Source organism: Benincasa hispida, chromosome 3, assembly GCF_027475165.1.
Source record: "Benincasa hispida cultivar pf3 chromosome 3, pf3_genome.v1.1, whole genome shotgun sequence".
Lineage (NCBI taxonomy): Eukaryota > Viridiplantae > Streptophyta > Magnoliopsida > Cucurbitales > Cucurbitaceae > Benincasa > Benincasa hispida.
In genome coordinates this window covers 44,969,826-45,041,914 of record NC_143480.1, presented here as the reverse complement: position 1 = coordinate 45,041,914, position 72,089 = coordinate 44,969,826, and the positions used below count along the sequence as shown (strand labels likewise).

Genomic DNA, 72,089 nt, shown 5'->3' with positions numbered 1-72,089 from the left:
TAATCCGAGGTCGAACACAGGGACTTGTAGCTCTATGTTTGCGGTGATGTGCATGCGACAGTATAAATAAAAGAATGGAGGGGATGTTGCTAAGTTAATCTTACTCTTATGCCTATCTAATAGACAACGCAATGAGAATATGCATAAAAGGTAGAGATACGACAAACCTACTTGAAATAAATGTATGGAAAAATAGATAAAATTCGGAGATGTTTTCATTGCAACCCTTAAGAGTAACTGCGAGGGCAACCCTAGTCAACACAAGCCAATGCGATCATGCAACACACATACAATAGTAAACCACCTCTCGGTACGAATTCTACGGCTTCTATTGCTAGAACGCGTGCGATATATGCGCTAAGTCTACAGGGCCTACACATAAGCCTCTATTCCTATTTATCCGATGACAAAATGACATCCACACAAATATGCGACCACATAATATCATACCTATTCCTAGGGTGTATGCGATGCAGTGTTGACAAACAGAGCTTATCTCTAAGTCCCTATCTCTTGCTTATGTCGATCTAATCTTGCTCTCTTGAGTCTAGATTCTAACCTAGCTCTCTGAGTCATTAGGTTATTTCTTTAGACTCTCTCTCGAGTAGCTCTAAAAGGGTGTTGGGCACAACATAAAACAAGACAAACACATGAACTTGGTTGACGCAAGATTACTCCTATCTCTAGTGAACAATGCATGCATTGCTTAATGCGACAAACCACTTACCTTCTCGTGCAGTTGGTTGTTGCTGACTTTACTCATAGACAAGCAATGTGTTAGCCTATAGACAAACGTTGCCACAGCTTCACACTAAGCAAATAAGATTACTCACACACTCACATAACGCATACCTCTTGGTAGGTTGCTACATGTTTCATATCCCTAATCCACATGACTAAGTATGCAATACCCAAGCACTCTCACTAACTGTTGCAATGAAAGTAAAGATGTTAAGCAAAGAAGATGGAGATAAAGTCGAAGGAACAGAGAAATGCATTGAAAAAAATTGTATTAATTTCTTAATTCAAAATGTCATACAATACAATATAGGAGAAGAAAGGAAAAGAAATGACCGGCTGGAAGCAAAACTTTGCTTCTAGCAGATGTGCGTCAAGGCTGCCGATGGTGCCATGGATGGGCGGAGGAGCTGACTCTTTCGAGATCTAGCTCCGGTCGTCACTCGGAATGGATGAAGGAGGTGAAGAACTCTCAGCCATCTTCTCACGCGTTTGTCTAGATCGCAAGGATCCGCCCTAGGCGAAAACCTTGGATGCTTGAATTTCTGCTCATCGGCTTCTATTTATAGAGCTTGAATCGCCGACAGCATTAATTGGACTGCTCTGAGTCTGACGTTCGGCGTGTTAGTCCTTTCTGAACCTCTGCCACCAACGGCGTGGTAGGTGAAATGTCAACATCATCTTTTGGATTTTCTCGAGGTAGATGCGTTCATTCCACCTACCTTGCGTTGATCCCATTAGTTTGCATTGTCGCATAGCCACAATCATTCAATGGTCGCTTTCGCTTAATACCGCAACTCTACATGATGACCACAATCGCCTGACGAGCGCAACTCCTATGTGATGGATGCATACGTATGATTACCGCAACATCCATGCGTTGATCGATGCGTTTGCCTTTGCGATGGAGTGTTTCTCTACATGCAGTCGTCTATGCGGTGGTCTGGTTTCCGCGTTTGTGTTCATTTCCTACATTAGCTACAAAAATAGAACATTGAACGCATAATTAACGCAAAGTAACAGGTTGGCTAAGATTCAACATGCTGATCGACGCAAACTCTTTTTACGTGAATTTCTAACATGATCGACACATATTCTGCCTAAAATTTTTCATAATTATATGTAAGAGGCCTAAGATGACATGCATTTCTGCATGTCATCATAAGGCTAACGTTCTGTTCTTGAAATTTCGAACAATTTGAATTCAAGAACATATTGTGCATCTTCCAAATCTTTCATTTAAAATTGCAATGCTAGCCATTCCTTAACATCAGCTAGAAATTCTACTTCATTCCCAATGAGTAAGATAACAACAACATATAATACTAGAAAAGCTACAGTTCTTATTGATAACTTTCTTGTAAACATAAGGTTCATCAACGTTCTGTTCAAAGCCATATGATTTGATCGTAGTGTCAAATCTTATATTTCATGATCGAGATGCATGTTTTAACCCATAAATAGATCTTTTAAGCTTACAAACTTTTTGCTCTTGACCCTATTCAATAAACCCCTCTGGTTGAGACATATAGATACTTTCTTCAAGATAGCCATAAAAAAATGTTGCCTTGACATCCATTTGCTATATCTCATAATTATAAAAGGAAATTATGGAAAAAGTATTCTAATTGACTTAATCATGACAACCGGAGAAAATGTTTCTTCATAGTCAATCCCTTCTCTTTGGGTAAACCCTTTTGCCACGAGTCTAGCTTTGTAGGTCTGTACCTTATCAGCTTGATCTCGTTTTCTTTTGTAGATCCATTTGCAACCAATAGGTTTCACCACATCTGGTTAATCTACAAGTTCCCAAACTAAATTGAAGTACATAGACTCCATTTCGAGGTCTATGGCTTTTATCCACTAGTTTCCATCTATATCTTCCATTGCATGTTTAAAAGTCAATGGATCCTCCAAGCCATCCTCAAATATGATGACTTGAGTTTCTATTAAACCCATGTAATGGTCAAGCTATTGAACATATCTCCCACTACGTCGAGGTACTCTCAACTCTTGAGATGGTTGTGTCAGATCAGATGTGCTAGTTTCATCAACAACTCTTGTTGATGGACCAGCCTGATCAACAATTTTTGTTGATCTATCTGTAGTTTCTTTGGACATTTCATTCAATACTAGTTTACTGTGAGGTTGATGATTTCTTATATGGTCTTCCTCTAAGAATGTAGCATTCGTCGATACAAACATTTTATTTTCTTGAGGATCATAAAACAGACCACATTTTGTTTCTTTGGGGTATCTTAAAAAAAGTCATACTTTAGAACTCCGTTCCAATTTCTTCGGGATTTTTACCAACACATGTCTCGGGCATCCTCAAATCCTGAAGTGACATAAACTACCTTTATGCCCTCTCCATAACTCATACGGTGTTTTTGAAACACTTTTATAGGGAACCGTATTGAAAATATATACTCAGTATGTACTGCATATCCCCAAAATAAATTACGCAACTGAGCGTAACTCATCATCGAAAGAACCATGTCTAACAAAGTTTTATTTCTTGTCTCTGTTACATTTTGTTGCGGCGTACTGGTGCTGTGAGTTGAGACTAAATTTCGTGTTCTATTAAATAGTCCTGGAATTTTAGGTCCATATATTCACCACCTCGATCTGATCGAAGTGTTTTAATCTTTTTACCTAATAGGTTCTCAACCTTTGCTTTATATTCCTTAAACTTTTCAAAAGCTTCAGACTTATGATGCATTAGATAAATATAGCCATATCTAGAATAATCATCAATGAAACTAATGAAATACTCAGATCCTGCTCGCGCTTTAACGTTTATCAGACCACATCTGAATGTATAAGCTCTAAAGGTTCTTCCACTATTAGACCTTTTCCTATAAAAGTTCTTTTTGTCATTTTACCCTCAAGACATGATTCACACGGAGGTAAAGAGTTGTCTTCTAACTGATTTAGGAGTCCAATCTTTACCAATCTCCCAATCCTATTGAGATTTATGTGTTCAAGTCTTAAGTGTCAAAGATAGGCATTGGGAGAAATTTTTCATTTTTTATTTTGAATTTCAGCTATTTTAAACATTCTTATATTTAAAATAGCTTCGTTTCAATTGTTTTAACATATACAAGTTATTTTCAAGTTTAGTAGAACATAATTGAACACCTCTTGAACTAATGAACACTTCATTGATATTAAAAGTAACTTTATACATATGTTCTAGTAAACTAGAGATCGATAATATTTTATACATAATATACATTTTCTAACAAACTGTAGGCATCTCCAAAAAATAACTTCAAATATCTCACTGCACGAGCTGAAGCGACTTTACCTGTTTCCACCTTGAAAGTCAACTCATTCTCTGTCAGTTATTTCCAGGAACTAGTTTCCTGAATGAAAGTGCAAATATGGTTATTGGTGTCTGAATCTAATATCCAGGTCAAATGAGAATTTTGAACTAAACATGTTTCAATAACAAGTAAATCATATTTACCTTGTTTCTCTTTCCCAGCTTTCTTTAGTGCAAGGTACTCTGGGAAATTTCTTCTATAGTGTCTATCCTTGTTGCAATGGTAAATTTACCTTTAGCAACTTTGGTCTTGCTCTTATTTGTAGGAGCTTTCTTTTTCTCTTTACCCTTTTTCTTCATTTGGATACTCTTATCTTTAGAAGTAGAAGGTTCAGACTTCTTATTAGAGGGTTTAGTCCTAGATGATGATCTCCTCAAGAATTTTCTAGGGGTTACAACATTTGCTTCCCCTTCCTAAACTTTATTTTTCATCAGGGATTGATAAGTCTGAAGCTCATTAAGAAGAGTAGTCAGATTATATTCTATCTTGTCCATCACTGCATTTGTGCAAAATTGCAGAAAATTCTTCGGAAAAGATTCCATGATGAAGCTGACTTGGCTCTTCTCATCTATGACAACCTCGTTTGCCTCTGCGATATTGAAGTAGAGCATCATGTCCAAGACATGTTCTCTAACAGAGGTCTCCTCCTTTATACGAGAATTGTAAACATATTTGAGAGCATCATGTCGAATAGATGATGATGATTATTCGTGTTGGGGTTGATGCTCTAAATCTCGTAAGATCCTGTAGTTTGTAAACACATGTATGAACAAACACTTAATGATTTATAATATGAGATATTTTATTCACTTCAGTCTATGAAATATGAGATATTTTAGTTGTATTAACCATAACTAATAAACTAAGATCCCTCGTTATCGTTATAGCTTAAGCATGTATGTGGAGACATATAAGTGGATCATGCTTTAAGTGATAACCTAAATGGTCTGTAGTATATGGATAAAGGAGGGATACCTTATCCTTGTGACACTACGAGTGTAACCCACTTTGTAGGTGTTACAAATGTTGTAAAGTGCTACAAATGGTCTGATCGTGATCATTCGTGTATTAGACATGCAAGCGGGGATGCTCTTTACAAAGGAGTTTGTATAAGACTGGACTATAAAATGTTTAGTCTCGTTATATAACGCCGTTTATAATTGAGGTTTTTATTTCACTAGGATGACTATAGGTAACATGACCTTAATCCTAAATGAGTTGTGAACTCCTACCTACAAGGGCGGTCCTTTGATTTGCATGGGTACGAGTGGCCAGGTCGCCGACTTAAACCTACCACTTTGAGGATTCGTCTGATTGAGGAGCTGGGAACTCAGCTACACAAGATGGAATTCACTCCTTCCTCGAAGCAAGGGTAAGTAGATAAATTGCTCCCTTAAGAGCTGATTCTGGGGCTTGAACCATGTGGTGCCACATCTTCTCTTGGCCCGAGAAGCGTTTAGTCATAGTGAGACTATGATCTATTGTTCATTAAAGGAATCAGTGGTACTTAAGGAGTTAGATGTAACTACAGGGGAAAAACAGTAAATTGGCCCAGTTGTAATTACGAGCGATTTGTGAAGGATCATCATACTGTTGATTGGTTATATCCAATGGATACAGAAATATATCTGTAGTGCAAATAGTGCAGCTGTCGGTCTTTAGTGGAGTTTCCGGCAATTAACGGATGATGGATATCGTGATTAGAGAGTCTAGTCAGTTATTCACGTACCGTTGGAGCTTCAAGCTACAAGTCCATAAGGTCCCTTTGGTAGCTTAATGGATTCATGTTGAGAATCAGTTTTTGGATTAGTTTGAAATGTTCAAATTAACAAGAGGGGATTTAATTATATATGATATAATTCAATTAATTCAATTCTATATGATATAATTGATTTGATGTATTTGATACATTATTTGATTGAAGGAATTAATATAAATATGATTTATATTAAATTCCATAAAAGAGAAAAAGAATTATAGTTTATATGTTGCATATGATGCAATATTAAAACTATAGGTTATAAATATAATACGATAAGTTAGTAATTGTATTTATTTATAAATTATTAATTATGAGATAATTAATTTTCTTTTTCTCCAATAGCTACCTTAGTGAGTGGTTTCTAGATGGTTTATGGCAATTGAGGGATAAAGATGAAAAATAGTTTTCATTATTCATAACCACATGTTTCATGCATCAAGTAATTTGATTACTTTAGAGAGACTAAATGATTGCGTCGAGTTTTATATACGATAGAACTCGTTTCTACATGATCGAGTATCAAATCTATACGATAGACTTCTTCTTCTTCTATCGCATACTCGATCGTCTACTTTCTTCTTCCTTCTACCCAAATCCATACAAAGCCCACAACTCCTAGATTCTCACATCGAGAATACCAAGGTAACCTTGTGGTGGTGTCGAGTTTTGTTCGAGGATCAAGGATCGAGTTGTACTCGTTGGTGATCGAGGTTTTTCCAGAGGCTCGTTGCGTTCGTGCTTGTTTTTTGACTCATCGAACGATCGAGGAACACGTGAATAAAGGGTTCTTCAAAGGTATTATTTACTCGATCTCTTGTTTTTACTTTGAAGCATGCTTTAATTTATATTTATGCATATAGACTGTAAATGTTTATGTTCTTTCACAATGGAGTTTGAAACGATCTGCTTCCGCTCACTGGTTCTTTAGATTTAGAGTTCCTTCAATTGGTATCAAAGCCAGGTTGTTCTGATATTCTAAATTCCATTGAATTTCATTTACAGTCTTGGTTGGTTTTATGAATTCTGCAATTCATTTAAGTGTTAAATGTGGTTGTGGATAGTGGTTGATGGATAATTTCGGGATAATTGCCTTTGTTTAAGCTTTATTACATTTACTAAGTTGATTTGTAAGGGCCCTGTTTTTTTGGGCATAATTAACTTGCTACCGAGTCTGTATTCAAGTTGTTGTTTTTTGTTTGAGTCATCCGTGATTAAGCTTTAAATGCATGGAGATGTTGTTCGCTTCGAGGAAGAAAACCAATCATTGGTCGTATTGTGTAGCCCAGGCTAAACGATCGTTTAGATTTGGCTATGCGATCGTGTAGAAAAGTTCTACTCGATCGTGTAGTATTTACTAAACGATCGCATAGCTAATGCTACGCGATCGAGTAAAAAGTTTACTTGATTGTGTTGCGTTGTCTACTCGATCGTGTAGACGCTGGGGTAATGAGTATATGATACTCAACGCATGGCGTGCGCGCTAAACCATCGTGTAGGCTAGCATGCTCATCGCATCGTCACTCGGTATAAGATACTCAACACTTGCTTCTCAATCGTTTAGACAATCATGCTTCATTGCATAGTCGTTGTCTACTCGATCGCATAGCATGTGTTACTCGATGTGTGTTGCACGATCGCGTGGCCTTCATGCTCATCGCCTAGTCCAAAGGCACGCGATCCACGATACATGATCGTTTATACTCGATAGCCATTACTCGATGATCTGAAGGAGATGTTACACGATCAGGCTTCTTCCGGGTGGTTCAAGACCCAGTTCGCCTATTTGAACCGGTTGACTCGATGCTTTTTTTAATAGATAGCTTTTATTTCCAATTTTGAGGCTAATTATCTTGGTCCATCAATTTTTGATGAATGTACATATGATGTATTTTTACTTATATGCCATATAGGTAAAACCCACCATAGGTTATGCATTCATTCATGCATCATCTTTATATTATAAGTGTTATAGTATAAGGGTGTTTGTTAGCATGTATGTTGAGTTCATTACTTGTAAATATAAAAATTATATTTAGTAATGAATGTACATTGAATGAAGCATGACACTTAGGTTTATTTATAAAAGTTATAAATTCCTTGTGGATGTCTAGCTTAGCAATGTGGTTGATTTTAGTTGTTTCATTTTTTATAAGAGGTATAATTAATGAAATTAGAACTAAAATCAATAAGAAAGACATGCATACAAACTTAGGCTTTAATCATGTTTTAAAAGAGTTTTAAAATTTGATTGAGATAGTCCTAAGATCACGATTTCAATGAGATTAGATACCTAAGTTTAATCTTTTAATTTGGTTTAATAGAATTAAATTGACTAATAAAATATTAAATATGTACCAAATCTATCTATAAGGAACATTTTTTCTAAGGTGGGTTCTGGCTAGGCTGGGGTATTTAAGCTAACGGAAACGGAACACCCATACCTGGGAACCTACCTGGAAAGGTGAATTAGATAGATTTACTGCATGCATGCAAATTTGATGATAGTCTGTTAAAGTGTTTAATAAGACTTGAATCAAACTTGTTTAATTATCAAAGCAAGTGTTGTTTTTTAGCAAATTAAACATCCACTTAGTTAAAATCAATAACCAGATTTACTAAGTTAATGGATCTTTATGTAGAATATTCAGTGGGAGGTAATTGGGGTATATGTTACTTCACTTAAATCTCTACATGTTTCTCCCTAAAAGTTCAAACCGTGAGATCTATCCTCGGTCTCGAGGCACCCTGGGAGTATCCTCTTATAGGATGGTGTTTAGGTAGGTCAATACCAATATGAATAGAGAGAATGTTTATAGTAAGTGGGAGCGGGACATGTAACAACATATCCAACGGTCTCTCTCATTAAGTTGGATATCGTCTTCGTGCATCACCTCGAGGCACCCTGGGAGTGTCCACCTAAAGGATGGTTGTATTTGCACAATTCTTTATCTGATCTCCAGAAATGGATAAGGTTGCTTTACTCTCTTGTCTTAATCTATTTTTTCCCTATGGTGGGCATATTAGGGTAGGACTTTAGGGCCTAAAATAAGGGGTTACACTTACACGGAATTGTTAAGGATGTTAACAAATTCTGGACCAAACAATGATGATTGTTAGATTCAGTTACAAGGAGTTGTTTCTATCTAATAGTTGAGATTGTCTCATTCCAGTGAATGAGCACTTAATCACCTGCGACTTTTCTCCTACCTCACTGGGGCATCATTGCAAAATAGATGTCACTTAGGGTACAATATAACTATTTTGCTAAAACTTAATTGGTGTTAAAAGTGGTAATGCAAGTAGACTCATTAAGTTTGTTCTTGTTTTCAGCAACTTTTAAAAATGGCTACCACCACACTTGCACTTTTAGCCACCGATAAACTGACTGGTGAAAACTATGCTAGTTGGAGAAACACCATAAACATGATACTTATCATCGATGACCTAAGGTTCATCCTTATGGAGGATTGTCCTCCTATTCCACCTCCTAACACCACATTTCGAGAGACGTACGAGAAATGGACATGGGCGAACGAGAAGGCCCAAGCGTATATCTTGGCCAGCCTTAACCACGTTTTGGCAAAAAAGCATGAGCCCATGATCACTGCACGCGAGATCATGGAGTCCCTGAGGGGAATGTTTGGACAACCGTCCGTGTAGCTCAGGCATAATGCTCTTAAGTTCATCTTCAACTCCAAGATGAAGAAGGGTACATCTGTTCGTGAACATGTTCTGAACATGATGGTCCACTTCAATGTGGTGGAGATGAACAGGTCTAGCATCAATGAGGCCAACCAGGTTAGCATAATTTTGGAATCGTTACTAGAAAGCTTCCTTCACTTTGTTAGCAACGCTATTCTGAAAAAGGTTGACTACAACCTTACAACTCTACTGAACGAGTTGTAGACATTCCAATCCTTGTTGAAAAGTAAGGAGAAGAAGGTTGGTGAGGCAAATGTCGCTTCATCATCCAAGAAGTTCCACCGAGGTCCGATCTCTGAAACTAAGTCTGCACTTTCTTCTTTTGACACCAGCAAGTGGAAGAAGAAGAAGGGTAGTAAGGGGAAGGGAAAGGCACCTGCTAACCCACAATCTATCGCTCCGCGGGGTAGGCGACCAGTGTCAATTGACAAGGAAAAATGTTTCCACTACAACCAGGATGGGCACTGGAAGCGAAATTGCCCATATTATTTGAAGGAGAAAAAAAAAGCCAAACAAGATAAATATGATTGACTGGTTTTGGAGACTTGTTTAGTGGAGAATGATGATTCTGCTAGGATTATAGACTCTGGGGCCACTAACCATATTTGTTCTTTATTTTAGAGAATTAGTTCATGGCGGTAGCTTGAGGTTGGTGAGATGACGATGCGAGTTTGAACCGGACACGTATCTCAGTCGTGGCAGTGAGAGGCCTCTGGTTGACTTTACATAATAGGTTTATCATTTGAATGATGTGTATGTAGTTCCTAAGTTAAAGAGGAACTTAATTTCTGTAAAGTTGTGGCTTGAATGTAAACACACCTTAAAATTTTCTATAAATAAAGTGTTTATTTCGAAAGATGGTGTTGATATATGTTCAGCTCAAATTGAAAACAATTTGTATGTGCTAAGACCGTTAGCAACAAATTTCCTCCATAACATAGAGATGTTTAAAACTGTCGTAACTCAAAACAAATGACTTAAAGTTTCTCCTAAAGAAAATGCCCAACTTTGGCACCTTCGTTTAGGGCACATCAATCTCGATAGGATTGAGAGGTTGGTGAAGAATGGACTTCTAAACGAGTTAAAAGAAAATTTTTACCTGTGTGCGAGTTATGACATGAAGGAAAAATGACTAAAAGATCTTTTACTGAAAAATGTTATAGGGCCAAAGAGCCTCTAGATTTAGTGCATTCAGGCCTTTATGATCCAATGAATGTGCGAGCTAGAGGAGGCTACGAGTACTTCATCACTTTTACTGATGATTATTTGAGGTATGGGTATGTTTATTTAATACAACATAAGTCTGAATCCTTTGAAAAGTTCAAAGAGTTTAAGGTTGAATTTGAAAATGCATTAAGTAAAACGATTAAAACACTTCGATCTGATCGAGGTGGAGAGTTTTTGGATTATGAGTTCCAGAACTATATGATAGAACATGGAATCGTTTCCCAACTCTCAGTACCTGGTACTCCTCAATAGAATGGTGTATCAGAGAGGAGAAACAGAACCCTGTTGAACATGGTTCGGTCGATGATGAGTTACGCTTCCTTACCAGACTCGTTTTAAGGTTTTGCAGTAGAGACTGCAACATACATTCTCAACTGTGTTCCCTCCAAGAGTGTTGCCAAAACACCTTTGGAGTTCTGGAACGAGCGTAAAGCTAGTTTACATCACTTCCGCATCTAGGGTTGCCCAACACATGTGCTTGAGGCTAATCCTAAGAAATTGGAACCACGTTCGAGGTTATGCCTATTTTTAAGCTACCCCAAAGGAACACGAGGGGGTTAATTTTATGATCCTAAGGAAAACAAAGTGTTTGTATCGACAAACGCTACTTTTCTTGAGGAGGATAATATAAGGGAGCACAGTCCTAGAAGTAAAATCGTGTTGAATGAGCTTTCCAAAGAAACTACTGAAATTTCAACAAGAGTTGTTGAAAAGCCTACTACATCAACAAGAGTTGTTGATGGAAGTTCATCTAGTAGGTCAAATCCACCTCAAGTGTTGAGGGAACCTTGACGTAGTAGGTCGAACCCACTTATTCGCTATATGGGTTTAACTGAAATCCTAGCTATGGTAGCTGATGGCGAGGTTGAGGGTCTGTTGTCTTAGAAGAAGGCAATGGAGGATGTTGACAGAGATGAATGGGTCAAAGCCATTGATCTCAAGATAGAGTCTATGTACTTCAACTCAGTTTGGGATCTTGTAAATCAACCTGATGGGTTTACACCTATAGGTTGTAAATGAATCGACAAGAGAAAACAAGGTACTAATGGGAAGGTACAAACCTTTAAGGTTAGACTGGTGGCAAAAGATTATACTCAGGTAGAGGGAGTCGGCTATGAGGAGAATTTCTTCCGCATCCTCCCATTGCCTCATATTATGACTATGAGATATGGCAAATGGATGTTAAAACTGCTTTTCTGAATGATAATCTTGAGGAGACCATTTATATGGTACAGCCCGAGGGATTTATAGCCCAAGGTCAAGAGCAAAAGGTTTGCAAGCTGAATCGGTCCATTTATGGACTGAAATAGGCATCTCGATCTTGGAACATAAGGTTTGATACTGTGATCAAATCTTATGGCTTTGACCAAAACGTTGATGGGCCTTGTGTCTACAAGAAAATCATCAACAGTTTAGTAGTTTTTCTAGTGTTGTATGTAGACAATATCCTACTCATTGGGAGTGATGTAGGTTTACTAACTTCAGTTAAGAACTGGCTAGCGACCTAATTCCAAATGAAAGATTTGGGAGAGGCTCAGTTTGTTCTTGGGATTCAGATCTTTCGGGATCGAAAGAACAAAATGCTAACACTGTCTCAGGCATCATACATTGACAAGATGTTGATCAAGTACTCGATGCAAAACTCCAAGAGGGGCCTATTTCCTTTTCAGCATGGAGTTATATTGTCTAAGGAACAGTGTCCTAAGACACCTCAAGAGGCTAAGAAAATTAGACGAGTCCCCTATGCATCTGTTGTAGGCAATTTAATGTACGTGATGTTATGTACTAAACCTGACATCTGCTACACTGTGGGGATAGTCGGTAGATATCAGTCTAATCTAGGAAATGGTCATTGGACAGCCGTCAAGAACATCCTCAAGTATCTTCGAAGAACGAGGGACTATGTGCTTCTGTATGGATCTAAGGATTTAATCCTTACAGAATACATGGATTCTGATTTTCAGACCAATAAGAATTCTAGGAAATCCACTTCAAGATCAGTGTTCACTCTTAAAGGAGGGGTTGTAGTTTGGTGAAGCACCAAGCAGGGGTGTATTGTTGACTCCGCCATGGAGGTCGAGTATGTAGCAGTTTGTGAAGCTGCTAAGAAGGCCATTTGGCTCAAAAAGTTCTTAACTGATCTGGAAGTTGTCTCATTGTCTAGGCTCATCACCCTTTATTGTGATAATAGAGGTTCTGTGGAAAATTCCCGTGAGCCTCAGAGTCATAAACGCGGCAAGCACATTGAGCGAAAATACCATCTCATCCAAGAAATTGTGCATCAAAGGGACGTGATTATCATGAAGACAGCTTCAAAGCACAAAGTTGCTGATTCGTTTACGAATACTTTCACGGCTACAATATTTAAGGGACATCTACAAAGTATGGGTCTATAGGACAGACCACGGCTGGACTAGGGCAAGTGGGAAATCTCGTATGGGGCATTTGTGCCCTAGTTTATTGTTTTGTGTACTTGTAATATAATTATCCTATACACCCCACTAGCTTTAGGACAAATGGGAAATTGTTAGGGTTGATGCCCTAAATCTCATATAGTTCTGTTATTTGTAAACACATGTATGAACAAACACTTTATGATTTATAATATGAGATATTTTATTTACTTCAGTCTATGAAATATGAGATATGTTAGTTGTATTAACCATAAACCAATAAACTAAGTTCCCTGGTTATCATTGTAACTTAAGCATGTATGTGGAGACATACAAGTGGATCGTGCTTTAAGTGATAACCTAAATGGTTTGTAGTATATGGATAAAGAAGGGATACCTTATCCTGGTGACAATACAAGTGTGGCCCACTTGTAGGTGTTACAAATGGTCTGATCCTGATCATTCATGTATTAGACATGTGAGCGGAGATGCTCTATACAAAGAAGTTTGTATAAGACCGGACCACAAAATGTTTAGTCTCGTTATATAACGCCGTTTATAATTAAGACTTTCATTTCACTAGAATGACCATAGGTAACATAACCTTAATCCTAAGTGAGTTGTGAATTCCTGCCTACGAGGGCGGTTCTTTGATTTGCATGGGTACGAGTGGCCAGATCGTCAACTCAAACCTACCACTTTAGGGATTCGTCTGATTGGTGAGCTGGGAACTCAGCTACACAAGATGGAATTCACTCCTTCCCCGAAGCAGGGGTAAGTAGATAAATTGCTCCCTTAAGGGCTGATTCTGAGGCTTGAACAATGTGGTGCCACATCTTCTCTTGGCCCGAGAAGGGTTTAGTCATAGTGGGATTATGATCTATTGTTCATTAGAGGAATCAATGGTACTTAAGGAGTTAGATGTAACTACAAGGGCAAAACGGTAAATTGATCCAGCTGTACTTACGAGCGATTTGTGAAGGATCATCCTACTGTTGATTGGTTGTATCCAATGGACACAAAAATCTATCTGTAGTCCGAAGAGTGCAGCTGTCGGCCTTTAGTGGAGTGCTCGGCAGTTAACGGATAGTAGATATCGTGATTAAAGAGTTTAGTCAGTTATTCATATACCGTTGGAGCTTCAAGTTACAGGTTCATAAGGTCCACTTGGCAGCTCAATGGATTCATGTTGAGAATAAGTTTTTTGGTTAGTTTGAAATGTTTAAATTAACAAGAGAGAATTTGATTATATATGATATAATTGATTTGATGTATTTGATACATTATTTGATTTGAGAAATTAATATAAATATGATTTATATTAAATGGCATAAAATAGAAAAAGAACTATGGTTTATATGTTGCATATGATGCAATATTAAAACTATAGGTTATAAATATAATATGATAAGTTAGTTATTGTATTTATTTATAAATTGTTAATTATGAGATAATTAGTTTTCTTTTTCTCCAATAACTACCTTAATGGGTGGTTTTTAGACGATTTATGGAAATTGAGGGATAAAGATGAGAAATAATTTTCATTATTCATAACCACACGCTTCACGCATCAAGTAATTTGATTACTTTAGAGAGACTAAATGATTGCGTCGAGTTTTCTATACGATAGAACTCGTTTCTACACGATCGAGTATCAAGTATATACGATAGACTTCTTCTTCTATCGCATACTCGATCGTTTACTTCCTTCTTCCCTCTACCCAAATCTATACAGAGCCCACAACTCATGGATTCTCACACCGAGAATACCAAGGTAACCTTATGGTGGTGTCGAGTTCTATTCGAGGATCGAGGATCGAGTTGCACTCGCTGATGATCAAGGTTTTTCCAGAGGCTCGTTGCGTTCGTGCTTGTTTACGTGAAGAAAGGGTTCTTCAAAGGTATTATTTACTCGATCTCTTGTTTTTACTTTGAAGCATGTTGTAATTTATATTTATGCATAATCATTTCTGTTAGACTATAAATGTTTGTGTTCTTTCATAATGAAGTTTGGAACGATCTACTTTCGCTCACTGGTTCTCTAGGTTCAGAGTTCCTTCAATCTGAACATTGTTTGCAATGATTCCATGATCGCCTTAACGGTGACAATGCTCTCATGTTTCTTAGTCAACACATCAAATATGTTGGCTAAGATATAGGCTCGGACTTTTTCATTTTCCCTAACCCATTTTTCATATATATCCCAAACATTTCGGTTTGTGGTTGAGCTAGAACTGAAGGGCATTCCTCCGTTAAAACAAACCTTAAATCATCTACAACTAGTATTGTATTGGATATTCGATTTCCAAGTTGAATAACCTTTGGCATTAAATTTATCGAAAGCTAAAAGTGTTGGGTTGTATGTCCTAAAACTCGCAGTTTGTAAAGTTAAACATATTCTATTATCAATAAAGATGTTATTCGACTGTACTTCAATAAAGTTGTTATTGAATCTATAAATTGCACTTATAAAGTCTAAATCCAATAAACTAAGATCCATGGCTATTACATGAATAATTGAAGTTTATGTGGAGACATAAAAGTGGATCAGGTTCAAGTAAATAGTAAAAATGATCTATATACGAATAAAGTTGGGTGCCTTATTCTGGTAACACTATCGGATGCAGCCCACTTTGTAGTTGTTATAAAGGTGCTACAAACGAAGTGATCCTGATTCGTTCATGTATTGGCATGAAGAATGGAAGCGTCCTATGCAATGAGTTTACGTAAGATCGGACCAAGAAATCAGTCACTCTTAGTTTATAACGTTGTTTACTGTTTAAGACTGATTATTTCACTTAGATGACCTAGGTAACTCGATATTAATCCTGAGCTAACTATGAACTCCCGTTTATTCGAGATTATCCTTAGATTTTCATAGGTGAAGGTTGGCTCAACAGCGCTGACTCAATTAGTCTCCCATTTCAGGGATAAGACCGGGTAGATAGCTAGAGATATAGGGTGTAATAAGAAGTTCATGCCTACCCGATTTAGGGATAGAAGAAAGGTTGTTCTCTTAATTACTGAATCCAAGTCTTGAAACAAGGGGCCCCACCCTCTCATTGGCCCGAGAGGGATCTGGTTTAGTGATTGGATCACAAACCAATTGTTCATTAGAGGATCAGTGGAAGGAGCAAGATGTAATATCGGGGTAAGACAGCATATTGACCCAGCTGTTATTACGAACAACCTATGAAGGATCGACTTACTAATTATGGTTAAATCAAGTGGACACAAATATATCTATAGTGAGGAGAATGGAACTATCGAGCTATAGTGGTGTGACTTAATAGTTAACGAATACTAATTAATATGGTCTAAAGAGTTTTAGCCAATTAATCTTAAATCATTGGAGCTCATGATTTGTAGGTCCATAAGGTCCCTCTACTAGTTCGTAAAACATGAACACCTTGAATTAATAAATTGAGTGAATTTCGAATGATATCAATTCGAATTGTTCAAATTGAATTTCAATTTGAAAAAGTTCAAATTAAAATTAGGGTTTGAGTTTGAATAGTTCAAATTCAAATTAGGGTTTATACAATTATATTTGATATAATTATTCAGTGTTTAATTTATCGAAATTATGGAGAGTTTATAATATTTAAATATTGGTTTAAATATCATGAATAATTTTCATGTTTAAAATTAGGTATGTGATTAATTTAATATTTTGAATTGTTATTTAATTAATTAATTAATTAAAAATCAAATTAATTTTCAATTTCAATTCAATTTGAGAAAATGAATTTTTTATGTTTTAAATTTAAATAATTATGAATTAATTAAATAAAAATTTAGTTAATTTTTTAAATTAATTAAAATTCGAATTCAAACATACAAAAATTGGAAATTAGTTTTAAGTGGGATCTTCCCACATTTTCACAAATTTGAGGTGTTGCTCCCATATACACACAAAAATCCTATTTACATACTTGAAATTGAGGTGGACTTAAGATGTGTCCTTCAGCCCCTACATGAAAAAAGTGGATAAAAGCACTCCAATTTGGCTGAGGAACAAGACGCTTACTACTGAAAATAGGTTTTCTGCAGAAAGCTTGTTCATTATCTAAAAATTCATTTTCCCTTCACAAATTCACTCCAATCTAAGTTCCACCACTCAAATTCAAGGCTGAGAATAGTAGAGAAGATCTCTTGGTGGTTCACTATTGAATTAGAGCTGGAATCACGTGAAAAGCAGCTTAGAATTGGAGAATTCATCAAAGGTATGTTGCTAAGAAACCCTCTTCTTAAATTTCTATTCAAACATGCTTTTAGAACTCAAATTAAATGTAATTAGAGTGCTTATTAATTTTGTTTGCTTTCGTTGCATGCTAGTAGATCCTAACAAAAAGTTGGATGATAGAATTCAACATGCTGAAAATATAAACAATTTCTATTAGTAAATTGCTTTTCAATCCAATTTTATTTTAGCAAAAGTAATAATGTACCTATATTTCATTATTAATTGCAATGATACTTTAGTGAGTCAGAATAGATGCTACCAAGGGGCAGTCAAATACTCCTTTCATTGAAGCAAGACATTCTTGACTAAATACTAATACCAGAATAACCCTTTATTCCTACAGTTATTTAGTTGTCGTTTTTGGTCAAGAACTTATTAACACTTAGTAACTCTTGTAAGTGTGACCCTCCATTTTTAGATGTCAGAGAACGGTAGCAACAAGTTCCCGATTTGGAAGACAATGTTAAAAACGGAAATAAGAAACCTTATTCATTTATGAAGTTTGCAATGTTTTGATTCCTATGTTACAACCCTACGAATGGGTGGTCGTCTAAAAATGACACACAAGTAGAACATAGAAATTTCATGGTGCAACCTAATGGAAGAGACCATAGGATATGTTGACACATTTCCTTCACCCACTTACTATAAACTACTATCCCTATTCACCTTGTTATTGACTCATGCAAACACTTTTCGAGTGGAGTAGTCGTAGTGAAAGCGACACGAAGCCGAGCATGGATCTCATGGTGCGAACTCTTAAGGACGTGAGAGCTAAAAAAATATATCGTATATATTATTAATCTCCCACTAAAGTGTTTGTTTTGGGTAAATATTTACTCGGGTATATTTCGACTAAAAACAACCTAAGTCTAGGTGATTTATCCAAGTATAATCTTTATATTTGGATTTAGCCCACGATGCCTAAGTGATAAACCAATTTATTATCTCATATCGCTCAAGCATGCTTATAAAATCGGGTGAACAACACTCAAGAACCTGCTAAAATCCCCAGGTAGCAGGTGTTCCGTAAAGCGTCAACTTAAGTACCTCCAGACTTAGACAAGATTTAGCCCAAGTGAGTTTGTAACCATAGTTTTACAAGATAACGATTGTTATAAGTTAACCCTAGGTGAGCATGCATCATTTCTTTGTTATAGATTTTAAATGTCTAATTCATTTTGTAACACTTTATAAAACGATAGACATGTTGTTCCATCCATAATATATACCAAGCATTTCATAATTTAATATAACAAATTACATTAAACACATGAAACCTTAAATCATCCATTGTGTCCCCAAGCTACGGTACTAAACCCTATCCTTATACTTATAGACCATTTTGGCTATATACTCAAACTTGATCCACTTTTATGTCTCTACATAAAGTTCAAGTATTCATGCTATAGTCAGGGGTTCATTAGTTTATTGGATTAGACTTTAACAAGTGTAATTTACACATTCAATAACAACTTTATTGAATAACCTCAATAATAACTTTATTGTCAATAGAATAAGTTTAAAGATTATGGACTGCGAGTTTTAGAACATACAACCCGATAGTTAAAAGCACAATTTCCTGATTATACAATTAATATCATTCGTCTTAATAATGCTGGTGAATTTACTTCCCAAGTTTTTTATAATTATTGTATGTCAATTGGGATAAGTATTGAACATCATATGGCTCATATTCATATACAAAATGGTTTAGCAGAATCACTCATAAAACATTTGTAGTTAATTGCTAGACCATTGCTTATAAGAGCTAAGCTTCCTACATCTGTATGAGGACATGCTATTTTGCATGCGGCATCACTTGTACGCATTAGGCCAGTAGCTTATCATAAGTACTCACCATTACAATTAGTTTATGGCCATGAGCCAGATATTTCCCATTTGATATTTTTAGATATGTAATATTTGTTCCAATTGCTCCACCACAACATACTAAGATGGGTCCTCAAAAGAGATTAGGAATATATGTGGGATATGATTCCCCATCAACTATTAAATATCTTTAACCCCTGACAGGTGATGTATTTACTGCACGATTTGCTGATTGTCATTTTAATGAGACAAAATTTTCAACATTAGGGGAAGGAATTAAAAAGTTGGAAAAAGAAATTACATGGAATGCATCGTTATTGTCTCATTTAGATCCCCGTACAGATCAATGTGAACCTGAAGTTCAAAAAATAATTCATTGGCAAATATAGCAAATCAATTACCAGTTGCATTTATAAATGCTAAGAAAGTGATTAAGTCACATATACCCGCTGCAAATGCTCCATTAAATACAATAAGTTATCACTAATGACTCTGGAATATGTCAGAAGCCTGATAGACCATTCGGTTCCAAAGATAAAAATCCTCAAAAAAAAAAAAAGTCAATAAATGACTCATTTAAGAATATGATATTATGAAGAAATCCTAGATATGAGTATGCATAAGGATATTAAAGTAAATGAGGATAATAATGAGATCTCAATAAATTATGGAACCATATAAGTTGACAACATTTTTGTATACAATGTTACTCACGATCTTATTTATGAAAGTGAGTATGAAAAATATCGACATAGAAATGATTGAGTTATGTGGAAAAAAACAATCCAATATAAATAAACTCATTTTTCAAATCTTGAGGACTAGTAGTCCAAACATCAGAGAATGTCAAACATGTGGGACATAAGTAAAGTATTTATAAAACAAATAGAGTGAAGTCACAAGATATAAAGCGAGACAAATCCCACGACAATGCTCGCAATAGACTGGTATTAATTATGAGAGAACATATCCTCTAATGGTCGATATACAATATTATGAGATATTCAATTTATCTAATTGTGTATGAAAAGTTCAATATACATCTTATGGATGCAGTCATACCACATTTGTATGAATCTTTTAATAATGATATTTATTTATGAAAATTCCTGAAGAATTAAAGGTACTATAATCTTATAATTCAAATATTAGGTAATCATATATATATCATAGAGATTCTTATAAAATATTTCTAACGAATGTGATATAATCATCTTATTCAATGTGTTGGTATGAGGGTAGAAAAATAACCCTATTTGTCCATATCCTTTTATAAAGAAATCACAACCTAAGATTTACTCTATGTTGATAATTTGAGTAAAAACTCCTAAAGAGATTTCAAAGATAAAAAAATTTCTAAAGAAAGAAATTGAGATGATAAATTTTGTCTTAGCTTGCAAATAAAGCATAGAGTAAATAGAATTACATCAATTTATACATTAAAGATCTTTTGTGGATTATGTACATCATTGAATACTCCTATGGTGGTTCATTCACTCGATGTGAAAAAGATATATCATCTGATCTCATAAAGATGATGAACAATGTTAGGTCTTGAAGAATCATAAATTTTGAGAAATAAGTGCACTATATAGCTTGACTAATTTACACTGCACTTCATAGTATTTTTCAGTAATTTTGTTATATATATATATATATGATATTCCTCCAAAAAGAGGATATTGGAGTAGAGTTAAAACATATGGTACATTTTATTTGAGAAATGGTTTACATTGATTTATCTTTATTCTAATAAATCTAATTATGATCTAATTGGTTGTGAAGATGCAAGTTAGTTATCTAACCCATACAAGCTAGATCTTAAATAGGTTACCTAGAATTTGGAGGAGAACTTTTATATCATGACGATTGGTGAAACAGACCATACCGACTACTTCCTCAATAACATTCATATAACATGTGCTTCATCTTCTAGTAAAAATCTTCCAACGATATTATTCGAAGACAACACAACATGGATATATTAAAGGAGATAGAACAAAGCATATTTCACCAAAACTTTTCTACACTCATGATCTTAAAGAAAATGATGGCATCATTGTACAACAAATTTGTTCGAAGGATAACCTAGTAGATTTATTTACAAAATCATTACCAACTGCACAATTTTGGAATGAAGCAATCCAGAAATCTAAAGTGATGTTTCCATGAACAGGGAGTCAATATACTATATTCTTTTTAAAAATATTAGATTATATGAAATATTTTTTTTTTTTTTTTTTTTTTTGCTTCACTAGGATTTTTTTTCCAATGAGTTTCTTCCTAATAAGGATAATCCATCCTTTTTATTTTATTTACTTTTGTTATTTATTTCTCTCATATATTTATATATTATATTTAATTTATTTTAATATTTATTTATTTTGTTGTTTATTATATTATATTTATTTTAATATCATTTTTGGTGGAATCCGTGTTCCCTTGTGCTCCTCAAGTTCACAACATTTTTCTTGTCTTTTATTATTTTTTTTTTTTCAATTTAGTGTGTCATTTAAAAATTTTCAATCTAGCTTCTAAATTGAATAAACTCACATAATATGGCAATCAAAGAATAGTTCAATAAATAAAATATCATCCGATTATCATCTCAAAGGTCGATGGTTTAATCTTTTAGCTTGCAATTGTTCAAGTAAAAACAAGAATCACCTAACATAGTAAAATAGAGAGAGAGAAAATTATAACGATCATCTACGAAAAGGAACTCAAAACTTCTACCAATATTTTAGATCTTTCACGGAAGATAAATTTCTGTTAATTCACTATATAGTATATGCATAGCCATTTTTATTTTTAATATAGACCAGCCATGGGGAACTGAAGAACCTATAAAATAATATGACCTAAATTGAGAAAACCTCCAAACTAGGAATTAAAACATATTTAGCAAAAATAAAAACAACATACTTACAACTTATAAGTATCTAACTTTGTATATGTAAAATAATTCTAAATAATGCATTAGATTTAAAAAGATGAATTATTATTTTAAATGATAAAACTACTAAAAATATTTTCAAATATAATAAAATGTCATTATCTAGATCGTGATAGACATCTATCACTAATATTGATAAATGTCAATCATGATCTATCACCGATAAATAATGAAATTTTACTATATTCGTAAATAAGTTGACATATTTTGCTTTATTTGAAAACAACGCTTATCTTCGAGAACACACATAAAATCAACAAACATACATTGCACAAGATTAAGATCAAACTAAGGCATGACTTATCTACTTACATGTCATCTATTAACATACTATTATTTTTTATTTTTTATTTTTAAAAAAAAAAATCATCGAAGAGATCTATAAATACATCGATACATAACTTCCGAAGAAATTAACGTCTTGATATCCAGGAGTACAAAACCAAGACCTCGAAAACCGTCCTCATTTTTTGGTAAACCGTATGCTAATAAACAATATAGAGCCCATCCTTGAATTCTTATTCCTAAACTTAAAACTATACATTACACATATTACACAGTTGATTATAATTCATAGTCCATTAAGTGCTGGGTAAAAAGTATATTTACCAAGAGGGAGCTGCAATCATTTTACATTATGAATGAAAATCAATATTGTCTCTGAAGTTATCATCAAATGGCCACTGGTTACTCCGAAATGCAGACTGAAGCTAAATAATCAGAGAGCATATATATCTCTAAATTAACTTGAACAATCATTAAAACATGAGTTCCATATTTATAAGGGGGAGACAACCGGATTCCAAATGAAGGAATTATTTTGCACTCACTATAATGGTGCAAGGAAGATAGCTTTTTTATTATCGAAACATATTTACACTGAGATCTGAAAGAAAACTCACTTGTACTCGTATGTATCCGAGAGGCACACTTGCCCAGTTTCTCACAAGACTTCCTTTCTTCCACAGATCTATGTCCAGAATTGGATCTCTCTTTGACATTATGACTTCACAAATTCCATCTCTACCTTGGAGTTGATAACATTTACTTTACCAGAAGGAAGAACACGAGCACCGCCATCCTCATCAGAACCACAAACCAATCCGTGCAAGCAGTGGAAGAGGACCTGGCTGATGGAGCAATCTGTTGCCACAGCCACACCTTCCTTTTTGTAGATATAGTTTGTTAAAAGTGCCATTTCTAGCTCCATACCTTTATCTTTTTAGCTCTCGAACCAGAAGACGGGCACGATGTGATGGTGGCTGCTGGCCGCCTTCTTTTTCCTCCTCTCATTTAAAATCCTTTATTGATTACTAGAGGAATGTGGTAGGCCATACTCAAAACCCTTTGAGAAACACCAAGAGGGAAGCTCCATTTGAGCAATGGGCTTCTACGGATATTCATGCTATAGTTATAAAAAAATATATATATAATGATTCACTAAGTCAGAGAAAGTGATAGAGAGAAAAAGGGGAGTCAACAAGTATTTTCCTTGGTATTTACATCTCATATATACAGAATATTGCCCCTCAAACTTACTACAAAATTCCCTAACCATGTTCTAGGCTAACCAGAATATGCTTTAACCTATAACCATATTTGTACACCTATACAGCTATATTGCTACTGAACCATGTTTAAATTTGATTATCCTCCATAACCACCCCCACCCCCCACCACCAAAAAAAAAAAAAGACCAAAAAGTAATAATAATTTAATTAAATAATTGCCTCCTCTGATAGGACCTCAGTTGTATCAGCACAATGATTGCGCCTATTAAGACGAGTTCATTGGTTGCTAGGTCTGCACCACCAAAATTGGTGCTGTCTTATTTTCTTTTTTCAATAGTGTGGAACATAAATACTTGCTAAAATGTCTAATTAGTACCAGCCCTGATAACATCCTCCACTGCTGCATTGCAAAAGAAACATCTCTGACAATTCAAAAGATGCCTGGAAATACAACCATAGCACGACCGGTGAGAGCAGGGTTTAAAACATGCATCAGCTTCACTTGCATAACAGATGCAGCATATGCTATCACTAGCATCTGTTTGGTCACTAAATGCGGAGTTATCAAGAGCTAAAGACTCCATCCGATAAAGAAGGAGACTTAAAAAGTTCTCCAGCCGTTCAAGTTGTGTAACATAACCATCCCCTCTAAAGGAACCAGCCTGCAAAAAATCACTGATGAGAGTTGAGAAGTTTATTTAGTAAAAAAAAAGTTCTCTCATTCAAGAAGACTGCACAAAACACAAAAACACACCAGTAAAGAAGGATTAAACATAGAAAATACTTGGGTGCATCCAGCCCACCCAGTTGTTCAACTACAGATGTCATATGACACTCTTTTTTCTTTTTCCTTTCTTTTTTATTTATATTTTTTGAGTTTTTCTACTATGATTAGAGTAGACTGCAAAAAGATGAATGCAGCCCAAGATGAATCCAAGCATTGCTCTTAAACATGTAGATACATATATACATACATATATAGAAAGAGAGAGGGGGCGCTAACCCAGTTGTAATCCAACAGAAGCCGAAATCCACAGTTTACAGTATTTAGACATTCCATGCTAGCAAAAATACCAACAACGTCATTGTATTCTTTGTACTTCAGCTCTGCACTAGCATCCCACAGATTCAAGATGATGCCCACAAGAGGAGCCAATATCATGCCTCTGTTTACTTTCTCTAAAGATTGCCCATTACGTCTCAGTGACCTGCAAATAATATTGGAAGTTTATATGCATGCCCCTAAAGACTTCAATTCTAGTTAGGGGTGATACTGGTTCGGTTTTCTTCGATTTTAAGCTAATTCGAGAACCAAACCGAACCTATTAGTTTAACTAAAATAGGAACCAAACCGATATCCAATAAAGAGTAAAACCGTTGGTTCGGTCGTATGCGGTTTAGTTTTTGGTTTTTTTTTTTTTCTTTTTTAAAAAAAGTTATGCTTTCGTCCATTTTTCTATTCCTTGACCAAAGTTACTTCCCCAGATCATTCAAATTTTCCATAGCAATCATTCCAAGTTACCATATTAGTCAAAGGTCTCGGCAAAATTCTCACACAATTGGCAACAAATCATAATTCAAACAATCTAAATGATTTGTTTGCCTTTTTCTTTCATACCTCTCTTGACATAATAGGCATGAAGATTTCATTTCAATTCCAAAATTTATATATGCCATTATCTTTGAATTCTTATTTTTTTTTTCCTTTCATGTAGTCTTTCTCTCTCAAGTCAAATACCTTATATATATATATATCAGAAATGAAGAGTCTAAACTTAAAGAAAAGAAATATGAGGAATTTCGGGTTTATTTAGGTATATTTATCTCTCAGTTCAATTTGGTTTTTGATTGGATTTGTCAAACAAAAACCAAAACCAATCCAAAAATTCCTGGTTTCTCCAAATTCAAACCAACCTATCCAATGTTTTGCTAAAAATCCGAACCAATCCATTGGATTGGTTTGGTTTGGTTTTCTCGGTTTTCGGTTATTTGCATCACCCCTAATTCTTGTTAGGCAATCATTGAAATATTCCTCAATTTTCAACAATGTACAGAAAAACTAAATTTGCTCCAACTAATCCAAAACTTACAAGTCGAAGAATTCAGCATCTGCTGCTGAAGTCACATGGTTCAGCACAAAAAGTACTAACTCAGTCAACCTTCTGAGGTTCGTATCAGATCCCAACAGGAATGCTTGAGGGATTTCCCGTGTAAAGAATTCCAAAACTCTTGCCAAATTGCATGAAAGATCAAATATGACACTGCATTTTCTTTGTTGAGAATCTATTACCTGCAATAGAGTTAATATGACAATTACAAGGATGATAATACACAATACGATGCCCTAAATAATTAATAAACAAAAGGTCAATCTACTTCAAAGGCATAGTCATCTATGTGATTAAATAATGAAAAGAGGTAACAATAAGTCCTCTTGCACATGAATCAGCTTTCCATTCCAAGCAACGTATATATGGGATGTGAATTTTTTTAACACATACGTTTCTTGGCAGAAAAAGGAAATAGGGTTATTGCAATGTTGAAAGACAAGATTTTATACCTGGTATTTTTCTTGCATTTCTCGAATTGAAACTGAGAATTCAGTCATAGTCCAGCTAAGAGTATTGAACAAACGATTAAGAAAAGATGAGAACAGGCCTTCATCCATGACACATGCCTCTCGTAGTAGTGTCTTCAGAGCAGGAGGGCAGGATGTAGGAACAAACTGAGGGTGAGAGAAAAAACTAAAAATAGGACTTATAGGAAAAAGGAAAAGAAAGATCATTTTACCTGAAATATGATAGATGATGATGACGATTCTCCATGTTTTGAAGAACCAAAGCCAGAACCTTTGCATAGTCGCAGAAGAATGTTCGTCACGGGAATCCAGGATCTGTTATCAAATGCTGTTAGCAATGACTTCGGCAACTTCTGTGTAGCTGCCTCGTTACTCTCAAAAGTGACCAAATATTCTTTGTACTGAACAAGAACTGATATGGACTGAAGAAGCAGATCTTTTAAATCGGCACTTGATATCCTTGGATCATTGAAGTGAGTGACTACAAATGTCACCTGATTAAGAGGAAACCGTAAAGTAATTTATTATGGACTGTTGTTCAGTTATATCAGGAAAAAAAACATAATTAACTACAAAAGTCTCCTGATCAATAGGAAACTGTATATATTGATTTGGAAAAGAAATTAATCAAACATTTAGTAGTGACAGATTATAAGTTGGAATTTGGAAGCCAATAAAATCATCAGTGACAATATCAGATTTGTCAGAAGCATCCGAGTGACAAGACCTTGCACATCATAGAATCTAAATAGACTACATGCAAAATGTTTTCCTTCCATTCTTGTTGCATCTTAGTCGACTTAATTTAAGCAATAATGGACAGAGAAAATGGTAGAAAATTAATGACCAGCAGACATGGACACTTGGAAGTAAATTTCCGGAAAGCTGGGGAAGGGACGGTAAAAAATGGAACATGTCAAACGAATAATGATGATGATCACAAGAGACATAATATCCATTTTGTTGCCAAAAAAGATGAATACTTTTCATGTAATCTTCAATGTTATTTTGAAATCCTTTCAACTTCAAGTTTGAACTTTAATAAACAAAACTGAAAGGAGACTGTATAAAACAACAATAATAAAGTTAAATAAATAGATAAATAATAAAAAAAAAAATCGCTACCAACTTAAAACCCAGGAAACATTAGGTCCCGAAGGAAGCCAGGACAGCAGCAAAGCACAAAGTTCTGCTTACCAGTGCTTCACAGAATACAATGGGAACAAATTAATAAGCTTAGTCTAGCCAGATATGCCTAACTTACAACATTTATTCCGAAGAAAAATAGAATTACGATAGTGTTAAAAATATCAATCCTAACATTTCTTTTTATACCTGCCTGTTATTCAGTACAAAATTTAATAAATTGAATTACAGGGGCATCGGACATCTTATCAAATTAGAGAAAGAACTAGTTAACATTTAATGGAAAGGAAAACCAATAACTCAATTCGTCTAGGAAAGATTATACGGTACAGAGGTAACATTTTGTTTTTTAAGCTGTATGCACTTGAAGGTTGGGATGTAAGAATCAATATGAAAATGGGAAAATGAATACATACGAATGAAGCAAGCCCTTGCTTGAGAAATATAGTAGAAGGCACAAATGGAGGATCTCCCTTACGTAACACGTGAAAGCAGTCAACCTGTAAAGAGGCAGAACAACAAACAAAAAAAGTGGTAAGAGCTAGTCTAAGAACACTTCATAAGTACTTTATTTCTCCTAGCAGCTCTAGAAAAACTCATCTATCACGTGGTTTTCAGAAACATATTGAAGTCTTCTAAAATCATTTAAATCTATAGTGAAATATCACTAAGATTAAAATGTTTTGGCTATTTAAAGTAACTTGAAAAATAAAACCACCCTCAGACACATTAGGAAGCATCTTGGAATCAAGAAAAACACATAAAACCCCAAGGTAAACCAACTTGCTAAAATGCGTATATTATAGAAAACTTACAACATAAATCTTAACAGAAGAAAAAATTTTAAAATAGCATACTGGGACATTAGATATACTGAAGGTAGGAACAGGTATATTCCAGGTTATTTCAAAACATAATGGACTAAGTGATTTACCAGTGCTTCCACATAAAACTCAGGGACATATATAAACATCGAATCCATTTTGCTAAGAACAAGAAGCAACTGAACAGTCCACATGCACATTGCATACATTCCTCTTTGCTTCCACGGGGAAAACAAAGAAATGCGATTCCTATATTGAAGAACAGACAGCAGTAAGGTGTTTAGAACATGAGTAAGAGAAACCAACAAATGTTACAGAAGACAAACTGGGGGAAGATGAAGCTCAATAATCACAGGCCGACATAAAATATAACTATGAAGCAAGCTACCTTCTCTCCCTTTTCATTATACAGACATATGTTTGTATGAAACACTGATAGAAAACGAGTTATACTCTAGGAAAATTTTGAGACAAACCTTCCAGGGTTGAGGCAAAGAAAAATTACAAACTCTAAACATCGATCTAGAGTATGAGGTAAACATAATACAGTCTTCATTCTTCACATTTTCAGATCAACAGAAAGATATACGATCGTGTTCCAATCACATCCCAATTCTCTACTTTGTCTTCAATAGTCTAACAAAAAGTGAAAACAGCAAATTCCCAAAAAAAATGGAAGGAAAAAAATCCCCCCGGCTTGCATCTCTTAAAATAGTATCTCCACAAAATAAATGTAATTCTCTTGGAAAGGCCCAACAAAAATTGAAATGATAAAGAACCTTGTACCTTAAAATAAGATCAAAATCACGAGAAAGAAAAATGACCAACTGATTCATGGGTTATTTGAGCCTGGGAAGGAACATGCATAATATGTAGGTGAAAGTTTGACTGTGAACATAACTTAACTGCCGTACAACTTCTGGCATTATCTTAAAGGAACCAGATTCCAAATTGGTTTTACCTCTTTTGAAGATTGTTCTATTATTATAGAGATGGATTGTGTTTAGTATAATCCTTGAGATTAAGTTTCAAACTGGAAATCATATTTATCTATTTAGGATTTAGTTTCAATTTTTTCAAAGTAAAAGAATGTCAATATAAGGATAACATTTCATTTAAGAAGGGGAGAATAAGAATATCTCTTTTACTGGCAACCTTAATCAACTTATATAAACAATACCACAAGTTGCAGAAGTACCCAATCAGAATCAATAGATAAGGAGGAGTGAAGCTCCTCTAAGTTAGCATTGCTGGTACCTAGACACTTGCTCTTGCTTAAAAGAGAGATGGGACAGGGTTCAAAAGGAAGGAAGAAATTACAAAACAGATAGTATAAAGTTTCCAATATTTCCAAGTTCGAGTTTTATGCTTTGTTTCCTCTTTGTACTTCGAGCACTAGTCTAATTTCGTTAATTCGATGAAAATCTCATTTCTGTTAAAAAAGAATAATAATGAAAAATAAAATAAAATTCCAATATCCCCAGTATCACTTTGAGATCCATCAAGATGATCTTACCATGCACAATTTCTTACACAATCGATCACTTCATCTCTGTAAGTGCTACGAGCTTCTTTTAGGCGCTTTATTTGCTCCCTACAAGCTCGTTCTCTTATCTGTTTATCAGTTTCTTCAAGTAGAGCTATTAATTGAGATTGATGTGACATGTAATGTGATGCCTGTAAACAAAAAACAATGTCATCGGTTAATTTTGGAACATTTTTAAAAATAGAACTTAAAGGCCAGTTTGTTTACACATGAAAATTAAACGGCTCTTATGATATGCATATGTGAGCATGCGCACATGCGTCCAAGGAAATTTATCAGTTAAAAGACACACAAAGTAGGTCATCAATATTGGGAATTAGAAATGGTATAATTGAAAACGCAATAGGACAGTGACCATAGCAACCAATGACATTCATTCAAAAACCTCTCTTCCAAACCTATGCGTTTGGTTTCTTGATCCTATGAGTTCTATGCCAACTGCCCAAACACGGGCTTGGCTTCAAAAGGGGACCCATGGACAAAACGTCCCCAAAAATTAGACAAATAAACTAATATTCCATTTTAGGCTTCTGGCCGTTTGGGAGGAGTTGTTTTGTTCCTCTGTAGGTTCTTTTGGTTTGTTAGTCGATTTTTGAGACTGCTGTTTTGGTTCATTTTTACTTGGCTCCTCTTTTTTTTTTTCTTTCCCTTTCTAATTTCTCCTTTTGGAGGTTGTTTGTTCGAACATTTTGTATATATGTTCTTTTCATCTATCAGTGAAAAGTTGTTTCTACGTTTAGGAAAAAATATTTCTAACAATAATAGTAACATAACCTTACAAAGATCGCTACTGCTTCAAATTTATGCAAAGCTACTAACTATAAGTTATACAGGGAGAGAGGCCTCCAAATTAGTAGATAGACATATAGATAGAAAGTGGGATCAAGGAGAATGAATTCAGTAGGCTCTATACTACAAACGCCACCCTTCCCCCAAGGCGATATCCAGAAAACCAGGGTCATTTATGAAGTCCTTATAACACAACTTCCTACCAGTAAGACAACTATAAAACTTTAAGCAACCACTCTGATCTAGATGCATAATATTCAGATCAATATTGTTTGAATTTATAACTTCTTAACTCTCCTTAGGTTTTTCTTCATAGTCCCTTGCAACACTCAAAACTTGAGAGAATAAATCCTACAATTGAAATGCAAACATTTCCAATTTGAATGGATTTTGACACACAGTGAGTACTTCCTTTTGTACTTCTTTGGATGGGGGTTTGGATGAAATAAAAAGATCGACATCCTTTCACATTAGGTTGGAATGTAAGCAACTAAGGTGGTCAAAACGACTACCGAATACTCTCCAACATCCTCCTACACAAGTATTTCAAGAAGTTCAGATGTTTCTACAAAACTCTAGGAAATTTCCTCATTGGTCTATCTTCTCCCGAGTTTGTTGCTTATGCAGGAAAGCTGAAGAGATTCTTGATCACCCATTTCTCCACTGCTCTTTTGCTAGAAAGGCTAGGGATTTTGTGCAGAATGCATTTAGGTTGATGCTTTGCCTCCCTGATCAGGTAGAAAGCTTCCTTTAGGAACCTTTTGGAGGGACTCTTTCAAATAGAAGGGTAGAGTCTTCTGGAACTGTGCAGCAAGGGCATTTTTGTGAATGGTTTGGAGACAGAAACAGAAGAATTCTCAAGATATGGAACTCGAAATAGAGTACTTTTGTAAGGATGGACTAACTAGGTGCAGGAGGAATTGGATCAGGATGTATGGTTAACATAAATTATAATATTATGAAATTATAAAGTAAACAGGTGCATCTTAGTTCCAAGAGGCATTATATTGTAAGGGGGAATGGAGTGTATTTTGGGGAATCATTATGGTCTTTCTGAGATAACGTGGGAAGGGAATAGTAAAGACTAAGGGAAAAGGGAGCAATCTTGAAATCGTAAACAAGGAGGAGAATTACATCCTTTTGTCAAGTATTTAAAGACAAGAGAGAGGCAAACAGCTTAGCTAACCCAAAAGTTAGAGAGGAAAATATACATCACTTATCTAATCACAAAGTTATAAGAGGGGGAAAAAAGGAGGAGAGATCAACCAAAACAATTTCATAAAGGAAAATTATCCATCAGTCTAATACCTGCTTAAAATCTGGTGCAAGTCCCATGTGATAAAAGAGAAGTAAGAAGTCTAAAAGTTCTTCTTCTCTTAATGTAGCTGAAGATGTATTAGTCTCTCTTGGTACAATCCTCACGTGCTGCAGTGGGCAATATCCAAACTGTGCATCTGATTGTTCGCTTGAACTCGGTTTATCAGTTATTTCATCATTCAAATTTCCAGCACTACATTCACTAGCTACATGAGCAGATCTATCGTGCATAGGAATTCCACGAGAATTTCTGATAGCATATTTAATAGGATCCTTTGAACTCCTCATGCATTCAGCATCATAACTTGAACAGCAACATGGCTTTTGCCTGGTGGAATGAGTTACTCTAGTCTCATGGTCATCCATGCAACCTTCCTCCCAATGAATTACTTCAACTTCTTGATCACGAGGATGTAATTTTGATATATGATTGTATGAACCTCCAAGCCTAGCTGTGACAGTTCGATGGGACTCATCTTTAAAGAACAAATATACAGGGAAACTGCGCTGCCCACCTCTATGAAAAAAACCAGTATCAGGACCATCACTTTCACTACTTCTCAACCAGTCACAAACACTGCCCATTCCAAATCCTTCGGACAAAAAATGAAGTATTACAGCATATAGAGAAACAACAATAGAATTGCTTAAAACTCTAGAAGGGGATGCATTACGATCAGCTCCTCTGTTCTTCAGTAATAGGTTCTGCAAAAATGCTCTAAATACTGAACCTGGCAACTGGGGGGATGTTGTGGGTGGTATGAACTGAATGACTAAGCGGCAAAGATCTCTGTGCTTCTCCTCAATCTGCAAACGAAAAAGAATTTGCAAATAGACTAAATAAATCTCCAAAACTAGCATATGACTCAGTTATATCTTATTACTCAAGAGTCAAGATAGGCCATCAAAAGAAGGATTCTGCAGTGAGTAATGAGGGAGGCAGGTTATATTGACCACACGAAGTGATAAACCAAACACATCCATTTCGATGATAACTAACAGTGACAGATGATAGAAATTAATTTGAAAGAAAATGAATAACGTGTTTAGACTAATATGCTGCAAGTCTGATGAATGAGATAGGTTCACCCTGGCATAATCCCCAACTTAAGTTGATCTCCATCAACATCAGCAACACCCATAAAAGTATAATAAAGCAACGAAGCAACAAATATAACAGTATAATAGAGCAACAAAATAAGAAACCATGAATTCAACTCAATATATTCCTTAAAATCAATTCTATATATTTCTTAAAATCCTTGCCTCCAACTTCTTCTCTGTCATCCACATGGGAAATTCCATTCAAAATTGAAATTTAAGTTAAATGGATATCCTCCCAAGATGTTTCCTTCCTCAGAAAGATCTATGTTCGAGTTATTTTGAGATAGCAATTAGCCATTGCCACCCACATCAGCACCTTAAGTTTGGCCAACATGTGCCATTTGACTACCACAGGACATGAGCCTGGAGATCCCGTGTGGCCTACTTGATTTTTGTTCTGTCCCACACATCAGAGCATGCGGGCACGTGCCCAGTTAAAGAGAAAATGATTATGTGATTCCAATCATGTAAAAAGTCACATTCAACTTGGACCAAACTACTAAGCATGGACTACAACAATTTACCTCTATATACAAAGGATCAGAGAATGAATTAAAATGCTAACTTGGCAATTTTTAGGCTTTAGTAGGGAAAGGAAAAGAAACAAGACAAGGTTGAAGAGTTTGATTTTATTTTAATAAAAGGACCCTCATTTATTTTTAGCATAGCAAGAGAAAATTTCCACATATCAGCTATTAGACTTAACTTACAAAGCAGAGAGAAGAATAAAGAAAGAAAAAAAAAACAATTAATTTTAGGCCCTGTAGAGCCTGCAAAATTATGTACCTCTTTGCGTCACAAAAATTAATAGGCAATAAGGTTGAGAAAAAGAAAAGGAGCAGTACTGCAAACTAACAATATTTTCATAACAGTTCTATGTGGCATGGACACATGATTATGAAGAAGAGAAAGGGGTGGGATGATACACTTTCCAAGAAAACACTCTAATAGTGAACAGCACAAATAGCTTCCTAATTTACTCAAAAACAAGCAGATCCAACAACGTATACTGCAATGCTTGAAGCAAATGGGAGCCAGGAAAGGTGGATGAATTACTGAGATGGCAATCTTTAACACAAAAGAGAGAGCCAAAGGGAAAGGGAACAGATAACCACACCCTTCTATCAATGAGTTTGGCTATAATTCAATTACCAAGTAGTTCGGATCTCAGAAAGGATATCCATCATTTCTTAGTAGTAATTCAAAGTTTTGGTACTCGAGTATGAGCACAAGAAGCATATTCTAGTTGACTTCTCTTCCACTTGAAAAGCAATATCGATTACATAGGAGACATCAACACAATGGAGGCCAATGAATACTAACATACATATTCTTGCTACAAAAGAAGGGATTTTAAAAGAGGAATTGAAGAAGTACCTCATTGAGTGCTTCAGATAGAGCCGTAGTAGTTAAATCCATGCTACTTTCATACGACACATCCTCACGTGAACCAGGCCACCAAACCGAGGGCATCATATACTCAAGATCCTGCTTATTTGGATTCTTCCGTGATAAAAAACCTTCAAAGAGTGATTCAAAATCAACTGACTTCCACCAAAGCACCATTAATTCTTCTCGTCTGAAGATGTGGCAAGCCAATGCAAGATAGGAATAGGATCCAGAGTATGGACACTCAGTTAAAACTAGTGGTGATGTTTTACAGCAACATGAAAGGGCATTTATTAAATGCTCAAATAATGGTATAGAGCCTTGACATCTTAGGAGGACATCAATAATTCTATCTAAGCTTGAGAAATTGTGTGGCGGCTGTGGTCCAAATACTTCCATCATGAATGACAAAAAAGGTCCCCATCCAATATACTCAATACTATTTGCATCAGCTTCAAGTGCAGAGAAGAATTCATCACAAATCCCAACAGAAACAGGATGAAATAGTTCTTCAACTGAAACAAACCTTTTCAGTCTCCTCAATTTCTCAACGGAGTTAATCTCAAGGCATTCTATACGTTTCTCTTCCAAAATCCTCAATAAGCATTTCAACATATGGGAAGCAAAACTGTTTATTGATGGGGGTGCTTGAAGGGGAAAGTAGCCATCAATAGGGTATTTAAAGGGGTGAGCACCAAAATTTATTTCACATCTCTCACCTTGAGATAGAGATATTGCTGGATAATATCCAATACCAGGACCCATTTTGCGAATACCAGAAAATGCCACCCCAAGTGAGATGCCATTCCTATAGAACAAGATTTCATTTCTATCTAAATCAATACAACATCCAATGACATCACCAACGACCCAAGACTGACCATACCTCTCGGCTTCCTTATTCCATTTGCGAACTCTTCTCCCATCAAAAGCATAGGAATCATCTGCATCACCAACACCCTCATGGTCAGTGAAAGGGCAAGCAAGAGTTGCCCATCCAAGCTGTTGTATCCCTGAAGTTTCTAAAATAACTTCGTACATCCATTTTCCACTCCAGACACAAGCATTAGCCCTAGCACTGCTGAACATTGAAAAACTTTCCACATGTAATGGCGGCTTAACTATCCTAATATCACCACAGATACTGACTTTCTCAATACTGACTACATTAGATCCCAGACCATTATCAACAATACATATACCATCTCCCGCACCATGGGGTGCAATTGGATGAGCAAGTTCCGAGAACCTATTCTTTATGATGGAGCGAATAAATGCCGTATCAACTGGACAAGTCACAGGATCAATGGACTTGTTGGGGAGACAAAATACATATTCAAGTGTCCGCTCCACGGATTGATGATTGAATTCATCACAATAAGAAAAACAACGACCTTTCGATGAACTCCCTTTGTTATCATTATCATTTAAAATAACAGCCAGTCCAGAAGAAAGCCCACCAATCCTTGGACTGTCTTCTGCCATATGCTCGAAGATAAGCTATTTATTCCAACTCCAGTCAGACACGAGAAATGATGATGAACAAATCACAAATCCAGGTACGGTTCCGTTCCTGAGCAGCCTAGTAGGCCTCCAAATATATTAGCCCATTCCAACCAACTCAAAATTCTGAAAGACAAGCATCCCCGTGATCCTGAAGTATTCAACTAAATTAATTTTTAAAAATTACAACTTCAACACCAATCATCAAGGGTAGAACACACTATAAAGACAAATAACAAATTAAACTAACGATCACTGAAAATTACCACTTACGAAGCTACAGTTTACACACAAATATCCCAAAACGGGAACGCAAAATGCAATTCAGCATAAAATCTCACCATTAATCCACAATTAGAACGACATCAAAATAACTAGAACTAAGAACGCAACAACCGCAAACTCGAAAAGACTACTCTAGAAGCTTTTAAAGTGCCCGTTTCTCCGTGACTTGAAGCATGATGTGGCAGAATTTATCGCTCTGCTGGTTGCCACCACGATGAAATTGCCCAAAAAGAACACACCGATAGGACACAAATTTCAAGAAAAACGAAACACGAGCAAGTTATATTACATCTCTAACAAACAAAATCAAAACACGCAAGGAGATGAAAACTTACAGGTTATGAGATCTCAGTTATTTAGTAGTATGGTGCAACAGTGGAGGCGGCAGCGTAGACATGGCAAAAGGGGGAAAGTAGTTGAAGTGGAAATTTGATTGGACCGAGAGAGACCCAGAGAAAGGGAGAGAGAGATTTTGCAAAAATCTTGTGCCAAAATGTCAGGAAGGAGAAGGAACCACACAAACGAAGCAGCTGCCTCGAACCAGAGAACGCCGACCCGGAAACCCTAATTTGGAAATGATGACACGTGTCAAATTTTGCCCATGATGACGTGGCGGGTACATCAAAATCACGCGCGAATTTACTCACGGTCACGGGCGCCGTTAGGCTGTGCCTCCGTTAACGTCGCTTAAATCGAACCTTCGTTTGCCGTTCATTCGTCGCTGCCTAAATCCGAAGAGGAACAATTGTATACGTGGCTCGACTACATTGGTGGAATGGAAACAATGAGCTTCCTTATTTTTGTTATTTTATTAGGAAAAGCAAGGCAATGTGTTTGGTACCATGAGTTTGGGAATTCTATTAATCTGAGTAAACTTTTTCTAATTTAAGCTAATTACTAACGGAAGACTTCTTGCATTGCATTAAATCAAAAGTTTATTTTACCGATTAGACGTATTTAAATAATAATATATTTAATTAACATTATTAGATGTATTTAAATAATAATACGTTTAATTAAAATATGTGTTGTATATGTGAATTAATAATTTGTGATTATTTTATTAGATTAGACCATGTTATGTGATGTAATTAAAACCCTAAATTCCTAGTTAATTAGGGTTTAGTGAGAACCCTAATTAAACTAGTATATAAAGATACCATCTAGAAATTAGATGTCAATAAGCAATCGGTTTTTCTTGAATCCCGTCTAGAGAGATCCCACTAAGGACATTCGACGTATTGGTTGAGGAAACCAATAGTCACTTGAGAGTGATTATTAATCTCTCAATGGAATCTATATACTTGATAAATTTGGCATGATTGATTATGGGTTAACTTATACTTATCCAAAATTAATTAATTTTAATTCAATATCAACTTCTATTGGAATAAATCAAAACCGTTGGTAATTCCTATTTAATTAGGAATTGGTTGATAATTACCTATTTAATTGGTTTAAATTATTGACTTTGAATCTCGTTTTTAATTAATACTTTTGTGATTTTAAAATTCTAGTTTTTTTTATTAAATTGATGATTATGTGAATGTGAATCTCAATTTTAATTGATAATTGTGTGTATCTAAATTTTAGTTAGATTGATCTAAGTTCTAATTAGATTGATCATTATCATAGATTAAATTTAATTTTATTAATCACATCGTGATTTTTAGTTTAATTGATCATTATGATTTATGTGGATTTAAGTTAAAATTTGATTAATTATATTGTGGATTCAATTTTAATTGATCATATTGTGGATTCAAGTTTAATTGATCATGTTGTGGTGTCAACTTGAATATGATTGATAATTTTTTTGGGATATTCACATGTTTATGTTACTTTAATTGTATTATATGCATCGTTGGGTGAACTTTGGTAAATACTACTTGATGTTCTTCTTCTATTGTTTTTTGTACAGTAAAATTAATTTATTATTGTGTCTTATATTTTGGATTGAATTGATCAAAATAATATGTTACTAAAGTAACCTTTGTTATCTAGATTAGTTTATTATGAAATATAAGGTGTGCATATTCATGAATTTATGCGGATAATTATTAGCCCAAAGGAAGATAATTAGCCAGATTGTGAGTATGCATGTAGTAATGAATATGTGACAATTATAAGAATCACTCACGTGAAAAATAGTCGATCCAAATAAAGGTTATTTTTTGACAGAGTTTATTGTCAATACTTTGATTATTGCATTGAGAGTATCATTTATAGTTGGTGGCTTTGTCCGAAGGCTAAACATCAATTCGTGATAGGTATCTTGTAAAAGGGGCCCACCATATATCTGAAATTATTTTTCGTATTTTAATTGTGAGTACATGTTTTGTTGTTTATTGTTTTAGTTGGTTTTACTCAAATATCTGGAAATTGGAATTCAATCCATAAGTTGAATGGATCGAACTTCAAGATTTGGAAGGAAGACCTGGAGATACTTCTCGGATGTATGGATCTAAACCTTGCATTAAGAACCGATAAACCTACTTCTATTGAAGAACAACCAAATATGGCTAATATAGTGAAGTGGGAACAATCAAATCACATTTGTCTGTTGATTATTAGGCACTCCATTCTAAAGTCTTTTCGGGGCTCTATCACAAAAAGTGAAAATGTCAATAAGTTCCTTACTCAAATTGAGAAATATTTTGCAAAAAATGAAAAAAAAGGGGAAGCAAGTAGTCTTTTGACTTCTTTAACTTCCACGAAGTATAAGGGCAATGAGAACATAAGGGAATACATTATGGAAATGTTCAATCTCATAAGTAAATTAAAGGCACTTGATATCAAGATCAATGAAAATTTACTCGTGCATTTGGTTTTTATCTCTCTTCATGCATAATTCACCCAGTTTAAGATAAGCTATAATATTTATAAGTGGAGTATTAATGAACTTATCTCACAATGTGTGCAAGAAGAAGATAAGATTAAGAGAAAAAGGACAAAAAGTATCCACTTGGCAACTGACTCTTGTGATAAGAAAAAAAGGAAATCTATGGGTATTGCAAAAGGACATCTCAGTAGAATAAGAGCAAGAAACACATATTGAAAATCTTTGTTTTTTCTATAAAAGGAAAGGTCACTTCAAGAAAGATTGTCCCAAGTACACTAAATGACGTGTAAAAAAAGGGTAAACTTCTTACTTTAGTTTATTCTTATGTTAATTTGGCTTCTGTACCAATAGATACTTGGTGGGTAGATTTTAGTGCTATTACCCACATGAATATATCAATGCAGGGTTGTCTGTGGAGCCGACAACCAAGTGATATTGAAAGATTCATCTATGTGGGCGATGGCAAAGCAGTTCCAGTTGAAGTTATTAGGAATTTTATATTACGTTTAGAAATTGGTTGTTATTTGGATTTTAATGAGACTTTTGTTATATCCTCATTTAGACGAAATTTAGTTTCTATTTCCAGTCTAGACAAATTTGATTTTTCTGGTTCTCTTGGAAATAATAAAGTTAGTCTTTTTTAAGATTCCAAACTTATTGGTATAGCTCTTTAATTGATCATCTATATAAGTTTGATTCTTTTGATTCATTTAACAAAAATTTGTTATCTTATTCATGTGGTACAAAACGTAAATTAAATGAGAATTCCACTATGTTATAGCACAAGCGTATAGATCACATCTCTAAACAGAAAATTCGGAGACTTGTGTCGGATGGAATCCTTGATTCCCTTGATTTAAGTAACTTTGACATTTATGTTGAATATATTAAGGAAAAACAAACAAACATAGGTGCCAACAGATACTTAGACGTCTTAGAACTAATACATACAAACATTTGTGGTCCATTCCCTACAGCTTATTAGAATGGATAACAATATTTTATTACGTTCATTGATGACTATTCAAGATATGGGTAACTATATATAATTCATGAGAAGTATCAATCTTTGGATGTTTTCAAGTCAAGCTAAAGTTGAACTTCAACTTGGAAAGGAAATAAAGGTTGTCAAATCTGATCGTGGTGATGAATAGTATGGTAGATATGATAGATCAGTTGAGCAACGTCTAAGGCTCTTTGCCAAATACCTAGAGAAATGTGGGATCTTCCTGCAATACACTATGTCGGGCAAACCCAACATGAATGGTGTAGCGGAAAGGCAAAATAGAACACTTAAGGATATGATAAAAAGTATTATTACTCATTATTCTCTACCAAATTCCTCTAGGGTGAGGCACTAAAAACTGCAACATATATCCTTAATAAAGTACATAGTAAAGCAGTAGCTAAAAACCCTTATGAGTTGTAGACAAGAAATAAGCCTAGTATTAGGCATCTTCACATATGGGGTTGTCCAGTTCTGGCTAGGCCTTACAGGCCTAACAAAAGAAAATTGGATTCAATAACTATTAGTTGCTATTTTGTTGGATATTTTGAGCGCTTTTGAGGTTTCAAGTTTTATGATCTCACTTTTAGATCATTGTTTGAGACAGGAAATGCTAGATTCCTTGATGATATTGAGTTTGGGGGGAAATATAATATAAGAAAAGTTGTCTTTGAAGAGGAACTAGTTTCTTTTCCTAATGTAGTTATAAATGATGTTTAGGCTCCAATTCTTGACTTCGTTATTGAACCAATAATAGAACAAGACAACATTGAAGTCTCCATTGTTGAACCTGAAGTTCAAACTTAACAACTTCAAGAAGTGCTACTAAGGTAATCCGCTAGAGAGAGAAGAAGGACAATTCCAGATGATTATATTATGTTTTTTCAAGAACATTAGGATGATGTAGGCGTAATGGAAGATGGTCCAATCAACTTCCAACAAGCTCTACAGAGTTCTAACTCTAAAAAATGGATAAATATTGTGGAGGAGAAAATAAAATCCATAAAAGACAATGCGTTTGGGAACTTGTCATATTGCCATTAGGAGTGAAACCCATAGGTTGTAAATGGATATTTAAAACCAAAAGGGATTCATACAGAAATATCTAAAGATGTAAGGTTCGTCTTATTGCAAAGGGTTTTTACTCAAAAGGAATGCATTGATTACAAAAAGATTTTCTCTCCGGCTTCATCAAAAGACTTTTTTAGAGTAATCATAGCACTGGTAGCTCACTTTGTGTTAGAGCTACACCAGATGGAAATGAAAATTGTGTTTCTCAATGGGAACATTGACGAGACGATTTATATAGTGCAACAAAAAAAACTTTGTGTTTGGTAATTCAAAGTTTATTGTGTGCAAAATTAAAGAAATCCATCTATGGTCTCAAGAAAGTCTCTCGTCAATAGTATAAAAAATTCCATGAAGTAATTACCTCATTTGGTTTTAAGGTTAACATAGTGGAAGATTGTGTATATCACTAGTTTAGTGGGAGCAAATCTATTTTTCTGGTGTTATTTGTCAATAGCAAGTCATGATGTAGGTTTATTGCATGATAGAAGTTTCTAAAAAAGAATTTTGAGATAAAGGATCTTAGTGATGCTTCTTTTGTATTATAAAGCGAAAATCATTCTTAAGGTATTTTAAGATTGTCATAAAAGAACTACATTGAAATGATTTGAGTAGATTTGGTATGAAAGGTTATGCACCAGGAGATACCCTAGTCGTTAAAAGTGATAAATTTTATTTAGGTTAATGTCTCAATACTACTCGAGACTAAGGAAATGCAAAAGTTTTCCTATGCATCGGCTGTTGGAAATCTAATGTACTCTCAAGTATGTACGCGTCCAGATATTGCGTTCATAGTTAGAGTGTTAGGTAGATATTTGAGCAACCTGAGGATGGATGATTGGAAAATAGCCAAACGAGTTATGAGGTATTTACGAAGAACAAAAGATTATATGCTCATTTATCAGAGATCATAAGTTTTAGAGATCATTTGGTATTCAGATTCCGATTATGCTAGATACCAAGACACTTTAGGATCCACTTCAGGCTATATCTTCATGTTGGTTGAAGGAGTTGCGTATTTGGAAAAGTGATAAACAAACACTTATAGCTTATTTTACCATGGTTGCAAAGTTTATAGCATATTACGAGGCGTCCAATCATGGAATATGGTTGCAAAATTTTGTCACTGGGTTGCAGATCTGTTAGCATAAAAAAGACCACTAAAACTATTTTGTGACAATAAGTCAGCAGTGATGTATTCAACAATAACAGAAGCAATACGAAGTCAAAGCATGTAGACGTGAAGTTTCTGGTTGTTAAAGAAAGAGATCAGAATGGTCAAATTTCGATAGAACACATGGAAACAAATTCTATGGTGGCATATCCATTGACTAAAGGTTTACCACCTAAAGTTTTTCATGAGCATGTTGATCACATGGGTGTTATTCACTTTTCTTATTCCATGGTTTAGTGAGAGTTTGTTCTTGAGGATGTTCTTTGATCTGATTTTGTTTATTTTCTATATAGAATAAAGTTGATGGTTTATGTTTTATTATTTGAACTTGTTTATCATGCATACGGTTTAACATAAAGTTTTTAAAAATGATCTCACTAAGGAATTTGGATCAGTTGAAAATAGGTACGTTCTATATCATTTTACATGTAATTTCCATGTTATCCATCCATAATTGTTCTATGTCATTGAATGTATTGGAATTGGTGATCAAGGAAGGTTTAGTTACAAGGGTAGTGACGAAAATCGCCTTGATTCCATGCTAATATAAGAGATGGATCAGATTGAACTAAAGGGGAATACTATTATTGAAGTAACTTGTTTATGCGCACTTAAGGTTTATGTGATTTAATATATCAAGTACACATACATAGCCTAAGTGGGAGATTGTTAGACGTATTTAAATAATAATATGTTTAATTAAAGTATGTGTTATATATGTGGATTAATAATTTATCACATTGGGTTATTTTATTAGATCGAGTCATATTATGTAATCTAATTAATTAAGGCCTTGAATTCCTAAATTAAGTATGTGCTTAATGCGTAAAAGCTTATTCCTAGTTAGTTAGGGTTCAATAGGAACACTAATTGAACGGTATATAAAGACACCTTAAAGCTATGGTCCCCAATATATCAAAACAATAAGCAATTGGTCTTTCTTGAATCCTATCTAGAGAGAGATCTCAAAGGGCATTTGGTGTTTTGGTTAAGGAAGACAATAGCCATTTTAAAGCCATCATTGATCTTTTAATGGAATCCAGTACGTATATCTACTTGACAATTTGGCATGAACGATCACAGAGTTCATCTATTCAATATAGATGTAAAGTATTTTTGCTAACATATATATCTCATCATGTTAGTCTTTCCTATCGCATATTAATTTGAGTTGACTTGCAAAAGAAGTCGTAACGATGTGGTGCCTAATCGGGTATACTTTAATGCCTAAATTAGTACACAAAGTGTTTAGATTGTGTACATCCTTTAAGATGGTGGAATGAGACTATTTATAGAACTCATCAACTGACATTCGATTAAGACACGTGCAATATTGGGATTGGCTGGACCAACCTAAAGTACGAGGCTGCATCTTTTATTTTGGGCTTGGCCCTTGCCTAAGATAACCCCAACAAGAATGAATCTTTTAATAATTTTGTCAAGTCAACATTAAATAAGATACTAATTACCATTTCAAAAATTGATAATTCAATTATCTACCACTTTTATAAATGGTAAGGTAACTAGAGGGGAATATTATGGAGAGTACAATTATATTAGATTATTTTCCTTTTTTGAAAGAGTTAAAAATTAACCTTAATATTAATCTCCAATGCATTTCAATCGATATTCAACTAAACTCGCTTTTTAAGGACACAAAATTAAGTGTGTTCATTCATACATGCTTTGAAATAACTTTACAACTACTCACAAATTTTAAAAATAAACCAGATTTAATATTTGCTTTCTCCAAAATTAAACAAACTAATACCTCGCAATATTACTATCACACGCTATTTTTATTCCTTTAAATGATTCTTCAGATAAAGAAAAATATACAAAAAGTTAAAAATTGGACATTTAATATTAGATTTAAATCTTACTTTGGTTTCTAAACTTTGAAACTTGTTATATTTTGGTTCCTAAATTTTTAAAAACATCTATTTTAGTCCATAAATTTTTAAACCAGCTTACTTTGGTCCATTCTATTAAAATTCTGACTCTTAAACAAAATGATGGGTAACTTGTATTTTTAGATAATTGGGGTACCAAATATTTAGTTATGTTAAAAAAAAAGATAAGTTTTCAATTTTGAATTAGGTGGTAAAAGAATTTTCTATAGAACTCAAAAGTTATTTTGCATTCAAAATTTTGGTCGTTTAATATTTTATCGCATCATAATTTTATCAAAGAAAATCTTAATAGTAAAAATTAAAGTAAACATTTTTTAAAAGTTAAAAAATTAAAACCATCATTCATTTGAAAATTTAAAGATAAAAATAGAATAATATTCAAAACGAAGGACGATAATAAAATTTTAAAAAATAGAACAAGATTGAAAACGAAGGACCATGATAAGATTTAAACTTTGATGATGATTATTATTATTATCATAATTATTTAGAGAAAAAAGTTGGGCATTTATTAAAGTTGAAGTTTTTTCCAATTTAAGGTATTTTTACCCAAAGTGGTGCGCGGTGCAAAAGGGACAGTGAAACAAGAAGAAGTGGGAAGAATTTTTATGCATGTAACGCCACAAAGCTGCAGTGACGGGCAGAATGCGTGCCACGTGTACTCAACATTCAGAACTGTCAATTTCGGGGCCCACCTACGGCCTACGTGATCTCTTGTAAGCACGCGTATTTGGAATTGGAATTCCCTGTGCTTTTTTAAAATTTAGTTGCCTTTTCAAAAAAGCAAGTCAACTCAATTTTTAGCAAATGTCATTCGTTTTGGAATGGTATACAAGTTTTTTAAAATATGGCTACAATTGTTTGTCAACTATTCTTATCATTTCTGAAACAAAAATACAATTTTTTTTTATAAATTTAATAATCATTTTATGGTTGTTATTTCTTCGAGGCAACTATTTTTTTTTTTATTTCTTTTAAAAAAGGAAATTATTTTTGGAGGTCTTATCTTTGTAAAGCTGTCTTCAAATGAAAAGCACTTTAGGAATATTAATTTTGGAATCTATTAGTGTGCATGTTATCCATGTGTTGTGTTTGTTTGTCTATATTCATCAATCAACATCATGAAATTACAATTTGAAAATTTGAAAAGTTCGTGCATGTCTACCTTAAGAGATGAAGATCCCACCGCAGGGTATTACAACATCCATTTCATCATCTACACCTTCGCCGCCGGCTCCTGTTTTTGGCCCTATCATCGTCCCCTGTTTTCCAATCATAATTCATAATACCAACCCCCCACATGCATAAACCAAGTGACTAAGTTGACCACACACGTATATAGACATTGGTGAATGTATGAATCGACTTGTTCCTAGTTCGACTAATGTCAAAAAACAACTCATCTGACTCTATAACATTTGAGTGTCAGAAGTGACTTAAAAAAGACTATTTTCATTGATTCAAAGTTTGTTTGAGGCATTGAGTTAAAATTTGAAATATGAAGTTAATAAATTGGAGTTAGAAGTCTATGACGAAGGAGAGGAAGATACAATTGAATTTGTTGATAAACGTGCAAACTTCAATAATGAACACTATTAAAGGTGGTGAAATTGAGTTGTTTAATACCAACTTATAAAGTTGGTGCGTCAAATACCCCTCAAATCTTCTATCATCTCTCTAACTTCAGAATTGGTGGATGGGAGTCCAAATTCCAAAGATGACAAGGACCACATGGAACTTCATTACCTAAGCATTCCAAACTTGGCAGGTTCCTAGTCGAGCAAAAAAGGCCAGAAGTAGACCGAGGCATAGAATAGGGGGGATGATAAATGAGACAAATTTGGAAGTTCTCTACACAAAACCAGTTTTGAAAGACTTTGCCAGCCCCGCTTTGCCATATCTTCCATCCAAAATATTGAGGAAAATATAACCATGTTAATTAACAATATAGAAATAATACACATTAACATCACTAAATCCATTGGGCTAACACAAGTGTAGGTGGATGGATATATCTCTAAATGAGCAGTTAATGTACCAAGAGACCAAAGCTAGCTACATACAGCGCAGGAAAAGATGCACGAGAAGGATTAAGAGTGAGTTACATACAACGTGGGAAAAAGGTCTGCCCCACGTAACCCCCAGCCATAGCCCTTCTCACATTAGATTCAAATAACTTCGGATTGTCTCTTAAAACTGCAGCAGCATCATGATTCAGTGGATCTTCATCGTTTGGTTCCTGGAAGGACATTACCAAAACAGGGTAAGAGGACAACTTATGATGTTAAAAGTTCGCTAAACATTTACTAATCAGGCTTGTTCATACCGTGAACAAATGGTATAGTCCATAAATAACAGTGTTAATATTGAGAACAGGCTTCCAATCTTCCCGTAAGATGTTGAGGCACACATTTCCTTCCAAGTCAATGTTTGGATGGTAGACCTGCATAAAGTATAAATGACCACTATATAAAGAAGATTTCCTTTCTATTCTGAAAGGGTCAAATGCTTTGGATAAGGAGCCATCTAGGTTTACCTTTGTCTTGCACTTGACTTTAGGTGCTTCATGTGGATAGATGGGGGAAACTGTAAAGGAGAAAAAAAATGTGCCACCTCTGTAATTTAGAGAAAAGCAAGCTGTTAGGAATATTGGTAGGAAAATATTCAGAATATTATTAAGAGATATTAGGAACGCGGGAAGCATAAAAAGATGGAGTAAGAGAATTTGGGATGTGAGCAGTTTTCTAGAATTAGTCTGTGGGAGAGTACAAGGCTCCTGAATGCTTCGGACCTTATAATTTTCTATCTATATATCAAGAGTATTTTGTGTTAGTTTCCATTTCAATTTCTGGTTCAGAGTTATGTCGATGAAATAAAAAAAGGGAAAAAGGACAGTATCCTCCACTAGCAAGCAACAGTGTGAACTAAAGGGATTGCTGAGTATGAATCTCAGAGAAAAGAGAATTCTTACAAATAATATCCCTCGTCGGGTCGTATTGACACCTCAAAGTTCATGAGGTCATCCTTGCCATTGGGAAAGGTTATGTTACATGATTTCGGTAGATTCAGCTCACTAATATCTGCAACAGATTAGGCACCAACATAACTAACTAACAAACAAGTATCTCTCTCCCAAATTAGCATACAGATAAAGAAAATAGTCAACTAACAACTCCAACAGGAGGGAGAAAAGGGGAGGAGGGTATATGCTGGAGTGTGACTGATCTCAAACAGTCAAATGCAATTGGATAAATAATCTCAACAAGGAACCTCAAGTAATTTGGAAGCCCCTCTAAACCAATAAATCATATGATATATAATATAATAAACAGAAAGAAGAAAAAGAAAACTACAAAATAAGTCACTCCAGGGCTTCTACAGACACTTCAACACTTGTTGGATAAGTATCAGAAACGATACTTGTTAAGGCCACAAATGTGTTAGATATGCATAGAAAACTTGTTGAGTAGACTGAAAAGACACATATATGACAATAATAATAAATTTAATTGTGAACTATATCGAACTAATATTTTAAGCATATACATGCATCAGCCTATTTACTTTAAATTTTCTTATGGTATAAAAACGGTATTTACTATAAAAAATGTGTCCTTGTCGTATCATGTCCTAATTTTTTTTAAAAAAATAACATGTCATCATGTCCGTGCCATGTCCGTGTCTCATATTCATATCCATATCCGTGCTTCTTAGATCACAAACTTCATTAACATCTTAGAAACAGATAACGTCTTAGGATGAAACGCCTTTTTTCACAACACAAGCAAAATTTCCAGTTCCCCTCAAGTCAACCAATTAAATAACACCCACTTAAACTGAATCGTGACTATTTGAAAGTTTCTTTAATGATTAAATTAAAGGAAGAAATCAAAATTCACTTCTAATGACCACCAACATTTTGGGTTCACTCCTCATTTCATCACACTTCAAGCAAAGTTATAAATCCTTTGCGTTCTCTTGCACCATGTATCTCAAAAGTTGAAAAATTACCTATGGAAATAAAAGTAACAATCGTCGGAGGTAAGCTCTAGGAGTATGATACGTGAAAATTCTAATGCACTCAAACATTCCAGTTAATTGCTAGGTAGAACAAGAAATTCAAACTAAAGAAGGATGTAGAAACAGACCGGTTGTCCAGCTTTCTATAAACTCAAGATCCTCATGCATCTTAGAAAAACATTAAATAATTATATACTATCATAGGTGGATGGGACACATATGGGGAAATATGATATTTGAATATGACATCTTGTTTGTACATGAACTCATGAAGTCTCAAGCCACTAAATAAAAAATTATGTTATAGAAATATGCTAAAGTTCACAACGTATCGTATTCTATTTAAGTGGTAAGACAATGTCTAATCCACAGAAAAAAGCTTGATGGGTACGACCCATAAACTATTATTGATATAAGGAACCAAATTGATATAGTTTCAAACAAAATCATCATCTCTAACGGGAGCCAAATATAAAGAACCAAATCACAGCCAAACCTTTGTGAAGACGTAATTCCCCAGCACTTTGCTTCTTTGTAGGTATCCCATTACTAGCATTTTCAGCAAGTTCTCTCTGCTTCTCCTTGACTTTAAATAGCTTAATCATATCTCCTGCAGCAGAATATGAAATTATACCCCTTGCATACATTATATTCTTTCAAAAAATTCCCTCCAAGGATAAGAAACCAGCTTTCAATAACAAGAATGAAACAACACGAATATGCCACGAAAAAACAAGGCCAAACCGCCCAAGAATAGACTACCAATACCATAAGAGCACCTAGAAAAATGAGCCCCAGCTAAAGGTTATGAGAGAGAGAGAGAAAAATAAAAATAAGTCGCCCTCCAGAGTCCAGACCTCCTTCAAAAACCCTTCCGATCCTGTCGAATGAGAAATTTTATAACACAGTAAAGAGAACAGCCTGCAAAGGCAATCTGCATCTCCCTCGAGAGAGTGAGTGCGTGCAACAAAACCTCTTCAAGCACACAGCATCAGTCATGGACTCGTGACTTAACTAAGATCCAACAGAAACCCAATTCCCAATTGACTACAAAAGCGAAACTAAATCTCCATAGCAAACAAAAAAGTCAAAGGATGAGGTTCTGATCCTCCAGAACCTATCTTCAAAGAACACACCACTTAGAATCGAGGCTACCAACGAAACCCCCCAAACGTAATCCACAAACAAACCATTCGCAGGAAAACTGATCATATTATGCACAATCCCAACACTAGAAATTGTCCCAGACAAACAAGAACATTCAAATCTCGAATTAGAAAACGAAAAACAACAAAAGTTCAAAACCAGAGCCAACACAATTACAATGCGATTCCAGGAGTAATCAAAACAAATTACGTTTCTAATTAAAGTAGAGCAATCAACAGCCTAGATTCCAAAGACCCAATAGAAAACAAGGAAATGAATGAAGAAAGAAGACGAGCAACAGCGCGAAAAAGAAACCTGAGGAAGCAAGAAATTGCAAGAAATTGCAAGAAACCCAAAATCGAGAGGGAAAAAGGGGTTGTGAAGAAAGCAAACCTGTGAGAGTGGTGGTATGAAAGCAATATAGAGGAGAGGGAAGAGTTAGGTCTGAGCTGCAGAGGCGTGAAAGAAGAAGGAGATGGAGAGAGGAGGGTGGGCGGTTTGGCGAGCGTGGCTGAGCCCTACGGTCAACAAATAAAAGTTGCCTTCGATTGGACTGTCGTAGAATCCGCGAATTTTTATTTTGCTTTTTTCTTACGCTGCTTTTCCAGTTTTTCAATATTATATGATTATATCCATCATTTAAAATAACCTAGACCCCAATTTTTAGTGTCTATATTATCGAATGTTAAAATACTATTTACTTCCCTGTTTGTTTAATTTTAATCGATTTTAAGTTTAGTTCTACATTTTTATTGGGAATAGTTAAATAATAATAAAATTAATTTTTAGATAAGGAAATATAATATATAAACAATTCATATATATTCAAAATTTATAGTAAAAATATTAATAATAAAAAAACCTATAAACAATCCATAGGGATTAAGATTTAAGATTTCTTATAAATATATAGACTACAATTTTAAGTATAGAGATTAAAATTGAAAATTTTTAAAATATACGAACTAAAATGATATTTTAATCTTATCATAATTATGTAGTTAAATTACAAATTAATTTCACTTTATTTATTTATTAGTATACTAGAAGAACTTTATTTATCATTTTTCATTTTTGAAAATTAGCCATTAGAATGGAGATTGAATTTGATATCTTTGTTCACTTTCATTGAGCTATAGACAGATTGGCTCCATTAATAATAGACTTTATCGAGTGCATCTATAAAGTTTTAGTTTTACATTAATTGAACTTTCAAAATTATTTTTCATGAACTCTTAAGATTTATGAATGAATACCAAACATTTTAAAAGTTTAATTATCAAAATGTAGAAAAATTAAACACTCATATACCAAAATTAATTCTTTAAATCTTGAATCAAATCTAAAAGCTCGTGGACGAATAGCCTATTAGTATTATTAGTTTGAACATAGCCGAAGCCAAAAGGGTTTAACTCAAACAATAATAATATGGTTCAATCATGAACCTTCCTAAATAGTTGTAGGTTCTAGAAACATATTTACATTTACTTCCATAGATAATCTTATTTTAAAAATATATGAACCTATGAGTGTACTCAATTATAAGCTACTCTTTATTATTTTAAGATAATTAATCATTTTAGTACATTTGAAAATTAGAAAAAAATATCTTTTTTAGGAAAATCTTCAATATAAATGTAAATTAAAAAAATGTAAAAATAATAATTAAAAATCTGGAAGTAATAGACATGCATTTCAAAAACTTGAAACTAAAAATATGATTTTGGTTCCTTTCCCTTCTTCTCTTTTGCTCCATTTGGGATTGCCTTTGGGAGAGCCAAAAACAATTCTAGAAGAATTTCAACGTTTCAAATGTTTGGTAAAATTGATTATTCCCTAATTTTTTGAAAATCACTTTTTAGTTTATTTAACAATAAAATTCTCCTCCTTACCAGCTTTTCAAAACAACTTTCCTAAAAATCTGCCATATCAATTAACTAATGGTTTTAAATTAAAATATCATCTTTTTATATCTTCTTTTTTCTTTTATGTCTATTCATCCTGTATCAATAAAATGTTAATTGATTCAACATTTTTATAACAATTATTTTTAAACTTATATAAAATAATTTAAGTTAAATAAAATACTATACAACTTAAATCGTTTATTTAAAAATAGAACTAATAATAAAATATTTAAACTGGAATAACATTTACTCATTTCAATTTATATAACAATATCTTTTTCTATCCTTCAATCTTATGATTTAATCTACCGCATAAGCACAATTATCAACAATTATTTTACAAACGACAGAAATCTCAAACGGAGTCTTTAAACATTGATTTTGGATTTTAGATCGCTAAAATTTAGGTTGAGATCATCCACTTAAAAAAAGATAGGGAAATTTTTTAAAAATTGGAATAGCTGCATGCTATAATTAAAAAAAAAAAAGGCAAGAATATAGAATATAGAATACTGGAATATTACAGAATATTAGTTTTTGAAAAAAGAAGGCTAAAAATGTAGAATATTAAAAAAAAACTAGTATATCAAATAAGACTGGTATTTTGAAATTAACAGTCAAAACTTTAATGAGATAGGGTTGGCAAAAATTTCCATGAGGTCGGGTCCCTGCCCCGATTCGAGGATGGAGGTCAAATCAGGGATAAAAAATGTGTCCTCGACCGGGGACAGTATTCCCGCTCCATTCCCGTCCCCGACCCCGCCCCAAATATTTTTTTAATAATTTTAATAATAATAACAATAATATATATACATAAAACAGTAGCAAGTTACTCTTTTTTTTTAAAAAAAAAAAATTTCATAATATAATTATATTAATTTTTTTTATTAAATCTAAAATATCTTTTATTATTATTTTAAATAAATAAAATAATAATAATACTACTTTATTATATTAAATATTTAAAATTTGAATATAAATATCAAAATTTAATTGATTTTAAATAAATAATTGATTAAAAATAAAAATATAAACATGAATTTTTTTCCTCGAGGGGACTCGATCCTCGGGGATTCCCGGACTCCCCAAATGGAGAATGGGGCGGGGACGGGGAGTGCATCCCCAACCCCGCCCCACCCCGTTGTCAACCCTAATATGAGACTTTTTCCACATTTCGAATGAACGAAATTTGGTTGAAGAATCACCTTCCATATATGCATGAGGTCACTGAAAAATCAATCTCCATTCTCCATAGCTTTTCTTTAATTATGTTTTTTGAATTCTTTTGAACTTAAAAAAATGACTAGCGATGGTTTTAGGGAGAATGTTGAATTGATTTTTCTTCCATATATTTATCTTGTACGTGATTGTATTATTTAAATAATGGGCAACCTCAATCATTTATAGATTTTTTCCTTAAAAAAAAAAAGGTATATTGGCAATCTCCAACGATACCTTGGCAATTTTTTTTCTCAAATCATTTTAAAATAAGTTAAATTATATAAATAAAAATATATTCTTTTAACTTTACCATTAAAAAAAAAAACAGGATCTGGAAATTCCAAGATTCCTCCAAGATCTCGTTTTTTCTAAAATTTAATTGGCCTCCTTGTGCTGATCCAAGATTCATCGTAACTTCTTCTTCATCCGTTCTTATACATCTTAAAAATAGACTTCTTATTCCTTCTTTTGTGATATCTCATATTCAAAACCATCATCGGATTTGCCAAGGATGGAAACGGACGTACTCCTGGACGAATGGAAAAAATTGACTTTCCGACTATAAGAATTTGACAAGAATTGGTTTTGATCCTCAGCTTGGGTCTCTAATTCATGGACAACTTGATCACTGCTTGGTTGGTAAATTGATGTCATATCGTACTATTACACCTGGAATCATAAAAAATGTCATCTCAAATGCTTGGAGAACCAAACTTAGTTTCAGCTTGGGTAATTTAGGAAATAACCTTTTTTCCTTCAAATTTGACTCTCGAAGGGATAAAGAAATGATTTTTTGCCTTGGACCCTGGTTAATGGATAATTCTTTACTTGCTTTAGAAGAACATACAACAAATAAAAAACTTTCATGAATATCTTTTGACAAAACGACCTTTTGGATCCATTTACTAGACACCCCCCTTGGTTTTCAAAACAAATATATGGCCAAAAAATTAGGAGATGCTTTGAGAGGTCTGTTAAAAGTAGATTATGATCATGATAACTTCTATTCAGAAAAAAATTTAAGAATAAAAGTCATGATGGATATAACCAAGCCTCTAATAAGAGGTATCTAGATTAAATCAGGGGCCAATCAAGAAAAATGATTAAGATAAAGTATGAGAGATTACCTTATTTTTGTTATGGTTGCTGTCGAATAGGTCACTCCGTTAAAGATTACGAAAAACACGCTGATGGAACGAATTTTGAGACTGAAGTCTATCAATATGGTAGTTGACTAAGGTTTCGAGGGGGTAACCAAAGACGCAGGATGAAACCCTCTCCTTCAAGAAATGATCAAGATTATTCCCCTTCGGCATCTCTTGCTCATCAAGATATAATTATCCTACAGAACCTCCATTCACAACATTAAATCATATTTAGGACAAAATATACAAGATCTCAATCAGATTTTTCAAGATCCCTCTGCATATTATACCAGTTTTTCACATGATCAAGGAAATAGGGGATAACTCAATCAATTTTTGAACGAAGAAATCATTAATAACACCATACAGTCTAAAGCCAGTGTTTCACTTGCGGTTAAGCTTTGAAAGTGGAACAGAAGATCCAAGTTCGAATCCTTAAATCCTCCCCATCTCATGAGCTTCCAAGTTGCACGTAAAAGGAATGATGCTAATAGAGAGTTTTTACTTGAAACAAAGAAGAAAAGAGTGTCATCATTGTTTGGAATATCCTAGAACTCGCAGTTTGTATTAAACACTCTATTTATCAATAAAAATGACTTGTTGATTTTGCATCTTATTATGAAAATCCAATAAACATATCCTTGGCTATAGTCTGAATACTGTAACTTTATGTAGTGACATAAGTAGGATCAAGTTAACAATATATAGGCTAAATGGTCTAATAAATATATGGATGAAATTGGGTGTCTCATCCTGGTAACACTTTGGATGCGGCCCAGTCTGTAGTTATTACAAGAAGTTGTAAAGTGCTATAGACGATGTGATCCATAAATCGTTCATGTTGAGACATGTGAATGGGGGCATCAGAATGAGTTTGCATATAGACTGGACCACGAAAATAGTCACTTTTCTTTATAATGACTGTTTACTGTTAAAACTAACTATTTCATTTATCAAATAACCTAGGTTAACTCAATCTTAATCCTGAGCTAGCTATGAACTCCTGTTTGTTTGGGATTATCCTTTGATCTGCAAACGATGAGAGTAGTCCAACAACACTGCTCAATAAGCTTCCCATTTTGGGGATAAGACCGAATGAATAGCTGGGGACATAGCCTTGCAAGATGGAATTCACTCCTACCCAATTTAGGGTTAGCAGATAGGTTGTTCTCTTGAGTACTAATTCCAGGTCTTGAACAATCCGGGCCCCGCCTTCTCATGATAGAGAAAGGATTTGATTAAGAGAGATTATGAATCAGAATTGTTCATTAGAGGGTCAGTAGGAACTTAATGAACAAGATGTATTCACAGGGATAAAACAGTAATTTTGACCTAGCTGTGATTACGAACTTTTGGGGTTGATGCCCTAAATTCTCGTGTCCTGTAGTTTGTACGAACGCTTGTGTTGTATAATATATGATATTTACCTCACATCTTGATTTTGTTCAGTTGTATGTTTTATTTGCTTTACCACAAACCAATAAACATAAAATCTCTGGTTATCTGTATGTAACTTAAGCATGTATGTGGTGACATACAAGTGGATCATGTCTTGAGTAATAACCAAAATGGTTTGTAGTATATGGATATAGGAGGGAAATCTTGTCTTGGTAACACTACGGATGCGGCCCGCTTTGTGGAATGGTCACAAATGTTATGACTTGTCACAGATGATTTGATCCTGATCATTCATGTAGAGGATGCGAGCGGGGGCGTCCTATACAAAGAGATTGTATAAGACTTGACCACGAAATGTTAACGTCTCGTTATATAACATCGTTCATGATAGAGATTTCACTTCACTAGGATGACTATAGGTAACATGACCTCAATCCTAAGTGAGTTGGGAACTCCTACCATTGAGGGCGATCCTTTGATTTTTATGGGTGCTAATGGCCAGGTCGCCGATTCAAACCTACCATTTTGGGGACTCTTCTTATTTGGGAGCTGGGAACTTAACTACACAAGATGGAATTCACTCTTTCCTCGAGGCAGGGGCAAGTAGATAGATAGCTCCCTTAAGGGTTGATTCCAGGGCTTGAACGATGTGACGCCACACACCTTCTCTTGGCCCGAGAGGTGTTCACACATAGTTGGACTATGGTGTATTGTTCATTAGAGGAATCAGTGGTACTTAAGGAGTGAGATGCTATAGGGGCAAAATGGTAAATTGGCCCAACTGTATTAACGAGCATCTGTGAAGGGTCATCGTACTCATGATTGGTTATATCCGATGGACACATAAATATATATGTGGTAAGAAGAGTTCAACTGTTGGTCTTTAGTAGAATGTCTGACAGTTAACGGATGGTGGATCTCGTGGCTAAAGAGTTTAGTCAGCTATTCCTGGACTGTTGGAACTTCGAGCCACAAGTCCATTAGGTCCTCTATGTAGCTTGGATAAAGTCGAGAATCAGTATTTGGGTCAATTTAAAATGTTCAAATTGACAAGAGGGAGTTCGATTATATATGATATAATTAGACTGGTTAATTATATATGATATAATTGGCTAAATGTATGAGATGCATTACTTTTAGAGGAAATTAGATATAAATATGATTTATATCAAGTGTAGGAGAAATTATTATAGTACATATGTGATATCAAACTATAGGGTAAGAATATAATATGATTATATTCATTAATTATTAAATTGGTTAATTATGAGATAATTGGCCGTTTTATTCTCCTCAATCGTGCGTTAGTGGGAGCATCCGCATTCGGCTATGGTAACCGATGAATAAAATGAAAATTGTTTTCATTTGACAAAAAATTCGAAAATTCGCAATCGGTGTGGAAACATAAACGATCGCCTAGCTTGAGAGCCTATACGATAAAGTCTCATCGTCTAAACGATCGCACACCAGCACCTAAACGATCGTACGCCTTTCCCTAAACGATTGCTTAGCTTTCCTAAACGATCGCATAGCGTGCCGCGTTTTCTAAACGATCGTCTACCTTTTATTAAACGATCGCTTAGTAAATCCTACACCATCGTGTAGCTTTGTCTAAACGATAAGTATCCCTGCTAAACGATAGCTCTTTATCTCCCACTTGCTTATCGTTCACATGATCTGTCTTTTCTCTTATCTCTACCAAATTCACCAAAAACTACACTTTGAATTCTCACTCCGAGAATACCAAGGGCTCCAACTAGTGGTGTCATCCCCGCTGTTCACTTGTTTGTGCTTGTTCGAGTTGCTGCTGTTCGTGTAGATGATCGTGCTGCCACGGCCAACTAATTTGCTAGGCAATAGAGTTCGCGTAGAGGTTCTTCCGCTGCTTCTGAGTTTAACGTTTAAAGAAAGCCTTCAACTGGTATGAGAATTCTTTCCCTTGTGGTTTATTGTTCGAAGCATGCTGTTAATTAGTGTTAATTTGCATAACTGTCTATTGGAATGTATTTGTTGTATATTGGTTAGAATGAAATCGAAAATATCCGAACGCGCTCATGGATACTCTTTGTTAAGATTTATTTCACGAACAACCTGTAAAGCATCGACTTACTGATTATGGTTATAAAATGGACATAATATATCTACAGTGAAGGGATTTCAACTATGGGATATAGTGGAGTGTCCCATTAGTTAAAGAATGGGGGTTATATCAGATTAATGAGTTTAGCAGATTAATCTCGAATTGTTGGAGCCCATGATTTGTAGGTCCGCACGGTCCCCCTTTTAGCTCGTAAATGGTTAAGATTTAGAGTAGCTTGAGAAATTAATTTGAAACGTTCAAATAAACGGATTAGGAGAATATATATTTAAATATTATTTAAATATATGAAGTTGATTATTGTGCAAAAATTAATTTAATATTTGATATTAAATTAATTTTAGAAAATTATTTTTTAGTTTTAAAAATCAAAATGGTTTTTGAAATCAAATTTTGGTTTTAAAGAAAAATTGGAAAATTAGATTACATGCACAAAATGGAAATGTGAGATTTTCCATTATCATCTTCTCCATGCTCACACAAAGCTCACTTTCTCTTCTTCATTTAACTCCAAGCATGAGCTGCAAGCCATGCATATCCCTTCTTTATATGTTCATCTGCAATAAATAAAGAAGAATGAAGTGCTTTGAGGACATGCATTACACAGAAATTTTGAGAGAAAATTTCAGCTGGAAGAAAGGATTCTTCGGAAGTGTGCTGTTGTGAGCTTTTCTCTGTTTTACATTGCTCCAAGTTGTTCTTGAGTCCCATAACTCGATTTAAAGATTCAAGAGGATAGTGGGGAAGATATTGAGGTGGTTCACGGTGATCTTTGGTGAAGACTGCTGCTGTTTGATCAAGTTCTTGAAGAGTTCTACAAAGGTATGATCCAAAACCCTCTTACTTAGATGAGCATGCATGCTTTAATCTCTGCCAAAATTAGTGAATTTGAATGCTTATGGATCCTTGATACTTCCGCTGCATGTTATCTTACTCTAACAATCATTACCAGTACATTAAGACAAATTATATGAATCATCAGCAGAGCTTGCTATGCAACTCTGTTGACAGCCATGAAACTTATATGTTGGAATGCTCGAGGATTGGGGAATCTGAGAGCATTCCTGAAGGGAATCGAATTCCCACAGAAGCATGCAATCACCTTGCATTTGGTTATTCCATTTAAAAGAAACAAAATCACAACAATCCATACAAAGAACAAGGAAGAATAATCATCATATTCAACATGCTATTGAAGATAGAGAAAAGGCAAAACATAGCTCACCTCTGTTGAATCTCAAACTTCTCAAAAAATCCTCTTTCTTTGATTACGAACACCACTTCACGATCAAGGACACCACCGTAAGAATAACCTTGTTATTCTCTAGGATTCCAAGGATTGGATCAGTGGTCTCCAACACTTGGAAGAGGAAGAGTTAGAGGGAAATTGATGAGAGAGTAGAGAGGATTTTAGTGGGAGGCTAGGTATTTTTACATAATGAAATCCTTGCCCTAAATGGGCTATAAGGATATATTTATATGGAGATGGTTAACCCATTCTCCAAGTATTTTCTTTTATACCCTTAGTGCTAATTAATTAAATAACCCTTATTTAATTAATTGACACACTAATTAATTAAATATATATTAAATAGGATTTAATATATGGTTATTTAATTAACATATAAACATAACATATTTATATGTATCCACCACTCTAACATTATGATTAATTCATTAACTCTTCATGAATCTAATTCACTTGTAATTAATGTTTTAATCTTATTCAAATATTTCTCTCTTACACAATTTGGATTATAGATCACATCTATAATTAACCATTATATATTACCTCAATTGATTTGAAAAATTTAAATCATTCCTCATCCTTTAGCAAGCTAATAAGGGGACCTTATGGACCTATAGATTAGAAGCTCCAATGATATAGGATTAATTAATTAAACTCTTTAATTAAATTAATCAATATTCATTAACTACTAATCACTTCACTAAAGACCAATAGTTGCACTCTTCGCATTGCAGATATATTTTTGTGTCCATGGATATAACAAATCAATGGTGAGCCGACCCTTCACAAATCACTCATAACTACAGCTGGGTCAAATTATCGTTTTATCCCTACAGTTACATCTAACTTCTTTAGTACTACTAATTCCTCTAATGAACAAACAGTTAATAGTCCAACTATAAACTAACACTCATTGGGCCAGTGAGAGGTTGAGGTCTCATTATTCAAGACTCGGAATCAGTTATTAAGGGAGCAATTTATCTACTTTTTCTAAGATCGAAAATGAGTGAATTTCATCTTGTGTAGTTGTATTCCCAGTTCCTTACTCGGACAAATATCCAAAATGGTAGGCTTGTTGAGTTAGCTAACATAGCTACTTTCACCCGTAGATCAAAGGATTGTCCTAATAAAAAAGAGTTCACAACTCATTCAGGATGGTCAAATCATATATGATCATCCTAGTGAAATGTAAGTCTCTTCTAGTAATGGTGTTATATAGAGAGACTATTTATTTCGTGGTCCGGTCTTATACAAACTCTTTGTATAGAATACCCCCGCTCACATATCTCCACATGAACGATCGGGATCAAATCATTTGTAGCACTTTATAATAATTATAACAACTACAAAGCGAACTGTATTTGTAGTGTCACCAAGATATGGTACCCAATCTTATCCATCTACTATAGATCATTTAGGTTATTACTTAAACATGATCTACCTGTATGTCAACCATACACATGTTTTAAGTTACATGAAATAATCTTTTATCTTAGTTTATTGGATTGAATTAATGAAGTCTAATTGTTAATAAAATACATCTTATTTTATTAAATATATGATTTGTATTTACAAACTATAAGATACATGAGATTTAGGACACCAAATCCAACAATCTTCCACTTATCCTAAAGTAAGTGGGTTGTATAGTATCAAATACAATACAATAAGCTAGAACATACAATATACCCAATAACATCTCCCATTTGCCCTAGATTATATGACTTATATCTCGTAGACCCATGCTTTCTAGGTGGCCCTAAAAAACTTTAGCCGTGAGAGCCTTTATAAATGGATTAGCAACATTGTGCCCCGAGGCAATTTGTGTGACGATCACATCTCTCCGTTGCACAATTTCCCTAATGAGATGATACTTGCACTCAATGTGTTTTCTTCGTTTGTGACTTCGAGGCTCCTTAGAGTTTGGCACGCATCACTATCACAGTAAAGGGTGATGGGCAAGTTCATATTTTGAACGAATTTTAGATCCGTCAGAAAATTCTTGAGCCAAATAGCTTCTTTAGTAGTTTCACAAGCAACTACATATTCTACCTCCATCATAGAATCCGCAATACATCATTGCTTAATGTTGCGCCATACTATAGCTCCTCCATTCAGAGTGCACACTGATCCTAATGTGGATTTCCTAGAATCCTTATTAGTTTGAAAATCAGAATCAGCGTATCTTGTAAGGATCAAATCCTTAGCACCGTACACAAGCATATAGTTTCTCATTATCCTAAGATACTTAAGAATAGCTTTAATCATTGTCCAGTGATCAAATCCTGGATTGGATTGATGTCTGCTGACCATTCCTACTACATGGCAGATGTCGGGCCTAGTACACAATATGACATACATAAGGCTACCTACCGCAGATGCATAAGGAATCCACCTCATTTCCTCAACTTCTTGAGGTGTCTTAGGACACTGTTCCTTAGACAACATAATTCCATACCTAAAAGGTAGTAAACCTTTTTTGGAATTTAACATCAAATATTTAACAAGCATTTTTTCAATATACGATGCTTGAGACAAGGCTAAAGATTTTTTCTTACGATCGCTAATGATTTGGATCCCTAGAACAAATTGTGCTTCAGCTCTTTCATTTGGAATTGAGCAACCAACCATTTCTTAATTTTGGTCAAAAACCTACAACTCTCACTGAGTAGGATATCAACCACATACAACACCAAGAATGCTATTGAACCATTAATGATCTTCCTATAAACACAAGGTTCATCAACATTTTAATTGAAGCCATAGGTTTTAACTGTAGCGTCAAACCTTATGTTCCAAGATCGAGATGCTTGTTTCAATCCATAGATGGACTAATTTAGCTTGCTTGCAAACCTTTTTCTCTTGACCTTGTTAAGTGAATCTTTTGATTGAGACATGTAAATTGTCTCCTCAAGTTTACCATCCAAAAAGGAAGTCTTGACATCCATTTGCCATATTTCATAGTCATAATATATGGCAATGGACAAGAGAATCTAAATAGATTTATCATAGCAACAGGCGAGAAGGTTTTCTCATAGTCCATCCCCTCAACCTAGGTATAACCTTTTGTACTAATCTAGCCTCAAAGGTTTACACCTTTCCCTCAACACCTCTTTTTCTCTTGTAGATCCACTTACAACCTATAGGTTTTACTCTATCAAGTTAATCTACAAGTTCCCAAACAAAATTTGAGTACATAGACTCCATTTCTTGATTCATGTATTTAATCCATTCATCCTTGTCGACATCAATTATTACCTGCTTGTAAGTCAATGGATCCTCAATGTTATCATCTTGTATGATACTTTGAGTTTCAGTTAAACCCAAATAGCGAATGGGTTAGGTTTTAACCCTCCCACTACGTCGAAGCTCTCTCAACTCTTGAGTAGGATATGATTGATGCGATGAAGCAATATCAACAACTCTTGTTGAAGCGTTTCCTTTTTCAATAGCTCTTGCTAAAGTTTTAATAGTTTCTTTGATGAGTACATTTAATACGATTTTACTCCTTGATTTATGCTCTATAATGTGATCTTCCTTTAAGAAAGTTGCATTTGTCGATACAAACACTTTATTCTCTTTTGGATTGTAAAAGAGGCCACCTCTCGTTTCTTTGGAGTAGCCTACGAAGAGGCCAAATTTTAAACATGGTTCCAACTTCTTCGGATTTTCCACAAGCACATGTGCTGGACATCTCTAAATTCTGAGATGTCGTAAACTACTTTTACGGCCTCTCTATAATTCAAAAGGCATTTCAGAAACACTCTTTGATGGAACTTGGTTCAAAAGGTATTGTTACATAATCGACAATTAAAGAATACAAAAACGTAAAAAGTATCAATACACAGATATACGTGGTTCATTAACGGTGTGTTAGCTACGACGCGGGACAGAGGAGGAACAATATTATTAGAGAGAATGTTTTCTGAATACAGCAAAAGCGACGTCTCTAAGGGTTAGAGAGTTTAGAGAGTTTATATAGCGCACTATTCTAAACCCTAGGGATATAATCGTAAATAACTACAAATAAGTAAATATGCTAAATACGAATTCTGAATAGGTTTCGAGGGTGTTGCCCTCGAACCTCCACCAGGACGCATCGCCCCTGGACCCCACCTCGCTGATCGGGCAGCAAGACCTCCGTACTTGGTTGTTCGAAGCACCAACAAACAAATTCAAGGCATTCCAACAGGTATGTTGCAGTCTCCATTGCATAACCCCAGAACGAGATTGGTAGAGACTCATAACTCATCATGGACCAAACCATGTCTAATAGGGTTCTGTTTCTCTTCTCCGATACACCGTTTCGTTGAGATGTACTGGGCGTTGAGAATTGAGATGTGATTCCATGTTCTATCATATAGTTATGGAATCCTATATCCATGTACTCTTCATCTTGATCTGAACGAAGTGTTTTTATCCTTTTACCCAATAATTTTTCAACTTTAGCCTTATACTCATTGAACTTTTCAAGTGTATCAGACTTATGTTGCATTGGGTAAACATACCCATATCTAGAATAATCGTTAGTAAAAGTGACGAAGTATTCAAAACATCTTATTGCTTTAACATTCACCGGACCACAAAATAAAGGAACTCGAAAAGAAGAAAACCTTGAGAGGAAGCAAGAATGTCCCAGTTCCCATTTTTCATTAAATGTAAGTTTTTACAATAAATAAAGAATAAGATATACATTTACATAAATTACAGCGTGCTTTAACAAAATAAATACTTAGATTTTCCGAAACCTATACCTTTGAAAACTTTCTTCAATCCCTTGAACAGTATACGAACACTACTATAATAGTTTCCTCGGTATTCTTAGGCAGAGAACCTAAGAGTGGTGGGCTCTGACTATTTTGGGATGAGGGAATTCGATTTGAGTAGAGAGGATGAAGAGTTGAGAACGTTCACCAAAAACTTAAAACCCACGGAACAATTTCTGTCTTTATCACAATGTATGTCTCACAAAGAAGAAGAAGAAGAAGACCCTTTCCTATCTATAATTAAATAATCCATACATCCATTTACGTGAGTGGAGAGAAAAGAGGGGAAGAGAGTTGTAACTCCCTCCCTCATTTAAAAATAACATTAATATATATATATATATATAATTATATGTTATATCAAATATAATATATAACCTATAGTTTTAATATTGTACACATACAATATAACCTATAGTTTCTTTTCTCTCCCATATGACATTTACTATAAATCACATTTATATTAAATTTAACAATTATGAATCCATTTCACATAATTAATATTTGAATCATATTCAAATATTTATTTCCTCTCATTAATACTATAATGTATCAAATACATTATAATAATTATATCACATATAATTAAAATAACTTAATTATATCATATATAATTAAATCCCTCTTTTAATTTGAACAATTCAAATAAATCCAAAAACTAATTTTCATTTAATCCTATTGAGCTACCAAGAGGACCTTATGGACTTGTAGCTTGAAGCTCCAACAGTGCATGAATAATTAATCAAACTCTTAAATTAAATTATTCACCATCCGTTAAATATCAGGCACTCCACTAAAGACCAACAGCTGCACTCTTCACACTACAAATATATTTCTGTGTCCATTGGATATAACCAATCAACAGTACAATGACCCTTCAAAATTGTTCGTAAGTACAACTAGGCCAAAATTTCCGTTTTGCCTCTGTAGTTAAATCTAACTTCTTAAGTACCACTGATCCCTTTTAATGAACAACAGATCATAGTCCAACTATGACTAAACTTCTCTCGGGTCAGGAGAAGGTGTGGTGCAACATTGTTCAAACCCCAGAATTAGCCTTTAAGGGAGCAGTTTATCTACTTACCTCTACCTCGAGGAAGGAGTGAATTCCTTCTTGTGTAGCTGTGTTCCCAGCTCCCCAATCAGACGAATCTCCAAAATGGTAGGCTTGTTGAGTTGGTGATCTAGCCATTCTCAGATTGCCATTATCACCCATACAAATAAAAAAACTGCCCTCATAAGGAGGAGTTCACAACTCACTCGAGATTCAGGTCATGTTACCTATGGTCATCCTGGTGAAATGTAAGTGTCTATTATGAACGCGGTTATATAATGAGACTAAATATTTCGTGGTCTGGTCTTATACAAATTCCTTTGTATAGAACATCCTTACTCATATAGTACATGAATGATCGGGATCAAATCATTTGTAGCACTTTACAACAATTGTAACACGTACAAAACGAGTCATACTCGTAGTGTCACCAGGATAAGGTACCCAACCTCATCCATCTACTACAAACCATTTAGATTATCACTTAAACATGATCCATCCGTATGTCTTTACATACAGTTTATTGTTACAAGATAACCTTGGATGTTAGTTTATTGGTTTGTGGTTAATGCAACTAAAATATGGAATAAAATATCATATGTTTTATTAAATAGACAATGAGTTTAAATAAAATATCATATATTTTATTAAATAAACAATGAGTTTGTTCAATACATTTACAAACTATAGGACCCTACGAGATTTAAGCATCAACCTTAACAATCTCCCACTTGACCGAAAGCTAGTGAGGTGTATAATATAGTCAAAATACAATGTACACAAATAATAAACTAGGGCATAATACGCGTCTAGTACAAATCTCCCACTTGCCCTAGTCTAGACGTGGCTTGTCCCATAGACCCCTACTTCTTAGGTGATCCTCAAACACCTTAGCCGTGAGGGCCTTTGTAAACAGACCAACTGTTGGATCGACACCATCATGCAGCGGAAGAAATCAGGATCCATAAGCATTCTAATTCATTAATTTTGGTTGAAAAGAAACATGCTAAAAACAAAGTCTAATGGGTTTCAAGAACATACCTTGGCCGAACCAACGAAATCTCCATTTTTCAGTTGCAAAATCCTCTGAATCTTTGCGTAGATCACCACAAGATCTTCCCTACTATTCTCTTCATGCTCTAGATTGAGTTGTGAGACTCAAAATAAGCTGAAATCAAAAGGAATATGGAGAAAGCTCACTGAACTAACCCATTGAATAATACTTTCTTCATCCGAATTTTTTAGCAAAAATTCAGTCGATTCAACACTCATTCTTCACTCCAGTCTCTTCAATATATTGCAGACTATCATGCAAAGAGATGTGCTGCATGGGATGTAGCTCATGCTTGGAGTAAACCAAGAGAAGAGGTGGTGGGTTCCTTGCGAGCAAGTTGAAGATGAACTTGAAAAACTCATTTTTCAAGTTTTGTGTAATTTTTCAATTTCCAAAAATTTATTTTGATTTTAAAATCATATTTTATTTCTAAAATCAAAATTTATTAATTTTAAAAATTAATTTCATAAATTAATTTTACAATTAATAAATATTTATTTAAATAATTCTAATTAATTTAATATCCAATATTAAATTAATTTTTACACAAATTAATCTTCATATATTTAAATCATACTTAAATATATTTTCTCCAATTTCGTTTGATTCTAATTTGAACGTTTCAAATTAACTTATCACGCTACTCTAGAGCTAATCTATTTCAGAGCTAGTAGGGGACCTCATGGACCTACAGATCATGGGCTCCAACGATCCGAGATTAATTGGCTAAACTCATTAGATCGATCAAACCCCTATTCGTTAACTAATGGTCCACTCCACTAAAGCCCATAGTTGAACTCCCCTCACTGTAGATATATTATGTCCACTCGATATAATCATGATTAGTAAGTTAACCTTTCACAGGTTGTTCGTAATAACGGGTAGGTCAAATCTCTGTTTTACCCCCGAAATTATCTCTTGTTCTTTAAGTCCCCACTGATATTCTAATGAACAAATGTTTTGTGATCCAATCACAAAACCGAGTCCCTCTCATGCCAATTGAGAGGGCGAGATCCTTTGTTAAAGCCTCATAATCAGCACTTAAGGAAACAACCTCTCTACTATCCCTAAAGCAGATAGGAGTGAATTCCCTCTTGCACCCTATGTCCCCAACTATCTATCCAGACTTACCCCTGAAATGACAGTTATATTGAGTCGGCATTGTTGAGCCAACCCTCACCTATGCAAATCTAAGGGCAGTCCCAGATAAACAGGAGTTCATAGTTAGCTTAGGATTAAAGTCAAGTTACCTAGGTCATCGCTTTGAAATAGTCAGTCTTAAACAGTAAACAATGTTATAAAGTAAGAGTGACTCATTTCGTGGTCCGATCTTGTACAATTTTTTTTGCACAAGGACATCCCCACCCCTCATGTCCAACATGAACGAATTAGGATCACTTTGTTTGTAGCACTTTACAACTTCTTGTAATGACTACAGAGTAGACCGTATCCAATAGTGTTACTAGAATAAGGTACCCAACCTTATCCATGTACTATAGATCATTTTGACTATTTACTCGAACCTGATCCACCTTTATGTCTCCACATAAAGTCCAAGTACTCATCCAATAGTCAAGGGACTTTTAGGTTTATTGGATTTCTATGCAAGTAATAGATCTATTCAATAACACCTTTATTGAATTTTCAAAATAAGCTCCATTGTTTACATACCATGAGTTTTAAGACATAAAACCCAACACCAGCAACGTTGTATTCCAAAGCTATCTGCGTGACAATCACATCTCCTCGATGCACAATCTCTCGGATGAGATGATATTTTTGCTTTATATGCTTCCCGCGTTTGTGACTCCTAGGCTCTTGGGAATTTGCCACAGCACCACTATTATCACAATAAAGTGTGATGGGCTTTGACATATCTAGAACAACTTCCATATCAGTAAAAAAATTTCTTGAGCCAAACAACTTCCTTAGCAGCTTCACAAGCCGCTACATACTCAGCCTCCATAGCGGAGTTAGCAATGCACCCTTGCTTGGTACTTCTCCATACTACTGCCCCTCCATTAAGAGTGAACACTAATCCTGGTGTGGATTTCCTAGAATCCTTATCAGTCTGAAAATCAGAGTCAGTGTATCTCGTAAGGATCAAATCCTTAGAACCATACATGAGTATATAGTCCCTCGTTCTCTGTATATACTTGAGGATATTTTTAACAGTGGTCCAGTGATCTAATCCTGGATTAGATTGATATCTACTGACTATCCCCACTGCATAACAGATTTCAGGTCATGTACATAATATTACATACATCAAGCTACCCACAACCGATGCATAAGGGATCCGTCCCATCTCCTCAACCATTTGAAGTGTTTTAGGACATTGTTCCTTAGATAACATCACTTCACGCCTGAAAGGCAATAAACCCCTCTTGGAGTTCTGTATCGAATATTTGACAAGTATCTTGTCAATATACGATGCTTGAGATAGAGTTATCATTTAGTTCTTTTGATCTCTAAAGATCTAAATACCCAGAACAAACTGAGCCTCTCCCAAATCTTTCATTTGGAATTAGGTTGCTAGCCAGTTCTTAACTTCAGTCAGTAAACCTACATCATTCCCAATGGGTAGGATATCATCTACATATAACACTAGAAAAACTACTGAACTATTGATAATCTTCTTGTACACACAAGGCTCATCAACGTTTTGATAAAAGCCATAAAATTTGATCGCAATATCAAACCTTATGCTCCAAGATCGAGAAGCTTGCTTCAGTCCATAAATGGACCGATTGAGCTTTCAAACCTTTTGTTTTTGACCTTGGGTTATGAATCCCTCAGGCTACTCCATGTAAATGATATCTTCAAGATTCCCATTCAAAAAGGCAGTCTTGACATCTACTTGCCAAATCTCATAGTCAAAATATGAGGCAATGGACAAGAGTATTCTAATAGATTTAAGCATGGCAACAGGTGAGAAAGTCTCCTCATAGTCAACTCTCTTTACCTGAGTATAACCCTCAGCCACCAATCTAGCCTTAAAGGTTTGCACCTTCCCATCAACACCTCGTTTCCTCTTGTAGATCCATTTACAACCTATAGGTTTAACCCCATCAGGTTGATCTACAAGATCCCATATGGAATTGAAGTACATAGACTCCATTTCGAGATCCATCGCTTTGATCCATTCATCTTTATCAATATCCTCATTGCCTTCTTGTAGGACAATGGATCCTCAATTTCCCCATCAGCTACCATAGCCAGGATTTCTATTAAACCCATACAGTGAACAAGTGGGTTCACAACCTTCCCACTATGTCGAGGTTCCCTCAACACTTGAGGTGGATTTGACCGACTAGATGGTCCTACTTCAACAACTCTTGTTGAGCTACTAGGTTCTTCACTAACTCTTGTTGAAGATTCAATAGTTTCTTTGGAAATTTCATTCAACACAATCTTACTTTTGGGTTTGTGCTCCCTTATGTGGCCTTCTTCAAGAAAAGTAGTATTTGTCGAAAAAAAGATTTTGTTTTCTTTAGGATCAAAAAAGTAACCACCTCTCGTTCCTTTGCGGTAGCCTACAAATAGGCACAATCTTGAACGTGGTTCCAATTTCTTAGGATTAGCCTTAAGCACATATGCTGGGCAACCCCTGATTCTGAAATGACGTAAACTAGCTTTACGACCATTCCATAACTCCAAAGGTGTTCTAGTAACACTCTTGGATGGAACACAATTCAAGATGTATGCTATAGTCTCTACTGCATAACCCTAAAACGAGTTAGGTAAGAAAGGGTAACTCATCATAGATTGAACTATGTCCAACAGGGTTTGATTTCTCCTTTCTGATACACCATTTTGCTAAGGTGTACTAGGTGCTGAGAGTTGGGATGTTATTCCATGTTCTATCAAATAGTTCTGGAATGTTAATTCCATAAACTCTCCACCTCGATCAGATCGAAATGTTTTAATCGTTCTGTTTAATGCATTTTCAACTTTAGCCTTGAATTCTTTGAACTTTTCAAAAGATTCTAACTTATGTTGCATTAAATAAACATACCCATATCTTGAATAACCATCAGTAAAGGTGATGAAATATTCATAACTTCCCCTAGCTTTTACATTCATCGGACCACAGAGGTCTGAATGTACTAGCTCAAAAGGTCTTTTGGCCCTGTGACCTTTTCCAGTAAAAGGTTTCTTAGTCATCTTGCCTTTAAGGCATGACTCACACACAAGTAAATAATTTTCTTCTAACTCGCTTAGAAGTCCATTCTTCACCAATCTCTCAATCCTATTGAGATTGATGTGTCATAGTCTTAGGTGCCAAAGTTGGGCATGCTACTGCAGTCTTAAGCATTTCTGTGTCATGGAGGGCGTTAGTTGCTAACAGTTTTAGCAGATAAAGATTATTTTCCAGTTTTGCATAACCAATATCAACATCATTCTTAGAAATAAAGTTGATATTATATGAACATTTAAGCAAAAACTTTACAGATTCAAGGTTCTTTTTTAAATCAGGAACTACATAAACATCTTCTAAAATAAGAAATTTATTCTGTAAAGTCAACCGGAGACCTCCCACTGCCACAGTCGAGACGACATGTCCAGTTTCAACCTGCATCATCATCTTACCAGCATATAATTGCTGTCAGGAACTAATTTTTGAAATGAAGAACAAACATGGTTAGTGGCCCTATAGTTTATAATCCAGGCAGAATCATTATTCTCCACTAAGCAGGTTTCCAATACAAGTAAATCATATTTACCTAGCTTACCTTTCTTCTTTTCTGCCAAGTATTTGGGGCAGTTTCTCTTTCAATGACCATCTTGGTTGCAATGGAAACTCATTCCCTTTGCAGCCTTGATGGGTTTTCTACCCCTTTGAGCAGCAACTACAAGGTTAGCTTTCCCTATTCCACCCTTTTTCTTCTTCCACTTTTTGGTGTCGGAGGAAGAAGGTATAGACTTAGTCTCAGAGGTCGAACCTTTATAGAAATTCTTAGAAGATGAAGCAACATTTGCTTCATTCTTCTGTTCCTTGTGTTTCATCAAGGATTGGAAGGTCTGTAGCTCATTGAGCAAAGTGGTCAGATTGTAGTCAATCCTGTTCAAAACAGCATTGCTACAAAAATGAAGGAAACTTTCAGGTAAAGATTCCAATATGAAACTAACCTATCTGGCTTCATCGATGCTCGACCCATTCATCTCCGCCATGTTGAAGTGGATCATAATGTTGAAAACATGTTCCCGAACAGATGCCCTTTCTTGCATACAAGCATTGAAGATGTGTTTTAGAGCGTCATGCCTGAGCTGTGCGGACGATTGTCCGAACATTTCCCTCAGGGACTCCATGATCTCACGAGTTATGAGCATGAGCTCATACTTCTTGGCCAAGACTTCATTAAGACTAGCCAAGATATACACTCAGGCCTTTTCATTTGCCCGTGTCCAACACTTGTATGCTTCCTGAACATTTCGAGGAGCATTCTCCATCATGACAAAACAAAGATCATCGATGATCAGTATTATGTTGATTGTGTTTTCCCAATTGGTGTAAATTCTCTCCCTTTAATTTATCCGCGACAAGTAAATTTAAAGTAGCGGTAGCCATGTTAAAGAATTTGCTGAAAAAAGAATAAACTATTTAAATTTAGTTTATTTGCATTAAACCACTTATGACAACCAATCAGATTTTTAGCAAAATAGTCTAGTGTACCCTAAGTTACATCTATTGTGCAATGATGTTTTAGTGAGTCAGGACAAAAGTCACCACAGGGAGATCAAGTTTCGTTTCACTAAAATGAGACATGCTCAACCATTAGACAGAAGCAACACCTTGTCGCTGTAACTTAGGGTACACGAGACTATTTTGCTAAATTGTTTGGTCCAGAATTTGTTAACATCCTTAAAAATTCTTGTAAGTATAACCCCTCATTTTAGGTTATAGAGTTCTGCCCCAATGAGCCAACTGTAGGAAAAAATCGATTGGGATATAAAACTAAAGCAACCCTATCCATTCATTGGAGATTGAATAAAGCGTCATGCAATACTCTATCATTTAGGGGGACACCCAAGATGCCACGAGGCGATGCATGAAAATTTATTTAACCTAATGAGAGAGACCGAGGGATGTGCTGTCACATGTCCCTCTCCCACTTACTATAAACACTCTCTCCATTCACCTTGTTATTGACCTATCGAAATTCCACCCGTAGGAGGACACCCATGGTGCCTGGAGGCCGAGAGTAGATCTCACGGTGTGAATTTATAAGGAGAAATGTGTAGAAGATAAAATGAAGTATCATATACCCCATTTTTTCTCCCACTGAGTGTTTTACTCAGGGTTAATTAACTTAGACAAAATCTGGCTACTGATTTTATCTAAGTGTTTATTTAATTTGCTAAAAAACAACGTTTGTCTTTAATAATTAAACAATTTTGATTGAAGTCTCATTAAACTCTTTAATAGACTTTGATCAAACTTGCATGCATGTAACAAATCTATCTAATTCACCTTTCCAAGTAGGTTCCCAGGTAGGGGTGCAACATTTCCATCAACTTAAATATCCCAACCTAGCTAGAACCCACCTTAGCCAAAATGTCCCTTATGGATACATTTGTTACATATTTAATCTTTTATTAAGAATCAATTTAATCCTATTAAACTGATTAAAAGATTAAACTAAGATTTCTAATTTCATTAAAAATATGATCTTAGGTTTATCTCAATCGTGTTTAAAACAATTTTATAAAAATGATTATAACCTAAGGTTTGCATGCAACTCTTAAATATTGATTTTAATTCTAATTTCATTTAGTTATAACAGTTATAAATAAATGAAACAATTAAAACATCCATTGCATGCTTGACATACTTCAGTTAATCATA

At 34.8% G+C, this 72,089-nt stretch overlaps 2 protein-coding genes across 9 annotated transcripts; both read right to left on the bottom strand.

The window, feature by feature from the left end:
* Window positions 1-22,918: 22,918 nt before the first annotated feature.
* LOC120074516 (E3 ubiquitin-protein ligase RKP) lies at window positions 22,919-36,727 on the bottom strand. Of its 6 annotated transcripts, none has more exons than XM_090311666.1 (12): window positions 36,514-36,715; window positions 36,235-36,374; window positions 34,379-36,044; window positions 31,889-32,704; window positions 29,762-29,922; window positions 28,356-28,494; window positions 27,838-27,921; window positions 26,488-26,769; window positions 26,258-26,389; window positions 25,788-25,987; window positions 24,701-24,905; window positions 22,919-24,359 (listed from the first exon to the last, which is right to left on the bottom strand). In XM_090311666.1, the coding sequence occupies exons 3-12, from the start codon at window positions 35,873-35,875 to the stop codon at window positions 24,063-24,065; spliced, it is 3,813 nt and encodes a 1,270-aa protein (XP_090167792.1). In that variant the 5' UTR covers window positions 35,876-36,044; window positions 36,235-36,374; window positions 36,514-36,715; the 3' UTR covers window positions 22,919-24,062. The 6 variants fall into 6 exon arrangements, with proteins under 6 accessions (XP_090167792.1, XP_090167795.1, XP_090167793.1 ...); XM_090311669.1 differs by lacking the exon at window positions 36,235-36,374 and having other exon boundaries at window positions 31,889-32,490; window positions 32,572-32,704; window positions 36,514-36,690; XM_090311667.1 differs by having other exon boundaries at window positions 34,379-36,057; window positions 36,514-36,668.
* Window positions 36,728-46,096: 9,369 nt separating this feature from the next.
* LOC120074714 (NEDD8-conjugating enzyme Ubc12) lies at window positions 46,097-50,005 on the bottom strand. Of its 3 annotated transcripts, XM_090311665.1 has the most exons (7): window positions 49,741-49,953; window positions 48,970-49,081; window positions 48,698-48,811; window positions 47,153-47,261; window positions 46,718-46,796; window positions 46,508-46,624; window positions 46,097-46,420 (listed from the first exon to the last, which is right to left on the bottom strand). In XM_090311665.1, the coding sequence occupies exons 3-7, from the start codon at window positions 48,804-48,806 to the stop codon at window positions 46,283-46,285; spliced, it is 552 nt and encodes a 183-aa protein (XP_090167791.1). In that variant the 5' UTR covers window positions 48,807-48,811; window positions 48,970-49,081; window positions 49,741-49,953; the 3' UTR covers window positions 46,097-46,282. The 3 variants fall into 3 exon arrangements, with proteins under 3 accessions (XP_090167791.1, XP_038883862.1, XP_038883863.1); XM_039027934.2 differs by lacking the exon at window positions 48,970-49,081 and having other exon boundaries at window positions 49,741-50,005; XM_039027935.2 differs by lacking the exon at window positions 48,970-49,081 and having other exon boundaries at window positions 49,663-49,915.
* Window positions 50,006-72,089: the final 22,084 nt, after the last annotated feature.

What these genes read in the sequence shown, in the direction of transcription:
- LOC120074516 (XM_039027670.2), bottom strand. Translation starts at nt 35,875, where the DNA reads ATGGCAGAAGACAGTCCAAGGATTGGTGGGCTTTCTTCTGGACTGGCT. An exon ending in AGTTTTATGTGGAAGCACTG is followed by an intron (nt 27,922 to 28,355) that starts GTAAATCACTTA and finishes GCCTCTTTACAG; the next exon opens with GTTGACTGCTTTCACGTGTT. An exon ending in AAATGCAAGAAAAATACCAG is followed by an intron (nt 25,988 to 26,257) that starts GTATAAAATCTT and finishes ACTCTATTGCAG; the next exon opens with GTAATAGATTCTCAACAAAG.
- LOC120074714 (XM_039027934.2), bottom strand. Translation starts at nt 48,806, where the DNA reads ATGATTAAGCTATTTAAAGTCAAGGAGAAGCAGAGAGAACTTGCTGAA. An exon ending in GGAATTACGTCTTCACAAAG is followed by an intron (nt 47,262 to 48,697) that starts GTTTGGCTGTGA and finishes AATCTGTTGCAG; the next exon opens with ATATTAGTGAGCTGAATCTA. An exon ending in GACTATACCATTTGTTCACG is followed by an intron (nt 46,421 to 46,507) that starts GTATGAACAAGC and finishes ATGTCCTTCCAG; the next exon opens with GAACCAAACGATGAAGATCC.